Source organism: Solanum verrucosum, unplaced genomic scaffold, assembly GCF_900185275.1.
Source record: "Solanum verrucosum unplaced genomic scaffold, falcon-dt-bn FXZP01000208.1, whole genome shotgun sequence".
Lineage (NCBI taxonomy): Eukaryota > Viridiplantae > Streptophyta > Magnoliopsida > Solanales > Solanaceae > Solanum > Solanum verrucosum.
The window spans coordinates 2,398,696-2,470,784 of NW_026020329.1; the positions used below are offsets into that span (position 1 = coordinate 2,398,696).

Consider the following 72,089-nt stretch of genomic DNA (forward strand, 5'->3'; position numbering starts at 1 on the left):
AATTTTACCAAACGAATATAATTGTTGGTTAAAGTTAAGTCTAGACCATTTTCCTCGTGGGATCGACCCCAACCTACAATTTGGGTTCTTTACTTGATAATGATCGCTTATGGTTCTTTAGGGAGGTGTAATTTGAGTGTATCAGTTGCCTCCCAAGAAGCGCCTTATTTAACATTTTGGCACGACACGAGTCCTTACTCACTCCCCATTGGTTGGGTTGGCCCTAGTGCTACTAGGTAACCCCAATAGTTAATTTGAGTGAAGAGGAGGCACCGCATAATTCAGGAGTGTCCTGATCAGCTGGATCGATCTAGAGTGAGAGCCAACCATTTGATTCAACACTTCAATACTCTTATTCATTTATTCCAACATTTGATCTTGTTTGGTGATATTTTGGAGGATGATTTGGAGTGTGTCCTCGACACAATTGTTCTCCCTCCCTCTAGAATGCTTCCTCTCGTGATGAGGTATGTACCTCCCTTGACTCTTACACTGGTTTTCCACCTCTGTTATTTTGGTGGCCAACTCGTTCATCTGAGTTACCAGTGCGGGTAATGTGAAGTCCCTTTCGACTTCTTGCTTCATTTCACCCGAGTTGCCACCCCTTCCCTCAACCATGTTCAGGAAACCTACCTACACTAACAAATTTAAATAAAAACAAAACTAAAAATAAGATTAGTAAACTAAGATTATTGAAAGCAGAATTCGACTGAAACCAAAAACTTTAACGTAACATCATTCCCTAGCAGTGGCTCCATTTTCATGTTTGTGTAATCAAGGACACAACTTCCGATGCAAGTGTCTACGATCGTGCAATAGATTACTGTCAGTTGAATAAGGTTACTATCAAGAATAAGTATCCTCTTCCGAGAATTGATGACCTCTTCAATCAACGTCAAGGTGCCACTTGTTTTTCTAAGATAGACCTCAGATCTGACTACAATCAATTGAGAGTAAGGGAATATGATATTCCAGGGACAACATTCAGGGCCTGTTATGGTCATTATGAGTTCCTAGTTATGTCCTTTGGTTTGACCAATGTTCCTGCAGCATTCATAGACCTTATGAATAGAGTATACAAGCCTTATTTAGATATGTTTATTATCGTATTCATTGATGACATTCTAATCTATTCGAGGAATGAGGAAGATCATGCTAGTCATCTCAGAGTAGTTCTCAAAACTCTAAAGGACAAAGAGTTGTATGCCAAATTCTCCAAGTGTGAGTTTTGGCATGCGTCTGTGGCATTCTTAGGTCACATTGTTTCCGATGATGGAACTAGAGTTGATACTCAGAAAATAGAGGTAGTGCAGAATTGGCCTAGACCCACATTTAGGAGTTTCTTGGGGTTGGATGGATATTATAGAAGGTTCGTCGAGGGGTTCTCATCTATTTCATCCCCATTGACTAAGTTGACTCAAAAAACATTTAAGTTTCAATGGTCTGAAGCTTGTGAGAAAAGCTTTCAGGAATTGAAAAAACGGTTGACTACTACCCCAGTATTGACCTTACCAGAAGGTACGCAAGGTTTTGTTGTGTATTGTGATGCATCCAGAGTTGGATTGGGTTGTGTGTTAATGCAGAATGGTAAAGTTATATCTTATGCCTCCAGACAACTAAAATTTCACGAGAAGAATTACCCAACCCATGATCTAGAGTTGGATGTCATAGTATTTGCTTTGAAAATATGGTGTCACTGTCTTTATGGTGTTCATGTAGATGTGTTCACCGACCATAAGAGTCTTCAGTATGTATTCAGTCAGAAAGAGTTAATCTCATATAGAGAAGGTGGTTAGAGTTACTCAAGGATTATTACATGAGTATCATCTATCACCTAGGTAAGGCTAATGTTGTTGCTGATGCTTTGAAAGAGTTAGCAAAAGATGTGCACAGACTTGCACGATTAGGAGTACGACTTATAGATTCCATCGAAGGAGGAATAATGGTGATGAATGGGGCTGAATTATCATTAGTGTATGAAGTGAAAGAGAAATAAGACGAAGATCCTATTTTGCTTGAATTGAATGCAAATGTTCATAAGCAGAAAGTGATGGCTTTTGAACAAGGGGGAGATGGTGTATTGAGGTATCAAGGTAGGTTGTGTGTGCCAAGGGTGGATGAACTCTAAGAGAGGATGGTGGATGAAGCTCATAGCTCCCCGATATTCTATCCATCCGGGTTCCACAAAGACGTATCGTGACTTGAGAGAAGTATACTGGTGGAATAGTATGAAGAAAGGTATTGTTGAGTTCGTTGCTAAGTGCCTGAATTGTCAACAAGTTAAAGTTATGCACCAAAGGCCCAGTGGTATGGATCAGAATATAGAGATTCCGGAATGGAAATGGCAGATAATCAATATGGATTTCATTACTAGTTTTCCACGGTCTCACAGGCAACATGATTCTATTTGGGTGATTGTTGATCGAATGACTAAATCAATCCACTTTTTTCCGGTAAAGACTACCCATTCAATAGAGGATTATGCCAAGTTATATATTCAGGAGGTAGTAAGACTTCATAGAGTTCCAGTTTCGATTATATCATATAGAGGTGCACAATTTACTGCACAATTCTAAAAGTCTTTCCAGAAAGGTTTGGGTTCAAAGGTGAAATTGAGTACTGCTTTTCATCCTCAGGCAGATAGTCAAGCAGAGCACACTATTCAGACTTTAGAAGATATGTTGAGGTCTTGTGTGATTGATTTCAAAGGTAATTGGGATGAACACCTACCTCTCATTGAGTTTGCTTATAACAATATTTACCACTCTAGCATCCAAATGGCTCCGTATGAGGCTCTTTATGGGAGAAGATGCAGATCTCTTATTGGATGGTTTGAAGTTGGTGAAGCTGGGTTGATATGATCAGACTTAGTTCATCAAGCTATGGAGAAAGTGAAAGTTATTCCAGAAAGGTTGAAAACATCGCAGAGTCGTCAGAAATCTTACACTAATGTTAGGAGAAGGGACTTAGAGTTTGAAATAGATGATTGGATATACTTGAAAGTTTCACCCATGAAGGGTGTGATGAGATTTGGTAAGAAGGGGAAGCTTAGTCCCCGGTATATTGGTCCTTACCGAATATCCAAGAGGATTGGTAGTGTAGCTACCACAAGAATTAGCAATAGTTCATCCAGTGTTCCACATTTTTATGTTGAAAAAGTGTATGGGCGATCCTTCACTGACTATACCAACTGAAGATATTGGAATTATGGATAGCTTGCCTTATGAGGATATTCATGTTCAAATTCTAGACCGCCAGGTTCACAAATTGAGAACCAAGGAGGTAGCATCAGTCAAGGTCTTATGGAGAAATCAGTTTGTTGAGGAAACTACATGGGAAGCTAAGGAGGATATGAAGAAGAGGTATCCACATCTCTTCGAGTCCGAAGACATTCCAGATCAAGGTACTAATTCCCTTCTTAGCATTCTTTAATTGATATACTGAATGTTAGATTTGCTTGTTGGGTGGTTGAGATGAATCTAAGATGTTACACCCTTAGCCTACTTATAGTAATCTCATTCGAGGACGAAGGTTCCCAAAGGGGAGATATTGTAACACCCGGCTATTTGAAAGAGCTAGAATTAGAAAGAACCATTTTTGGAAAGTATGAAAATCTGAAATTTGGGAAAGTTAAGTTAAATACAGGTTTTGGGTCAATTTCAAATATCATAAATCTTAGTAAAAGATGAGTTAGGTGGAAATAAGATATAAAATGAAAGGTCTTGGAATTATCTTTCCAACGCCACCGAGTTTGCTAATTTCCGAGCTCGTATGAGGGAGATATGCCCGTTTGAAGTTGGGGTGTCTAGATAAGAAAAGTTAACCGGATTTCCAATAGGTATTTTGGTCTTTTCCATACCCAATTAAATTATTTCGTTGTTGGTAATTAAGTAAGGGTCTAAACTGAATTGGTTCAGTTTACACATTACAAATTTCACGCTAGGGTTTTTAGAGAAAGAACTCAAGAGGAGAAAGGAGAAGAAAAGGTCAAGATTCGTCAAGTACGATTTTAGTTGTGAATTTTGCCAAGGGTTAATCCCTACGAGGTATGTGAGTTCACAAAGCGTTGGGTTCTGTCATGAACCAGACCATCGTGATTAGCACCCACACTAACCCTCTGGTGGGAGAACCATTACTACAACCCAGACTAAACAACTTAACTAAAAACTATGCATTTAAAGATATGGAAGTAGGTTTAAATGCAAAAATTATACAAAGTTCCCATAAACTCCAAAGGTTTAAATAAACTAGCCAAACTAATGCGGAAGTCATAACCGTTAGAACCTGAAAGTCATTGTACCAAAAATCTACTAACGACAAGTCTAAGAACAAGGGGTACAACCCTGAAACAAAACAACACCGTAAACAAATAGTCTGAAAAGAGTGAACTTAAACAAGGGAGATCTATGGCAGCCTGAAAGAACTGGCTCACCCTTGAATCCGGTGACGCTCAATAGTCACCTAGCTAAGGTCTATCAATAGCCATCTGAAGATGCCCTGTATTCAACAAAGAACACGCAAGTGCAGTATCAGTATACAACCACAGTGTACTGGTAGGATCACGCGGCTATTCTAATAAGTGAAACACATGCAAGTAACCACAACATTATAAAACAGGCATATACCGAACATATACAATATTAGTCATCATTTCAGGATCAATATAGCATTCCAGGTTCTCAATAATACACATTGGTTATCATTTTAGAGCAACATACAGTCTTTCAATATCAATCATCATTAGATATGAACATAATCATCACAAGTAGATACTCAATACAATTCAATGGTCTTCTTACGGAAACCAATTCAATGGTCCTCTCATGGAACCCATACCCAAACTGTTAGTGTACCGGTACGTGGTACCCGTTCCAAGTTAGTGTGTCGGATAGTGACACTCGTTCCAATGTTTATGTCGGTACGTGACAACTGATCCCAATTAGTATCTCGGAACGTACCACCCGATTCATTCAACAAGCCACAATGTACATTCTCATAATCATACAATCAAGTCATGATTCATGACATACAATTATTAAAGCATCCTCATTTACGATTAGTGTGATCAATAATGCAACACTCACATACATACATGCATCATAATGAAGTAATTACTAACATACATCACACCGTCATGAAATCAAAACCATCACCTACCTCGAATCCAAGCTTGAATCTCCTAAGGTACTTGAATCTTCCCTTTCCAGATTCTTTCCGCTTGTTCATGGTCTAAAAACATACAATTAACGCAAGGATAAATAAATGAGGCTTAATTACCAAAATTATAATTAACCTTATCAACCCTAGGCCAAACTCTTGATCCCCATACCCAGGTTAGGGTTTCTTCCACCATAAATCACATATCAAAACCCTCCCCCATTGATAATTACCCAAGAAACTAAGTTCTACGGATCGAAAAACAGATTCAAGGAGTGAAAACCTTACCTTTAGCCTCAAGAATGGTGAAAAACTGTCAAGAAAACACTTGGGATCATTCCTTAGCTCTCAAAGTCAAAAAGTGCAGAATAAAACATTTTTGGGGTTTATTTCTGACTTAAGTCGCGACTGTCCCGCCACACCGGGACCTATCCCGCTACAGCGGTCCCGCCCTGGCAGGAATAATCCCTGTCTAGAGGTTTGCATGAAAATAGAGAGCTAAATTAAGAGTTTCAAACCCCCATTTCACAACACATCTTTATCCCATGACACTCAGAAAATACCCGCTCACGCTAAGATTAGTTTTGGGAGTTCTACTTGCCCGAATTCGATTCCGTAAAGTCGTACGGGTTCCTTAACGTCTTAGTTGTCTACTCATATAATCAAACCCATTATTAAATCTCTCATTCATTACCATATTTCCCTAGACTCACTTGACTCCAATTTTGTCCAAATCTGGACTAGGCTAGGAAATCTGAAGTTACTACTCAAAAGTTTTCTGGCCCCAATTCTTTCCCCATTGATTTTTCCCTAACGATGGAATTAGGTTGTTACAATAGATACCAATTTACCCATCACTCGTCCCCGAGTGATCAACTAGGGAAGACTGGCTGAAGTAAGGGTAGAGTGGTATCTGAATCGTCGAATTACTGGGATACTTGCCTCACATGTCCTTCTTGGTTTCCCAAGTAGCTTCCTCAACTGGGCGATGCTTCCATTGAACTTTCACGGACTATCTCCTTGGTCCTCAGACCAACCAATTGAATACCTACACATCTTCCCATATAATGCCTCAATTAAGTCATCTCAATACTCGAGTGATAATTATTGTTGTATGTAAATTAAACTAACAACAAAAGCGATTCCCAACAACCACCAAATTTGATCGTACACATGTCTGCAACATGTTATCAAAGACTTTGGCACAAACATCAGGATGAATCCTTTATCACATAACCATGATAAAATCCTAAATCAAAACTCGCCACAATTAGAGGTGAACCTAAACCAACCAATACGCACTCATAATACCAAATAATCATAGTTCTTATCAACATCTCCATCCCACAACATAAATTCCCATGAGCTGAAGTTATAAAAATGTGATCTTTAGACATCAGATACTCATCGAGGGATATGTCCAAGCATACAACCCCTCCAACAACACTATCAAAATGGAAGAATTAGTAATTGTAAATTACCTCTTAAGAACAGTAGAATTGGACCCAATGATCCCCACATTCAACCACACATAATGGATACATGACCTCGATGACTAGAGGAATATTCTCACAACCCAGCGGTACCCCTTAGATGTAACACGGCATACTCGACCCTAAAGGGGACTTATAAAATCCCTTAGCATATCATAAACATAAGTAATAGAAATGATGTGGAATTAAAAACTTGTTCACAATCGAAGTGTTTCATAAAACTCAAATGGAAGTCTAGACATTGTCTCAATAACCATCAAATATAATCGAATATCAATAAGGGTCACAACCCTTACAACAAAGTCTCAAAAGGGAATGTAAGAAGAAACTATAAATGAACAACTATCATCCTCGAACCATGAGGACTTGACAAAAGGGTGGAGAATAGTCGATCAAAACTTTGATCAAGAAGGAAGAACACATCAACAACCGGGCCCTACACTTAAATAAAAATGTAGAAAATATGGGTTAGTACAAAATTGCACCAAGTATGAAAGCCATGCATAAAAATCCTTAAAACATGCTACAAGAGACATTTTAGTTGAAACCATGCACTTTATCAAGTTTAAGAGTCATCATGCACATTAGTGTAAATACATAAGTCAAACCATCTAATAAGCAACCCTAAGCTATACTTGAGCAATGCATAGATAAGATCCTATAATCCTATCTAAGACTAAGTACCACATTTAGGCCACCATAATCATGCATATAATAACTTGACCCCATCCATAGCCAATACTCATAGACAAGGAAACATTCATGTTCATAACTTGTAACAAGGAAAGCCACTCATAGCAACAATCCATACCATACATGCATAAATTCATATATCTTCATAGCATAATAGAACCACACCATAATCCCTTTCAAAGCCTACTTGTGCAATGCATGAATGAAGTCTCATACCACCACTCACACTAACGTAGAGCTCCTTAAGAAGTCATAAGTATAGTTCATGTCATGTTCTTGTCATAATTCATATTCTTGTCATGTAGGGAAATAGCCTTAACCGACATAGATCATGGAATCTAGTGTACTGCTCCACACCAAAAAAAGGTGTCCTACTTGCCTAAGGTAGAACTAGTTTGTTAGCTTAGGTGGATCCACTAGCTAAAGACCTATGTGGGCACATAGTTACGGGATAATGAGATTGCTTCTAGAAACCCAGACTAACAGAGGTAAATAAAGGTTTCCATCTCATGAGATAACTGTTTTAGGAACCCGAACTAACTGCGTATGAGCCACACTACCTATGGACAATCTACTAAGGGCATCCGCAACTACATTAGCTTTGTCGGGGTGGTAAAGGACACTCATGTCATAATCCTTCAGAAGTTCTAACCACCTTCTTTGTTGGAGATTCAAGTTTTTTTGACTAAACACATATTGAAGACTCTTCGGATCGGTGAACACATCGAGATGCACCCCATATAGATAATGCTTCCATATTTTCAAGGCAAATACTACCGCCACTAATTTGAGATCATGGGTTGGATAATTCCTTTCATGGACCTTGATTTGCCTTGCAGCATAGGCAATCACATTACCATGTTGCATAAGTACACATCCCAACCCCACTTTAGAGGCGTCACAATACACAGCAAAGCCATCGGTACCCTCCGGTAAGGTCAACACCGGAGCGGAAGTAAGTCTATTTTTCAACTTTTGGAAGCTTTTCTCACAAGCCTCCGACCACAGAAACTTAGCTTTCTTTTAAGTCAAAGCCGTCAACGGAAAAGCGATGGAGGAAAACCCCTCAACAAACCTTCTCTAGTAACCGGCCAAACCCAAAAAGCTTCTAATATCGGAAGGAGTTAGAGGTCTAGGCCAACTCTTGACCGCATCCGTCTTCTTAGGATCTACCTCAATACCCTTGCTCGACACAATATGACCAAGAAAGGCTACAGACCTTAGCCAAAACTCACATTTACTAAACTTCTCATATAATTTGTGGTCTTTAAGGACTTGCAATACAATCCTCAAATGGTTCATGTGTTCATTTTCACTCCTTGAATAGATCAAAATATCATCGATAAACACAATCACAAACATATCAATGTAGTCTCTAAACACCCTATTCATTAGGTCCATGAATGCCGCCGGGGCATTAGTTAAACCAAAGGACATTACTAATAACTCATAGTGACCATATCTTGTACGGAAAGCCGTCTTGGGAATATCAACCTCTCTCACCCTTAGTTAGTGATAGCCCGAACGTAGATCAATCTTGGAAAAATAACTAGCCCCTTGAATTGGTCAAACAAGTCATCAATTCTAGGAAGGGGATACTTGTTCTTAATGGTCACCTTATTCAATTGAAGATAATCAATACACATTCTAAGAGACCCATCTTTATTTCCAACAAACAATACCGGAGCACCCCATGGAGAGATACTCGGTTAAATAAAGCCTTTTTCTAGCAAATCCTTTAATTGTTCTTTCAACTGTTTTAACTCGGTTGGAGCCATTCTATAAGGAGGAATGGAGATAGGTTGCGTATCCAGTAGAAGAAAAATGCCAAAGTCTATTTCCCACTCTGGAGAAATACCGGGCAAATCATCGAGAAAAACTTTCGGAAACTCACTCACTACCGAAACTGACTCTAGAGAAGGGGTTTCAGATTCAACATCCATAACCCTCACAAGATGGTAAATACACCCTTTGGAGATCATTTTCCTAGGTTTGAGACAAGAGACAAAATGACCTATAGGGACAAAATTTCCCCCCTTCCACTATAAAATAGACTAATTTAGAAATTGGAACTTAACTACCCGAGTCCTACAATAAATAGAGGCATAACATGCATGCAACCAATCTGTGCCCAAAATCACATCGAAATATAACATGTCTAACTCTACCAAATCTACTAAGGTAATTTATGGGACAAAGAAATAGGACAACTCCTATAGACTTTTTTTGCCACCACCGAGTCACCAACCGGGGTAGAAACCGAAAAAGGCTCTACTAACACTTCAGGGAGTATTTCAAATTTCATGGCTACAAAAGGTGTCACAAAGGACAAAGTGGCACCGGGATCTAACAATGCATAAACATCAATAGAAAAGACTTGTAACATACCGGTCACCACATCCAGGGAGCTCTCTTGGTCACCTCGGGATTGAAGAGCATAGAAGCGAATCTTTTTGGGAGCATTGGAATTTGAACCGCTAGCAGGGACTTGGTTTCCCTCTCTTCCTTGAGCCTTAAACATGGGACAATCCCTCATCATAAGACCACTAGTCCCATAACTATAGCAAGCATCTGTGCCAACTAGGCACATACCATCATGTTTCTTGCCGCACTTGGCACAAGCAGGCCACCATAGAAGATCCACCACTATTGCCTCCTTGAGGCTTAAGGTTATATACCCTATCTTTGTTGACCCTTGGAGCACTAGAGGAGCCTTGGTTGGAGAACCTTATCTTGAACCTTGGTCGACCTTGACCCTCAAACTTACCTTTGGAAGAATTCCCCTCATCGGTCATTGCTCTCTTCACTTCCCTATTCTTCTTCTTAAGTCTTGACTCCTCAACTTGTTGAAAAAACACCATTAGACGTGAAATATCCATATTATCATGGAGCATTGCCGCACGACATTCTTCTTCAATCGAGTCGGACACACCCGTCACAAATCTACTCATCTCATCCCTCGGATTCGACACCTAATATGGAGCATACTTGGACAATTAGGTAAACTTTAGAGAATATTCTTGAACACTCATACCTCCTTGACGAAGGTTGATAAATTCTTCCACCTTAGTTTCCCTTTTCTCTCGGGGAAAGAACCTATCAAGGAATGCTTTCTTGAACACCTTTCAATTTATGGGACCCACTTCTATCGGCCTATTCCTCTTCCATTGAGTATACCATACTTGAGCCACACCCTTAAATTGGTAAGTGGCTAGCTCCGCTTTCTCTACCGAAGTCACCCCCATGGCATCAACTATCTTGTAAACTTCTTCCACAAATTCTTGAGGGTCCTCTCCCACTTTGGAACCAAGAAACACAGAAGGGTTCATTCTCCTAAAATCCCTCAATCTAGAAGCCATGATGTTCATATTAGGGTTCAGATGAGTCCTAGTATCCCTATTAACTTGGGTGGTCACGACTTGGGTCAATACTTTGAGAGCCGACCATATTTCCACATTTGTCATAGCCCTTGCATCAATAAGGAGCTTGAGGAACTTGAGGATCTTGGGGACCTTGGAGAGGAACTCCCTCATTCACATTCTCCTCTTCCATCATTCTTGCGTTAGCCCTTCGTGTATTCGTATCCTGAAGACACAAGAGAAGGGTTAGGAAAAGGACTTCATAGAGTTAAAACTCTAAGGCACGACTAAAGAGTAACGAAAGAAGTTAAATTTCCTAAACATCATATAGCCTCTGATTCAATAAGTGTGGTGCGTTACACACCCATGAACAAGACTCTACTAGACGCGGTTTATGAGACATCATCATTGAATCATTCTAAACCTTGTGCTCTGATTACTAAGATTGTCACGACCCAGGGGTACCCCCTAGATGTAACACGACATACTCGACCCCGAAGGGTTCTTATACAAGCCCATAGCATATCATAAACATAAGTAATAGAAATTATGCGAAATTAAAAACTTTTTACAATCGAAGTCTTTCATAAAACTCAAATGAAAGTCTAGACATTGTCTCAATAACCATCTAATACAATTGAATATCAATAAGGGTCACAGCCTTTTAATACATAGTCTCAAAAGAGAATATAAGAAGAAACTAGAAATGAACAACTCTTGTCCTCGAACCATGAGGACTCAACAAAAGCGTGGAGAATAGTCGATCCAAGCTTTGATAAAGAAGGAAGCACACCTCAACAACCGAGCACTACACTTATAGAAAAATATAGAAAATATGGGTTAGTACAAAATTGCACCAAGTATGGAAGCCATGCATAAAAATCCTTAAAACATGCTAAAAGGGACATTTTAGTTGAAACCATGCACTTTATCAAGTTTAAGAGTCATCATGCACATTAGTGTAAATACACAAGTCAAACCATCTCATAAGCAATCCTAAGCTATACTTGTGCAATGCATAGATAAGATCTCATAATCCTATCTAAGACTAAGTACCACTCTTAGGCCACCATAATCATGCATATTATACCTTGACCCCATCCATAGCCAATACTCATAAACAAGGAAACATTCATGTTCATAACTTGTAACAAGGAAAGCCACACATAGCAACAATCCATATCATACATACATAAATTCATATATATTCATAGCATAAGAGAACCACACCATAACCCCTTTCAAAACCTACTTGTGCAATGCATGAATGAAGTCACATACCCCCACTCACACTAAGTAGAGCTTCTTAAGAAGTCGGAAGTATAGTTCATGTTCATGTTCTTGTCATAATTCATATTCTTGTCATGTAGGGAAATAGCCTTAACTGACATAGACCATGTGAGCTACATGGAATCTGGTGTACTGCCCCACACCGAAAAGAGGTGTCCTACTTGCCTAAGGTAGAACTAGTTTGTTAGCTTAGGGAGATCTACTAGCTAAAGACCTATGTGGGCACATAGTTACGGGATAAGAAGATTACTTCTAGAAACCCGGACTAACTGAGGTAAAAGGTTTCCATCTCATGAGATAACTGTTTTGGGAACCCGGACTAACTGACGTAAAAGCTTTCATCTCATTTTCATATCCACTCGGTGCTAAGCATAATTCCCTTTAAATTCATGTTAAGTCTTAACTTAGGTTCATATTCATGAAAGAATGCCCTAGCACTCAAACCAACATGGTATCATGATAGCTCATAGATTCAATAAGTGAGAATAGCCTTTCAACCTTTAGAATCATTAATATGTGAGTAAACCTTTCACATCATGTTCATAGTGTGTTCATGAGAATAGTCTTTCAATCAACACAACAATATTATCATAGTCATAGACATTTCATTAATAGTCATGTGTAAGGGTATGGGGAGAATGATCTTTCAACAATACCACAATTACACCATAGTCATAGGTTCTTCACTCTTTAAGTGAATCATAAGTTCATACACAATTCTCATAAACATGTACAAACCCTCATAATTTTCCCTTGAAGGACCATGAATCACATTCAACATAAACATCTAGAATCTCTACATTAGATATGGATAACATCATGATTCAATTATTTCCATCAATATAAACATAATCCATTCACATTGTCACACCCCAAATCCGGATGTGATGGCACGTGTCCATTTCCCACTGGACACGTTAGCCTAACCCAACCACAACGATAGAGAAGTAGAAATACGAGAATAAAAGATAATAAATAAGTGGAAGACTTTAATTAAGACTCAACACTACCCAGAATTTGGTTGTCACATGTACAAACCTCTAAATACATAATTCAAATAAAAATATACAAGTCTCAGAGTATAGTTCTCGAATAGAACAAAACTGAAAGTAAAGATAACTCAAGGGCACATCTGGAATGAACCGCTACCTCTCGAGTGTGTCCCGAAGCTCAATCTGCTAAAGAAAATACTAAGCCAAATCTGATAGAGCTGTCAACCTACACAATTGTGTAGAAGCAAGGGTGAGTATCGAAAACCACATGTACTCGTAAGTAACTCTAAACTAAGCAAAACTAGCAGCTACAAACACCTCCTTTCAAACCCAACCGAACCACCGAAACTTCAATCTAGCAGCAAACCAATCAACCTATACTAAACAGATCATATTCAACAACCAGAACCAACAGTATATTCTCATCAACCTCAGATCAACAAATAAGAGCAAGTAGATCAAATTCCACATAAGAAGGGTAAACCAATACAATCCACACATCACAGACAAAGATAAGGCAAATGCGATGCAAAATGCGATAATGATGTCATGTAGTCGTGATGCATGTCTGTCCTACGATACACATCTGTTGACGTAATCAGTTCGCGCTGAATACTCAAATCAGAACCCATGGGGGCCACACATGGACCATGTATCACCGCCGGAACCGGATCCCATCGGCATCCAAATCGCTAGCCGGAGCTAGTCCATCTCATATATCTCTAGCCGGAGCTAGTCTCAACTGTGTCTCATATCCATCCATCCTCATATCAATGTCTCAGAACTCATGCAACAGATAGTTCACACATGGGATGAATAATAAATATGCACATGTCATCAATCACAATCATATCACGATCACAGCATAGTATTACACATCATCTGTCTCAATCACAACCATATCACGACCACATCATACTATTACACATCACATATCTCAATCACAACCATATCACGACCACATCATAATATTACACATCACATGTCTCAATCACAACCATACCACGACCACATCATAGTATTACACATCACCTGCCTCAATCACAACCATATCACGACCACATCATAGTATTACACATCACCTGTCTAAATCACAACCATATCACGACCACATCATAGCATTACACATCACCTGTCTCAATCACAATGTTTGTATCAATCATAGCCTACTCATGCTCTTCTATCCACTCAATATCAGTTATCATATGACTTATTCAACAAATTCAAGTCGCATATAACACATTTAGCTCATTTTATTCCCCATCTTTCATTTACAACAATTTCAATCAACAAATAAAACTCATCCTCAATCCCCATTACTCCCCAACACAATTAGGAAAGTAGTCATGCGTAGTCTAAGAGTTTTACAAAGTTTGAAAGCCACTTGCCTTAAAACGAACTCCAAAAGTTACTTGACTTGAGCCTTTCTTTTCCGAGTATAATCCGGATCACGATAATCTATTCAAACAATTAATCACAATCACAATTCGAGTCCAATGACACTAAAATCAAGAAATTTAGGGGGAAAGGGCAAAACAATCCAAAAGTCTCATACCGAAAAACGATACCCAAATCTGGAAATTTTTTTATGTAAAATGATCCTTAAAGTATTTGGAAGCAAATGGTGAAAACCAATTTGAAAACGGAGTTGAAATCAATTCACAAACTCAATTTGAAGGAAAATCCATGTTCTTGAAGAAGCCTAAAATATTCGGATCCGAAACCCCGACTCGAAAATGAAATATCTCTTGAAAAAACATCTTACCCATGCTTAGATAAGTTCAAATATGAAATTTCATCAAAAACGGAGTTAAGATCGACCTTGAAATTCTCGATTTATCAAACTTTAACTTTACCGGGAAAGTCCAAATTGTACGCAGTTAATATGACGAAAATAATTGATGAATCAATAATTTTATGTTAAAATCAGTTTACCCATAACATAAGGATCGTAAATATACCTTTTTCATCAAAAAGGGAGTCCAAATCGATAAAACCCCAATTTTTCCCAAGAGATTTACGGATAGGGAAAAAAAACCAGATAAAGAAATTATGAGGAAAATGTCGAATTGAAGATTGAATACTAACCCTCATATTAATTCAAGAAGAAACCCGTAAGAATCACTCCATTCCGATCTCTAGAACTCCCGATATGCTCAAAATACCAAATGAACACAGTTTGAGATTTTTATAACAATACATGACTGTTATGCACTAGAAAAACAGCAGTTAATATTTCACTAAAAAGGCCGTAATTTCCTCATACGATAGTGAAATGACCCGATTCTTTTTGTAAATGTCTTAAATAATGATACGGACCTACTCGTTCAATCGGAGCTCAATTTCATGCTCGTTTGCCCAGCCAAATATCATTTTTACTCGATAAACAAGTATTTCTTATTTGCGATAAAACTCCAATCTCGGGTTAGCGAAAATGCACCAAAATTTGCAGATAAGTCCTATATAATTCATGCTCAAAATTTTAGAATCTTCGGAATAATTTTTTGACCTTTAAAACTAATAATGAACCCTTTAGTTGCCACAATTTGCTGAAATAGTGTCAAAACATCCAAGAAGCTTAAAAGCTCACCCAAAACTCATTTGGCATTTCCCGAACACAAACCAAATATGCTACTAGCTTGAAAATGACATTTCGGACTCAATGAAATCGTTGGAATTTGAATTTGAGGTCTCCTTGACCCGGTATCCGATAAGGCGTCAAGAAACTAACTTTAGGCTCAAAAACTCAAAACGCACTCGGGGGCTCTAAAAAATCAACCAAGACTCATTCTAGACTTAGAATCACCCCCTGAATCCAACGGTGGCCTCGGAATTCCATTTCGAGCACCGAAACCTCGTTTGTTGACCAAAGTCAACTCTTGATCAAAATTTCACAATTTTAGCAACTTAGGACCTCAAATCTTCGTTTTAACTCCAAATTCGACTCCATAAATTCTCATAGACCCGTTTCGACATTCTAAAACTGCTGGAATCGACGGAAATCCGATTCGAGTCTCGAAACTCCAAATGATTCGAAGTAGAACTTTTAACCAAACTTTAACTCTTAAAAACTCAACTTTTCATCAATTTTCCTTCAAACCAACTTCGAAAATACAACAATTAGGACTCGGGTTAATTATCGGGAGGGGTAAAACGGTCATTTTATAAAGATTTCCAAAAATGACCTTAAGGATCATTACATTATTCACCACTAAAAATCATGTTCGTCCTTGAACATAAAGTAGAAGAAGGCAAAAAAATACTCGACGCTATCAACCCCGAGGTGAAATTTCCAAACTCAATAATTACTACTCCAAACGAACCCATTCTTAAACCTTATCCAAAAAATCCATAGAAGGATTCCCAAATCAATCTTGACAACTTAACCCTCAAAGGGTTATTTCAAACCACCGACTAACTCAAAGACTAAATCTGAATCTAAGATCTCACAACCACAACGTATTTACCATGACAAACCCCTAATCATATAACCACGAGAGAAATTTCGGAATCAATAACCACAGAAAAATCAAGGATGAATCTAAATCAGTCATCAAGCTCTCACAACACACGAACCATCACCGACTCTAGAAAAAATTCCATTCTCATTACCACATTTCCACAAGTCTGAGTCATACTAATCTGATGCATATCCATCGAGCACCCATCTTGGAATAATCACGCTTATCTAACCCACAGATAAAAATGATCAAGTATCCAACTGATGATCGACCCATCCAAGCATATAAAACCTCTAAGGATGCCACCAAAACACTGAAGTAGGATCCATAATTGTAGACAATTCCAGCAACGGAAGAACTAGGCCCACGGGCCACCTAAGCATCGAACCACATTTAGCTGAACCATGCATACAGGGGCAAGATAAATACCAAAATAGCCAAAAACTGTAGCCACATACGGTAGCCTCTATATACCTTTCCCAAAAGCAAGATGACACTTGAAGAACTTCCGAAAACCTTCCACCACCCCAATACCACATCGAATCCACTATCTCTGAATCGGCCCCACCCTCACAAGTATTCTATTCTGCCAAGAGAGCATGAATCGGTCTATCCGATTCACCACTAGGCATCCACCCACAAAAGTAAAAACACGTCTGAACATAGACAGAGAATCATAATCCAAAACCATGTCTGAAATGAGGTAGGTGGTCACATAAGAATATACAAAACCAAAATTGAACAACCCAAGATATCCCTTCCACGATGTCCATAACACACCTTCCCATTCGTCTGACTTCACAATCAGCCAGTCCGACCTCATAACAATCATAGACATACTCAATTTATCCATTTTCTCATACTCTTTACAATAATCCATTAAAGCCAACAATATCAATACTACCAGAACATCATAGTCACACCGGTCAGTTACTTTACCCTCAGACGGCCACTAGTATCAAGTCATTCTTAGAAACACATCGTTGCTTCCAAAATTTTGAATTATGGTCCTTCCTCCTTCCATTGAAGCATTCCACGATCGATATGGGTCTCACCCAATCGCTAATAATCCAAGTTCTAAATGTCATAGTACCTTTTCATTGAGATAGAACTATTGAATCACGACCAATATCGATTACACGCGATCCTTTACTTACCCAGCTTCAACTATTATTCAAACCATCATATATCTCATGCTGAAACTTAAAGCAGTCCTTGGTCACTCCAATAATTATGTATACTATGAGCACACAACCTCTATTTACCATCAAGGATCTATGTAACGCGTTACAACAGTCTGGATAATTCCATAAATAGAGTTATCAACCCAGTTCAAAATCCTCAATAACCATGTAGAGCTATAAGTCCTTCCGGTTGGACACTCGTAAGCCACCTACCATAAGCTGAACAATTCAAACCAATTCAAAAACTGCAGAATTCCCCATACATCAACGTTTACCACCAACACCAATACCAAGTGTTCAGAAAGTAGCTAATAACACATCATACATTTGTGCTGAACCAATCCACCTTGCATTGTCATATCTAACATAAAAGCAGAAATTTACACAATCCTCAACTTCAAACTAAGGATCTACACGTGATGTCTTATTCCTTCACATCTCTTAACTTATATCCATTGCGCAAGACTCTTGTTCTTCCTGTAAATCATTTATCATTATAGTTTCTTGGCCAAACATCCACCGTATATTACCTTTTACCTTAAGTCAAACTTCTCAAATGAAACTTCATCGAACTCTTCTACAATCACAAGTATTTAACTGCTACAACTCAAACCATGCAAAAGTCATTCCAATGGCTAAAAAGTTGATACAACCAATCATCTCTTACCTTGCCAACCCACATCTTGACAAAACCAACCCGATTCCTTTTTAATCGCACCTTCTCGCTAAAATCCTTAATTGCCTTTACACGAGTATACTTGTTAAAACTTTCTTCATCCATGGCTTATTGTTGCCCATTTCTTTTGACTCATCATGAAGTCATTAGTTCCCAATATAATCATGATCACCCAAGGGTCGTACCTTGTCCTAGAAACAAGACAGGATCGATTCACTCGATCCACCACTAAAACTTTCCTTATAATTAATGTTTAACTCAAGCGTTCATAGTAGCAACCACTTGATTTCTCAATCGAGAATGCAACATCAACCTTCTGACCAGATTAGGTGAAACAGCTGACAACTCAGATTTCTCCGCTTCCATATATCATTAGTTCCACATCATGAACAACCGCTAAATCCACCACTAGAAGACATCAGATCCATTGAGAAGGTCATACTCAAACAACCTGTTCATTTACACTCATTAAATAGTTGCAAAACATTACTAAAGCACTTCAGTCTCCAGCCGAAAATGATATGCACAATTTTGTAAGCCCGATCGATGGCAGAAGCAACATAGCCCATAACCCTAACCAAGAAAACACGAGTACCGTCGTAGTCGCCGTACAATAACCCTGTAATGATATACACCCACATTATAAAACCACCGTAGAACTTCTGATTTTGGTTGGTGCAACTTTATCATCATAATATACTACACAATCTATTCCCTTATGACGAACTTCACAAACTATAGTTTCCAAAGTCGCAGCACTCTCAACCAATTCCGTTGTATAAGTCACACAAGCACTATTCTCGTTGTTGAATAAATGACCGGAGAACTAAGACGTTCCTGAAGTCTCTTAATAAATGTTCATCTTCCAATACCATAAACTCAAAACACATCTCTTGGCCACAACCTTACTCACTCGTCTCGAAGAGAATTCCATGTCTGATCACACTTCCTTTCCACAAGCCTATCACCTCCGCATCAAAACCAGATCTAACGCTAAAATCACGCGATGACACCTAAACTTGCACCCACGCAGGACCAACCATGAGTCATTACAATGAGAGAGAGAACAGAGTGAAGTGATAAGAATTAGATCGGACCAAGGACGCACAATAAAGAATCAAGTAATAAAGATCTTTCCTAAAAGTCACCATAGCCTCTCGAAGATAAGTACAGACATCTCTGTACCGATCCTCAAGACGCTACTTAGACTTGGCTTGCACACGTGAGACCTATGAACCTGGGGCTCTAATACCATTTTGTCACACCCCAAATCCGGATGTGATGGCACGTGTCCGATGGGAAATGGACACGTGCCATCACATCCGGATTTGGGGTGTGACACACATACTTCCATAATCAATCAACCCTCATCATGAGATCACAATTTGGTAATATAGGGGATTTATGGGTTCTTGGGGGGATTTTATCATAAATCAAACATAAATTATCAATTCAATCATAATTCAACATAAATCAACCATTGAAAACGTTTTAGAAAGTAACCCATGACTTAGAGTTAATCCCTAGCTTTTTGGGAAAAGTGGAAGCTTTGAAATCTAGTTTTGAAAGGACTCTATGGGTTAAAGCTACCTATAGATGAAAAGCCACCATACCTTATGAAGATTCCTCACGAAATTGAGTAAAAAAGATGAGTCCTTGAATCCTAGACCTTGACTTCTTCTTCTTCTTCTCCAATGGAGGTTTTAGTGAGAGAAATATTTGGGAGGGAATGAGTTTATTTTGGGATCTTGAAAGAATGAATTCCTTGACTTAGTTTAGAGGTCTAATAGGTTTATATAGTTAGTTTAATTAATATTAAAAAGACCCTACGGATTAATTAATTAACCCTAAGCTCCTTCCTTAACCCCCAACTTAAAGATTAAAGACAAAAAATTACCCTCACCCACGAGACCTCACCACGGACCGTGGGTGGGTCCACGAACCGTACTGGGCAAACGTGGGTGATGGTTTGGGGTTATGAAAACAGGGGAAGGTCCAGCCTTGACCCACGACCCCCACTTACGGGGCGTGGGTCCATCCACGAATCATGGATGCCCTTCGTGGGTAGGCTACCTTTTGACAGCTTTTTGGATTGTCTCAAGGTCCTCCTCAAAGACCCTTGGTTGGTCCTTGGGGGATCATACCTTGACGTCTACACCCAAAAACACTTATATTAAGTATCGGAGGTTATTTTACGACTCTAACCTTTACGTTAAAACCCAATTAGGCTACTAGTTTACACATTAGGCTCTAGCTTAGTTTACTAGATTTTCCGGAGTGTTACAAATATTAAGATTGTCGGACAACCACAATTACGCACAGTAACTCTTCTATGAATTCTCATAAGCAAAGTGGTACATGTAAAACCACTGAAATACTTTAACAACTCCAAGACAACACCACATAAGTCATCTGAAATAACCACGTCTTCTCAAATCATCCCACTCTATCAAGAGAATATCGCAGGATCGATATACTTGATCTACCACTAGAGATCCACCCTCAAAAGTGAAAATACGTGTGAGCCCAGCTAGTACATCATACTCACAACCATGTAAAGAATGAAATAGATCGTCACCTAAGAATTTATCGAATAACACTAAAGGTTTTCCTCTGAAGAGTCGATACCATCTATTTCCATTCACTTGACTCCACATACTCTTCACATCCTTCCACTGAAGCCCACACTCTCAATATTAACAACCATCATGAACACTCCGAACATTTACTTTACTATAAACCAACACTTTTAAATGGAAACCTCTCTTGGGTACTTAACAATCAACAGTAATAAATCTTACGACTCAACCCAGGTGTAAGTCCTTTCAAATGCTCAATACCTAATACAATTGATCATTTCTCACCTTACCAACTCATACCTTGACAACATATCTCACCAAGAATGTAGACTTACAATGTAAAATATGAATTGTAAATTCAACTATATAGCACAATCCCTTATCTATCAACATTAGCTTGTACCTTGAAGATTTTTATGAATTCATGGATCTTCGCTTATCATTGATCGCATCTCCATCGATCTTACAATATCTTCGCTTAACAATTCAATCGTACTCGTTACTAAACTCAAAACAAAAACAAAGCACTTATCATCACACTCGAGTTAATGTCTATACACTCCTTTCTCAAGTCCTTTCCAATAGTTTTTAACCAATATGATTACTTGTGACACTGTTACCATAGCCACATCAAACGAATGAAGTCACGCGTCTCTGAACCCAATTATCTACCCCTCTGAAGATACCTCTTTAGCCTTTGCAATCAAATAAAATATTCTTGCTCTCGCCTCTCTCTAAAGGTTGTACTACATCCCACTATTTTTCTTCATCATGACTCTAGCTCTTTTGAATTCTATTCGAGTGGTGTCCCACCATCTCTTAAAACTTTCCATACAACCACGTTACTCACCAAATATTAGAAAACCACAACCTTAGATACTCACAAGTTGTTATCACTATACAAAAATTTGCTTAACCAACAATTTTATTATATAGTTGCATCCCGTCACAATCCCTCAGGAACTTTTATTACCATTACGCTCCGTCAGCCTTGACTATCACTACGAAGTCAACCTTTTCATCAACACGACACCTCAAATCAGGTAAACTCATCAAATTCAACGGACTAACCCAATTTTATATGCATTTTCTTACTAAAATACATCGATTTCCTTCACCCAAGTATACTCAATGGAACTTTCCTTATTTATAAGTTTGTCATTCCGGTATCAATCCACTCCCTTATGGCTTAAGATAAAATCATCAGTCATCACATTACCATCCTTCTTCTTAACACACAAGACAAGAGCACCCCACTGGGAAGCACTAGGACGGATGAAACCTTTATCAAGGAGCTCCTGGATTTGAGCCTTAAGCTCTCTCAATTCTATCGAAACCATGCAATAAGAAGGAATGGGGATGGGGCGATTGTCAGTTGTCAAATCAATGCAAAAATCTATATCTCTATTCGGAGGCATACCAGGGAAATCAGTAGGAAACACTTCTCTAAATTCTGACACCACAAGAAATAGACTCAATAGAGGGAGACTCAACCTCAACATCCCGAACATGAGCCAATTACGCCAAAAAATCCTTCCCCACCAGTTTCCTACCTCGCACGAAAGATATGACCTCAGCTGACTTAGGCTTGTACCCCTTTCCCACTCTAACCTTTCCCTACCTGGGATCTCTAGCGACTTAGCATTAACATTAAGCACAACATAATAGGGGGACAACCAAGTCATGCCTAAGCTTATATCAAGTCAGTCATATCCAGCATAAACAAATCAACCCAAATCTGAAAATCCATAAATACAACAGGACAACACGATATACATGGGTGACTATGGCTGACTCTTCAACTGGGGTAGAAACATGGATGGTGGCATTAAGTATATCACAAATCATATCAAATTCTGAGGCAAATCGCACTGACACATAAGAATAAGTAAAACCCGAATCAAACAATACATTAGCCATCTAGTCAAAAATAATAATAGTACATATGATCACTGCATCTGACGCCTCAACCTCGGTCTTGCCCAAAAAGGCATAAAACTGAGCCATGTCATATCTATGGGCAACCTCATTGCCTGGTTGCACTGCTCCTCTACCTGCATTACCATTTCCTCGGCCTCTACGGCCTTGCTGATTTCCTCCTCATATGCCCAGGTTCTCTACAATTGTAACACACTTAATAACTTAACCAAGTAAGCATTGTTGTTATTGTAGCAGTCGTATCCTGACCTCTTTTTGATATACAATCAATCCATGAAATTGAAGTATAGCTTCTAACCTCAATTGACATAACTTAATTTCATCATTCGCAAAACAACCCATACATGTTATGACAACAATACTAAATGCATTTTCCAAAGTAATAGTGTTCATTATCTAGTCATCCCTTACCAAAACTTCTTGAATATTGTCACCTATAACATGAATCTGCAAAACTGACCTTAATCCCTTCACAAGCGACAATAGTAGCTAGCGTGCCCCACAAAACTCTTAATCTCAGTCACAGAACTAGGTCGGACCCAATTCCTGATTGCTTCAATCTTTTGGGGATCTACCATTACCCCTTCCCTTGAAACTACATGCCCAAAAGGCAACCGAAGTCAACCAAAAATCACACTTAGAAAATTTTGCATACAACTTTTGTTTCCCAAGAACACCCAGAATAATACAAGGATGGTCGGCATGCTCTTCCTCACTTTTTGAATAAACCAAAATGTCATCAATAAATACTATAAAAACTGAATCAAGAAATGGTTTGAACACATCATTCATCAAACTCACGAAAGTTGCAGGCGCATTTGTCAACCCAAATGACATAACTAGAAACTCATAGTGCCCATAGCGGGTCCTAAATGTCATTTTTGGTATATCCTTAGGCCTAATCTTTAATTGATGATTGTCAGACCATAGATCAATCTTAGAGCAAACTGATGCACCCTGCAAATGGCCAAAAGATCATCTATTCGAGGCAGTGGATACTTGTTCTGAATGGTGACCCTATTCAACTTTCGGTAGTATATACACATCCTCTCTTGCTAGTGATGGTGTTACCACTTTTGTTGCTCTAGTTCGGACCATAGAGTGAAGGAGGAAAGATACCAATTTGTATCACCCAGCTATCAATTGGATTCAAGTCATAGCACGAAGGAGTAGAAAGAAGTGAGTTTTTCCTAAAGTCTTATAGCCTCTCGAAGAAAAGTATAGACGTCTTCGTACCGTTACGCAAGACTCTACTAGACTCATTTTGGTACAATGAGATCAACGAACCTAGGGCTCTGATACCAACTTTGTCATGACCCAGACCGTCGTAATTGGCACCCACAATAACCCTCCGGTGGGAGAACTATTACTACAACTCAGACTAAATAACTTAACCAAAAACTATGCATTTAAATATACAGAAGCATGTATAAATGCAAAAATTATACAGAGTTCCCATAAACTTCAAAGGTTTAAATAAACTAGCCAAACTAACGCGAAAGTCATAACCCTTAGAACTTGAAAGTCATTGTACCAAAACTCTACTAACGACAAATCTAAGAACAAGGGGTACAACCCTGAAACTAAACAACAACTTAAACAAATAGTCTGAGTCCGAAAAGATGGACTTAACAAGGGAGATTCATGGCAGCTTAAAAGAACTGGCTCACCCCGGAATCCGGTCACGCTCAATAGTCACCAAGCTGAGGTCTATCAATATATGCATGAAGATGCCCTGTACTCAACAAAGAACAAGCAAATGCAATATCCGTACACAACCATAGTGTACTGGTAGGATCACACAGTTATTCCAATAAGTGAAACACATGCAAGTAACCACAACACTATAAAACAAGCATATACCGAACACATACAATATTAGTCATCTTTTCAGGATCAATGTAGCATTCCACGTTCTCAATAAATATACATTGGTTATCATTTTAGAGCAACATACAGTCTTCCAATATCAATCATCATTAGATATGAACGTAATCATCATAAATAGATACACAACACAATTAGATGGTCCTCTCACGGAACCCAATTCAATGGTCCTCTCATGGAACCCATACCCAAACTGTTAGTGCACCGGTACGTGGTACCTATTCCAAGTTAGTGTGTTGGATCGTGACACCCGTTCCTATGTTTATATTGGTATGTGGCAATCAATCCCAGTTAGTATGTTGGAATGTAACACCCGATCCATTCAACAAGCCACAATCACAATCACAATGTACATTCTCATAATCATACAATCAAGTCATGATTCATGGCATACAATTATTCAATCATCCTCATTTATGATTAATGTGATCAATAATGCAACACTCGCATATATACATGCATCATAATGAAGTAATTACTAACATACATCACACCGTAATGAAATCACAACCATCACCTACCTCGAATCCAAGCTTAAATCTCCTAAGGCACTTGAATCTTCCCTTTTTGGATTCTTTCCGCTTGTTCGTGGTCTAAAAACATACAATTAACGCAAGGATAAATAAATGAGGCTTAATTACCCAAATTATAATCAACCTTATCAACCCTAGGCCAAACCCTTGATCCCCATACCCAAGTTAGGGTTTCTTCCACCATAAATCACATATCAAAACCCTCCTCCATCGATAATTACCCAGGAAACTAAGTTCTACGAATCGAAAAGCGGATACAGAGAGTGAAAACCTTACCTTTAGCCTCAAGAATGGTGAAAAACTATCAAGAAAACACTTGGGGTCGTTCCTTAACTCTCAAAGTCAAAAAGTGTAGTATAAAATATTTTTGGGATTTATTTTCGACTTAAGTCGCGACTGTCCCGCCACAGCGGGACCCATCCCGCTACAGCGGCCCCACCCTAGCGGGAATAATGTCGCCCTAGTGGCTTGCACAAAAACAGAGAGCTAAATTAAGAGTTTCAAACCCCCATTTCACAACACACCTTCATCCCATGACACTCAGAATATACTTGTTCACGCTAAGATCAGTTTCGAGAGTTCTACTCGCCCGAATTAGATTATGTAAAGTCGTACGGGTTCCTTAACATCTTAGCTATCTACTCAAGTAATCAAAATCATTATTAAATCTCTCATTCATTACCGGATTTCCCTAGAATCTCTTGACCCTGATTTCGTCCAAATCTGGACTAGGCTAGGAAATCCCAAGTTACTACTCAAAAGTTTTCTAGCCCCAATTCTTTCCCTATTGGCTTTTCCCTAACGACGGAATCAAGTCGTTACATGTTCGTTTACCCATGCACCAAACATGTTTATTTTAGCGTGAATTCGTCCTAAAAAGATTGAAAGTTTGATGTTCTTGATGTGTGTTTTTGCATTTGCTTTCGTTCTTGAATTGGACTGAGATTGATGAGTTTCTTGAGATATTTGTGTCAATTATTAGATTTTTTTTAGTTATATTCTTATGTATATGTTTTGAGTATTTGAATCTAAAGAGAAATTGACAAAAAGTATCGAATTTAATCGAATTAAGATCAGAAAACGTGTTAGAAAAATTTGTCGGGTTTACTTGGGGGAGGTCTGTCGCGGTGCACCCTAGATGCGCCAAAGGGGCTGGGGTGGCGCGCAAGTAATAAGCCATTTAGCATCCTCTGAACCTAAGGGCGCCAGCAGTGCGCCCGGGATGTCTGCCCCTACCTGTTCTTCGTCGTTTAGCCCGTTTGAGTCCTTCTAAAGTGTACTAACACTTCTTATCGATTCTAACTACTCTAAATGACTTCTAAACATCCAGAAATCATTCGTAAACATGAATCACAACCTTGAATTCATAACTTCAAATTCAAGGAAAGTTAAGAGCCAAGTCTAGAGAGTTCTTAGAGTCATTTCAAAAGTCTTTTACAAATGTTTTTAAACTTGTTTCAAGACTTGAGCATTGAGTTGAGTGAGAGTAAGAGTGAAGTTCATTTTCTTTAAAAGATTATATGGGAACTAAGTATTTCCTATGAGTAAATATTTTCACATTTAAACAAGAGAGAAAACACCGATTTCCAAGAGAGCTTTTGAGCTAGTTTTTGAGTAATAATCTCAAACCACAGAGAAAGAGTTGTGTTTTTAAACATATGAACTGAGTATATTTTGGGAGTAGTATTGAGCATCGATATGGGGACGAGTTCATAATAACTCAAGTCTTCATAAACCATGTAGCCAGCGTGGGTAAAAAAGGTCACACTTTTTAGATGATTCCTTAATGCTTTTTAGCATAGACTAGTGGATCCACTTAGTTGAGGCGTTCTATATCCTGGCAAGTTATAGGACAGTTCTAGCAGCGTGGGCGAGACATTGTATCATCACAAAGCTCATAGTGATGGTTGTCGGTTAGAGAATCTCCCAAACATAGTTTATTTTTATATTTTTATATACAACTGAGATATTATGGTATTTTCAATACTTTGAGATGTTATTTACTATTTTAAATGCTTTATATAAACTGCACCTTTATTGTTGTTTATTTTTCCATTGAATTGAGTATCCATTGAGTTGAGTAAGGCTGAGGTAAGTGTTTCTTTCAGATTTCAGTTCAAGCTTATGTCATGTTTAGTTTTCCCCTCGCATGCTCGTACATTCAATGTACTGATGCCATTTGGCCTACATTTTTTATGATGCAGATACAGGTAACCAGGGTCAGCATTCAGCGCTTCGTTGATCCAGTTGAGCTTCAGAGGTGTTGGTGAGCCTCCTTGCTTCCGTAGGATTTCCCTTTTTATTACTTTATCATTTTAGTTCATTAGGATGTCGTGGGTCTTGTCCTGACGTCCATCTCAGTTATTAGAGGCTTCATAGACAGTTAGTTGATGTTAGTTCTTGAGTCTTTCCATTTCAGTTTTGATGTTTGAGACTTGAGTTGTCAATTTGGAAGTTATCTATTAAGCTTTCAGTTTACTTTTAAAGTACATTTATGTTGAGTAAAGTCTTCTGTTAAGAGTTAAGCCATGCCAAGGGTTCACTTGGGGCTAGCAATGGTTCTCGAGTGCCAATTCCACCAGGGTGTAGGTTCGGGGTGTGACAATATCTTCCAATTAATGTATTTCTAGGCTTAATTCTAGGTATTATATTTATCAATTATCTATTTTTCCTTTTTTTTCTCTCTCCAATCTAGATCTATATATATATAATAAAGGAGAAACATAGACAAGGTGATGTGGCACCTCTCTATGGTCTCCATTTAAATTTATCTTTTCTCCTTTTTTTGGCATTTTTTCTTATTTAAATTAGTTATTGTAGTATAAAATCAAATTACTTAATTATTACAAACAAATATTTTATTAATGGAGTAACATTTATAACAAAGACTCTTCACATTCTTCTTTTTCTTTGTTAGCCTCACTTCTAATCATAAATTATAAAATGATGATATATTTTAATATTTTAAGTGTTTTTCTCTTTATTATTTAATTTATTTACAAGGAGTAATTACCCATGGCCTACACCTCTTTAATTTTAATTTTTAATAATATTCAAGAACTCATAATTTTCAAGTCCATAACCTTCAAACATTAATTTGTAAGTTTACGATGTCTTATGGTATTCCTATATTTTGCCTATATCAATTCATATTTAGTTTCATGGAAATTCACATTCAAGATTATCATTCCCCTTCATCATATTGGTTTGTGGATTAACTAACATGTAAGAAAAAAAGAAGTACATGAAGGTGAGAAGTATTTCATTTTCAAGTCTTTCTTTTCATTTTCTATATTTTACCTATATAAATTCATATTTAATTTCATGAAAATTTACATTCAAGAATATATTTTCTCTTCTTCATCATATTAGTTTGTGAATTAACTAACATGTAACCAAAAAAGAAGCACATGGAAGATAAGAAATATTTCATTCTCAAGTCTCTTTTTATTTTTATGTATTTGGACATGCTCTTAATATTTTATTTATGTATATATTATCATTCTTCAATCAAGTATGATTAAAAAAAAAAAACTTTGTAATAATGAACAATGTGTTGGTAGTATGCGATCGTTCTCTTTAATAATCGATTTGCAGAATATAATATAGTTTGATTACAATATTTGTTAGATTTCAAGAGATGATTATTATTTATTGTTAGTACAATTAAAAAATAATTTACTGATATATTACATATAGTTTAGATTTCTTTCTTTCTCTTGATATAATCACTATCAATTGATATGATATTTTATTTATTCTTAATTATGTTTTTTTATTCAACTGGTAGCATATGATGAAGATTTTGACATATGGAGCACATAATATGAGGTGGATCTACTTGCAATGGAAGATGGTAGAAGAAAAACTTTTTTTGAAGCATAATATTAATCCTAATAAAACAAATAATATTAAAAAACTTGAATCACCAAAAAAAAAATCCAAATATTAAAAAGCAGAAATACTCGTTAGGGATTATTTTTTCTAGATTTTTTTTTTACTCTGACTTGTATTGGTAAGGTAGCTACTTTTGCTATATTTTTTTAATCTTTAGTTTGTATAAGTAACTTAACCACATGTATTGGCAATGCTACTCATTTGGTTCTTTACTATTTTTTTTTGTTATGAAGCACAATTAATATAACTATCTCATTTCAAAAAAAAATTATGATGATCATGAGCTTCATTTTTATTATGTTTGCAAGAAAATAATTAAAAATAAAATATTAATTCTGTGATGTCTATTTTGTATGTAACAATCTATTTTCGTCACTATTCTCTTTGTTTGAAATGTATTTCTATTTTTTATGCAGTCACCAATTTTTTTTTCATTATTGTATTTCTATCCCTTATTTTCATATTTATTTATTTTTACAAATAAAATCAATACATGATAATTAATGCAATTAGTGTCTAATAAAATTCATAACTCGTGTCTCTTCATTTACTTGTAACTTCTACTCTTAAATATTGTTATAACTTTTTCATGTTTCTTTTTCATAATTTTAATAAATATTTAATTAATGTTTAAAAATAATAATAAACAAATTTAATAATAAAGACACAATGACGAATTTCAAAAGTTTTTTTTTTTACGAAATCAAAATTTGTATAGAGGATCGTAAGAAATATGTAATACAACTTATTGTTATTTCAAAATATGATCTCTTATTTCATTTATTTCACCACGGAAAATATTTTATTCTACTATATACATATGAATAGTTTGCACTTAAAAGATGTAAGAAAATTTTAATTTTATATATTTAAAAAAAGATGAAAAAGTGTATCACATCGCAAATGAAGAGAATATCAATATTGTCTATATATCTGATACTAATATGAATATAAATATTATATATTATTGTCCAATAAAAAAAATTAGCCACGCGAAGCACGGACAATTTCACTAGTTAGTGTATAACCTAAAATTAAAACTTTCTTCCCTTTTTCATGGATAATTATTTTTCTTCTTCTTTTCTTACATTGACAATTCTTATGAATTCTAATTTTCAAATTCAAACTTAATGACATTGCGCTTTCTCTCCCCTTCTATGATAAAGCGTTGTCATCATTGGCTCGAGATGATTTACGAAACTTCATTGTTAGTCATGAGAGAAAGCTTTGAAGTTTAAGTTTAAATTACGGATTCATGAAATTGTTACTAAAATTAATGGGTGATGTTTTGAAAGATCAGATATATTATGAGGAGTTCATACTTGAATTTGAGGAATTTTTGTATTTGAGTGTATTTGTTTCACTGTTATTGTAACAAATATATTTGTTTGTATCTATATTGATTACACATTTGTATAATATATCGAAGTGTCTCTATGCCTTATTATTCATTTTTTATCAATGTATTGTGTATATTGCAACTTTTATAAATTTTGTATTAATGTGTTCATGTCTATTAGTTCCTTGTTTTTATATTTGTATCATGTATTTGAGTGTATTTTTGTTCATTATTATATATTTGTATCAATGTGTTTGAGTATATTTTTATTCACTATTATATATTTGTATCAATGTATTTGAGTATTTCTATAATAGCGTATTCATCACCAGAATGCATTCATATCAATATATTCAACAACAACAAAAAATTATTGTATCAAATGTTGTACAAGTAATAATTAGTGATTCAACAAAATCAATGAAGAAGAAAATATATTTGGTGCAATTCCTTTGTCTTTCATGGAAAATGTATTATGAGATTTTTGCTAAATTTCTTTTTGAAAAAGATACTACTGCACAATTAATGCACCACATTAAATATTTGAAGTAAATACTTAAAAATCGCTTATGTATACTAGAATACAACAACCAAAAACGATGAATACAGTAAGATACAGTTGAATAATCAATTAAAAATTAGTTACAAATAGTAATTATCTTGGTTATTACTTCCGAAATTTATTAGCCAACTACATCGGAAAATGCAAGAAACTTTGAATTGGACGTAGATAGCCTTTTTCATCTTTTCTGATTTCGATAGGCATCCCACCCTCACCTCAGGATGAGAGGACATAGTTATTTTTATAAGTTCCTCATCAAATTTTCCTGAGCTAAATGATAATACGAGAAATGAGTATCTATCCACTTTCCATATATGCCTACAAGAATGGTTTATGCAGATAAGCCCATAGATGATTTGGGCCCATATTAATTAAAATGATCCAACTTATTTTTGTATTTTCTTTCTTTCAAATTATTTTAATATACGTATGTTATTTGACGTTTTTCGAAAATAATCTCTTACCCTTTATAAAATAAAGATAAGATTTATATAAATTATTCTTTCCAAATATTACTTATAAAATTACACAGAATATGTCGTTGTTTTGTATTAAAAATGATCCAATATTATATGATTGTTTTATCACTAGAAAGCCCTTGCTTGTGTCACCAAAATCATGGCCTTTTCAAAAACGACAAGAGGACAAAATCGACTTTTGAACATAAAAGAATAAAATAGTGATGGGAAGTCTTCATCACAATTCACATCCACTCTCCCTAGAGAAAAAAATTGTTATTAAATTATGAGTTGTGTGTTAAGTTCTAGTGAAGCAACAAGTGTAGTCAATGTACATACCCCTAGCTCATTATAATAATATTTTAAGAATATAAACTTGAAAAATACTACTGCTCCATTAAAAAAATTGTGCAACTACCATTGATCTAAGCTACTAATCCCTAGGAATATCATACTTTAATACAATTATTATTTTTTCTACTAAATGATTATAGATGCTGTGGGACCCACTCAAAATGGAGGTGATTACAATAATAGTAAAATCAAAATAAAAAAGGAAATGATTTTCTCTCTTTTTGCTTATGTAGAATTCCAAGAATAACCCCCTATTACAATAAAAAAAAGTACTAGTAATATGTTTTGTCCCATTGTGTTGGTTAGATGCACTTTTACAACCATAATTACTCTCACACTAAATTAACTATTTCCTCCGTCCCTAATTACTTATCCACTTTTAAATTCACATATTTATAAGAAAACAATAACTGTCATAGTGAGTTTATCATTTTACCTCTATTAATTATGAAGTGGATGAATTAAAAACTTAAGATATTCAAGAAGTTCTACCTTTTTCAAAGTAATTAATTGAGGATATAATAGGTTAAAAAAATGTCCTGTCTTGATTTGTCAAAATGGACAAGTAATTAGGAACAACTAAAAATGGAAATGTGGACAAGTAATTAGGGACATATGGAGTAGTAAATAGTATTGCTTGGCTAGTTTTTTTGTGTGTCGATTTTTATTATTATTTGTTGTTATTTATGCTTTGATTATTTTATTATTTTGTTATTGTTATTTTTATATTATTATTTGTTATTTTTTAAACTATTTTTTTCATACCTTTGTTACCTTTTTAGACGGTTTTGGATGATATATTTTTTCCAGGTTGAGGATCTATAAAAATAATCTTTCTATTTTTTAAGGTAGAAATAAAATTTGTGTATACTATATCTTTTTCATATCTCACTTTGTTGAATTGTATTGAATATGTTGTTGTTGTCGTTATTATATATATGTCAAATTCTACATTTAAATGATATATATTTAAAGTTGGACATTGTTAACAAAAGTTATTAGTTATATCGTTGGTGTAGTGGTAATTGGTATCCATTTGAATGAAGGAGCTTTGGTTTGAACTTTGAACCCCAAATAGTACAATATTTATTTTATTTTATTTTATTTTATTTTAACAACTGCACACCATTATTTTTGGACACCCAAAGCTTAAATTGCTTGAAATTCACTATAATTCCCTTTTCATTTTTTTCTCAGTCTACCTCAACTCTTCTCAAATCCATCTTCATTAATCTCTTGCATTTTCTCATTAAAAAATTCATGTTCTTTCTCTTTATATGTATAAATCATCTTAGAATCGTTTTCCACTTAAAAATAAATAAAAATTTCTTTAATAGTTATCTTTATTTTAATAAAATTAAAAATGATATTTGTATTCAATTCATATCGTCTAATATATATTTTCAAGTCAATATAGATTATTATTAAATACAACGACAAATTCAACGAAAACTCCACAAAGTAAGAGATAAATTATTGTAAATAACATTACAACTTGTTTTCCTTATGTATTATATTAAAATTTATATTTTATCTTGTAAATACGTCTCCTTCGAGAATGGTAGCTAAAATTAATTCTTTTTTTTTCTTCTAAAAGAATACATAAAAATGTAGGAGTTTCAATTTTGAGAGAATATCTTTATGATGGCCTCTTTTTTACTTGTCCTTAGTTGCTCATAGTTTTTTCTCTTTTTTAGTTTTTTTTTTTTTTAAATAGTATATTTTTATATCTAAAAATAACTTAATTTTAAATATTCTATGTTATTTTGAATAATATAATTTATAGCCATTTGAATATATATTACTTTCTTCATCTTAAATGTATATTATTGAGAGAGGTGATAAGACAAAGTATGATGTTGTTGCAGATTATCGAGGATATGGTCTTACATACGAAGGTACGGAAGACACGTATTACGACTGAAGATTAGTAGGTAGTGATGTCTTACTTATGATGATTGGTGTTTGTCATTATATTAGTTATAATAATAGTTTTTGTTTTTGATATCCATCATTATTTGCAATTGCTTTCAATAATCTATCCAAGTATGTTGTTTATTGTGTTTCAATTATTTCATTATTTTTTGGTTTTTGTTGCTCTTTCCGTGTGACGTGCTATATTTTCTTCTTTGTATATGAAATTGTTGCATTTGAGTCAAAGATCTTTCGAAAATAATATCTCTACCTCCACGAGATAATGGTATAATTTGCGTACATTCTATCCTTCTTTCCTCACTTGTGAAATTTTACTGAATATATTGTTGTTTTTATTGCATCTTATTTTAACAATCACTTCAACTTCTTCCATATTTATATAATATAAAAAAAGACATATACAAGTATATTTTATATATTTTATTAAAGATATATATTTTTTAGTTTTTCATCCGGTGTTCGGAGCCCACATTGAAGTCCCGATTAAATTAGACTCGCCACACTGCAGAGTCCATTCGAGGGGTGGTGCTTTAAACAAGATTTTCTCCATATCCAAGGCTCAAACTCGAGACCTCTAATTAAGGTGAAACAATCCCACTGCACTATACCCATATTAGTAAGGTAATTTTTTTATATAAAAAAATCTTAATTCCTATCTAATATTAATGATATACTTGAAAATAATTACCAACTTTAATCTTAAATTTCCAGTGAAATGAATTTAGAATAATTATTTGGAGCTAAAGTGACTCTTTATCTGAGATGGGAAAGTATACACTTGATATAGGCCACAAATTTCATAAATCTTTTTTTTTCTAGTTAAAATTTGTATTTAGTATAAAAATGATCTGTTATGATTACCTATAAAATAAATAATAGAAAATTATATTTTTTAGATCTCTTACATGATAATTTCTTATAAAAAAACATAGAGAATTAAAAATAAATTAATAAAAATTATAAAATCTAATCAAAGGTCTTCACGTTAATTAAAACCGAAGATGAAAAATATTGTGTGGGGGGAAGGGGATGACAAGGGGGTGGGGGTTTGGGTAATGATTGTAGTGGGAGGTGGGGGAGTGAGAATGGGACCCATTGAGGGGGCAACCTTTTGTGGTGTGTGTTATTAGTAAGGAGAACTCTCACTTTCATGACTCATTCCACTCTTGTCTGTCCAATTTTTTTTTTTTGTAGTTTTCTCTTTTCCTTTTTCATCACAATCTTCAAGCATATTATTAAAAAAAAATTTATGACATCTCAAATTATAATATATATAAATAATACTAATAAAAAAGCTTTTTATATATATTCAAGGAAAATATTCCTGCTGTCTTCCATTAAATTATTCTTGTGAAAAGTTAAAATGACATTTCTTCCCTTTTGTATATAAAAGAATATTATTATTATTATTTTTGGAAATGAATTGAAGATTTGTTGAACCTACATGAGATGAAAAGATTATATTCTTAACTAAATGAAAGAGGCTTGAACTAAAAAAAGAAAAAAGAAAGATTATTTATTTATTATGCAATATGAATAATTTTATATTAGCATTTATTTATATCATACCAACAGTAATAACATATTCAATAGAATTTGTAAGTGTGGTCTCAAAAAGATATACCAATCTTATCACTATCTTGTGGAATTAGAAAAATTATTTTTGGAGCACCATTCAACTTGAGTACAACAAATCAAAATTACTATAAAAAAGAAAAAAATTAATACAGAAACAAGAACAACAAAAAAAATAGTCAATAACCGAAACACTATATGCAATAGATGAAAACAATCAAACGCAAATCACTAGAAAAATAAAAATAATACTATGTCAAACACCACCAAGCCAAAACCGCTCGGGAATCAAGACAAACACTCCACAACCTACAATTCAATCATTTTATCATAATCCACGACCTCTACATCCTCCTATCTAATGCCATATTTTAGTAGATTGATGTTCATTTTTTTTTTTAATTTTTAAATAAATTGATTCCATATGTTTTATCTTATTCTGTGGGGTATTATTATAAAGTTAGTAAGATTGTATGAAGTAAAAAAGAAAAAAACTGAAATAAATAAAAATAAAAATTAGCAGGAGAAAAAATGATAAAAAGGCAAAATACTGGTAACCATCCAAGAACAAGAAGGGGCAAAGGGTTTTCTCACTTTCTCTCCCACTAATTATTATCAGGTTTTCCTCTCTCTTTTCTTTAATTCTTTTCTCCATTATTTGCATACCCATTTTCCCCTTTGCCTTTTTATTTTCACCAACGCCCTTTTTCTGGGTAATCTGCTATTTTTATTTCTATTTTTCTTTTAGAAATCTGTATATTAAATTGAAGTGTTTCTAAAAAATTGATTTTTTGGTTGATTTTTGCTTTTCTTGAGACCCTTTATGTAGCTGATGAGAATCTGTTGTTCTTGTAGGTTTGGAGGTGGATTTGTTGTTTGTTGGATATTGATTGTTCATGGTAAAGGGGGTTTTAGGGTCACAGATGATGAGCTGATAAACTTAGGAATCTACACCCTTGGGTATAATTAATTTGCTGTTATATGTTGATTCTTGTGCTGTTGTTGAAATGGATGTAAGGGTTTCTTTTTTTGGTTTGATGGAGTTGGATCTTTCATTGGTTTGATTTTTGGGAGGAAAATCAATTTTGGGTATTGTTTGAAATTTGCTAAAGGGAGAGACTTTGCTTAAATTTTGTGATTTTGAGTGGATTTTTTAGCTTATGGGTATTGCTTGAAAGAATTGATTGTTAAGTTGTTTGGCGGTTTTGGGTGTTGGATTGATTGGTCAAAATGGAAGAAGATGGAATAACTTTTGTTGCAGGAAGTGAAAACTTGGAAAGTGGGATCAAGATTAATGCAGAAGAGTCTCAGTGTTTCGAGATGGAGGTGGAATCTTGTGAGACTGGAACACTTGGTGTAAGCAATGAGAGTGTAGTTTTTCCATCAGAGAATGGTGAAGGAAGTAATGGTAACGTGGTCTTTTCCAGAGAATCTCCGCTTGTACGTAAGGACTTTAGATCATCTGCTGTAGTAGGAGGGTGTAATTGTGGAGTTAATAAACTTAAAGCGAGAATGGCTAGTTCAGATGGTGAGATTGGGAAAAATGAGAAATCTGGTGCTGAGAAGAAGCTTAATAGACAAGAGAGGATCGAGTTAGGGCGATTATTTCAGGGTGCCGTGAGTTGTCATGATTGGGAGCTTGCTGAGAGTTTGATTCTACTGGCAGATCCCCAAACTTTAAATGATGCATTGTGCATTGCTTTAGATTCAGTATGGTTTTTAAGTACACAACAGGAGTTATATGGGATAACAGGGTTGATTAAGAAGATCATTTCTAATGGTGCTTTTGATTTCACTCGGGCTGCTCTAAGGACTTCGTTTCTCGCCTCTTGTGTTTCTGCTTGCCAAAGTCGAACCATGAGCCTCACAGATACTGTGACTGTAATGGCACAAAGGTCAGAGATTTTGCCTGTCCCTATACATCATTTGTGTGATTGAACTAGGATTTTTCTCACATAACTTGAATTTAGTCTTTGATGGTAGAAAAAGTACAAAGGATAGTCAATTTGTTGTTCGATGTTTCCCCATCTCTTCTTGTTTTGTTGATTAAGTAAATCAACTTCATTAAATGTGGACAAAGCCTAGTCACAATAGATATACTAAGAAAGTAGAGAAACTACAAAAAGAGATGGTTTTCTACAAAAGCTACCCCAATCATCATCTATACGATGAGGAACGTCATGGCTGCACCCAAAAAAGATATAAGAGACTGCTCCTTAACATTACAAAATTCATATCCACACCCTCAAAAGCTCTCCTGTTTCATTCTCTTCAAATGGTCCACCTCAGTGCTTGTGGAGCAACACTACAAGATCTGCTTCCTCGACTTCTTCTTCCGCACCTCCAGCTGAACATTTAACCTTTTACATTACCTGCTATCACCCAATAAATTCCTAACCATGTCGGAAGACTTAGAACTTCCTACCATAACCTCGAAGCAACCATGTTGATGTTTCCACATCTCTCAAAAATGCATTTCTGTAGTACAAATATTGCACATTGTGGCATGCTTGTTTGTAATTTTAAGTCTCTCAAAGCCATTTATTTTGGATTTCCAGATACAATTCACTGGATGTCTTCCTTGGCGTAGGTCTAGAAAGCTTTTCTAAAAATCTTATTTCTTGCTGGCATGTATTACTGACCCTAAGAGTCATATTCGTTCACTTGAAGGAGCATCTTACTAGCTTCTCAGCCTCGAACAATCTGTGTTTTTCATATTTTCCCATATTCTTCATGCTGAAATTCTACTTTCAGTCGTCTTCAGACATTGTATGCTTTAAGAACATGCATTTGCTTATTGGTAAGGTAAATAAAAGAACCTTAATATAATTTGTTTCTCTGTTGGTATAATTTCCTTGATGAGGTACTTGTTGAGGATGTTTTGATCTTCATGTTTAGGATTTCAATGAGTAATGACTTAAAGAGTTGCAATTTTAACTTTTCATATTTGTTATTTTCCTTCCTTTCCCTTTCTCGCTTTATGTCAATTTGTGTACTTATGCTTGGTGCTTGTGTCACTTAATGTTGGATTTTTCACAACTACTATTTGCAGGTTGCATGAACGACTTCAAGAGTGCAATGGGGATGAAATTTTGAAGGCAGAAGCTGGTGCTAAGGTCCAGAAGTTTACTGAATGGGCTCTAAAATGTATTGGTTTCCATTCCCGCTGCCAAGGGAACAGGGATAGGGTTGGGCACAATCCTGCTGTTGAAATACAACTACAGTTGTCGGCTTTCAAGACCTTCCTCGATCTAGCTGGGAACCACCTTTCAGGGAAGGACTTCACCGAAGCATTTGATGCAGCTTGCTTCCCACTTACACTCTTCTCTAGTTCATTTGATCCTGGCTGGGCATCAGGTATTTCAGCTACTGCAATCCAAGGATTGCTTGGCATGTTGGTGGAGGGCGGTGCAGACAATGTTAATCAATGCTTTCTTGAAGCCTCTCGTTTTGGGAGCACTGAGCTTGTCCGCATTCTCTTGCAGGTATACAAGTGTTTACTGTTTAATTTTTTACTTGTGCCTTTAGAATGATGTATAGTCAGCTTTGACTCCCTACTATTCTCCAAGATTACTGTGTTTCTATGGTTCTTATTATATTATGTTTTTCGCTTGTAATGCTTTTTTTGTTCACCCTTAACTTCCAGTCAGGCTTAGAAAGTACTGTTGGTATTTCTATCCACTCCAGTTTCACTTAGACAAAAAGCAACAGAAATGTAAAGAAGTAAAGAAAAATACATATACACCACAAAACTGGCACGTGCATCAAGTTTTCCTTCTCCTAGTGAAAGGGCAGTAAGTTAAAACATCCAAATATAGTGCTGCATGCTGGAGTGATTTGTTAGACAGAAAGCCGATTAAAACTACATAGATTGGTATCTTTTGGCCTTTATGATATTACCCTTTCTGCACGAGACTCATTACCTTTACTGACTTTCTAACAAGTGTTAATCCATAACATTGAGGTTTGAAATTGGTATATTCCAACAAATTAGTCATTGAGAAGATTCATTGTCGACTATTTTTGTTCTGGTTGTCAACCTATCACGCTAATATACTACAATATTCACTAGGCATGTGTTGGATATGACAAGCTTAAGAACAGAAGTTTGAAATAAGGACATCGCTTGCGTAGGACAAAATTTAAGTTTTTATAATTAACTTGTTGCATATGGTGCAAATAGACATTAGGGGACTATCAAGCAAGAAAATATGAATGACATTTTCCATCAATTCCTTAGGTTCATACATCACGAATTTTCGAGTTCAATTTGCATAAAAGAGGTTATGGGTCTTACAAAGCTATTTCTTTCCATGTGGTTTTAGATTTACCTTGTTCCCTTTGTAACACCTTCTCTCACCATGGTTTCACTCTATGGACCGCTGCATCTGGAGGTCGATGCAACGCAACGCAGGACATGATCAAGCCATCTTAAGCAGCCTTTTCTCATCCTATCCTCAATGTATGCTACTTGCATTATCCGACAAATGCACTTATTTTGGGCTTTGTCTAATCTTGTTCAGCTTAGCATGTGTATCTCTCTGACATTCATCTTGTGGATTTGTTGGACTTTAGAAGCCCAACATGCTGTTGCGAAATGATTTCAGTGATTTAGGATTCAGTGTCAGGCACTCAGGCTCATGTTCATGGTTCACGCCAAATTCAACTGCAAGTTTGATTGGGTCCCTAAAATATGATGTCCTTATATCTTAGGTTTTAACCTTGCGACTATTGTAGCGTCTTTAAAATCCTTGACTTTGGTGCCACCTCCTTGTAGCCATTGATATCAACTTCTCTCTCTTTTTTTATGAATTAAACAGTCTTTTCAGAAGCTAAACATTTAGGAATCACATCGTCTTTCTGCTTTCCCTGCTTCACATCCCACAAAGTGGTCATGTGTGGTAAGAGTAGTTTAGCCAGAGTAGGAAAGAAAAAATGAAGAGGAAATAGCCAGGTTATTAATATATCATCGCAAACCCTCAGATATTATTTATGGAAATTGATTTCCTGTTGAAATTTTAACATTTAACTAGTTTATAATTTATAAACTGGGTAGACACATGTTTGTTTCCTTTCCAAAAGGGAAAAATCGGAAAATGGGACTTCTTTTTGTATGCCAAGTTTATTTAATTTAGCAAGTGAGAAGTTGGTGATATTGGCAACTTCAATATTGATTCAGTTACTGTGGTGGCCCGGTTAAGTGATTGTGATTGGCATAACAGAGATCCATGAGAGAGAGGTTTAATTCATTGAAGTTATAAATGTTTTGAGTTGTTATCTTGGATTATTAATTGAGATGTATTATATTGTTTTATTTTCTTTAGCAACCGATAAACAGATGGCCTTTTATACTATCTTAGAATATTCTGCTTTACTTTTTACTACTTCAGCTTACTTATGCTCCATGTTCAGATGAACCATCATTGTGGTGCTGGTAAACTTGTATAATGTCTGCACTGTTCTTGTTTTGTGGCAGTCTACTTGGGTTTGTTTCTCTTTCTGGTCAGCCTGGGTGTCACTGTTACTCATAATGCTTCTTTTCACCATTTCTTTGTATGATTGCTGGGGCTAGAATTTTGGAGCAAGTGTTTGACCTTGATATTTCTTGTTTTTTGTTGATGTTTTCTGGTCTCTCGGAATATTTTTCTATCATGCTCATCTTTGCTTGGTTGTTTTCTCTTATAGATTGCTCAAAGGAATAGCTTGGATGTTGATGTCGACTTGGCTTTGGGATTTGCTTCCCATTATGGTAAAATTGGAACTATGGAATGTTTAGTGGAAGAAGGGAATGCAATGGCATTCTTGGGACCTTTGATGAGAGCTGCCGAAAGGGGCTCCATGCAGGTAGTTGACTGGTTTGTTAAAAGGGGTTGCAGAGACATGGAATTATGTCTGGCCCTCACCGCTGCTACTTCCAGTAGTCAGGTTGAAGTTGCTCGATATCTCCTTCCTCACGTTCCTCAGCATGTTCTTGCTGCCCTAAGCATTGAGATCCTTAAGGCTGCTGGTGAAAGAAGTAGCGGGTCTCTCGATGGAGTAGCATTTCTCCTAAGTTCAGACTTCCTTGGCGATCCCATTGCCACTTATGCCGTCGCGGACAGCATTGCTAAGTCCGATGACGAGGCTGTGGCTCCTGCACTCAGGTCTTTCCTTCGAGAGCATTGGTCAGAAGCTGCTTTCTCAGACGGACTTAGGCAGGGACAAGAACACTACTGTAACCTGGTGCGTATTATGAAATGGGGGGAATCTCCCGTGTGTTTGAGGGACATTCCGGGGCCATTGAGGATAGCAATAGCATACCTGCCACTGTATAGGGAATGTGTCAAGGCAGGGGGTTGCTTGTTATCACAAAGACTTAAGGGCCAGCTTGTGGAAGCAGCAAAAAGGCTTGATGGTGTAGTGCTAGAAGAGGTAAAGCAAGGAAGAGAACTATTGGCTGTTTTGGAGCATCATCTTCCTCCATTTTTGCATAATAATGCATCCAATGCTGCTTAGTTTTTGAAAATTTTCACATCTTGTCTCTTCACAAGTATAATAACACAATGATTGGTGCATTGAATGTGAGCAAGAAGCCCTCTTAAGGTTGGTCAATTATCTTAATGAACCAGACCAGTAGATTACCTTTGTGTTGACTTAAGATAATTGTACCTGCAGAGAGTCTACAATTTGCATAGTCTGATGTGTATGTTGAGTAACTACATTCACAAGTCTGGGAACTCAAATGGACATGCAATATTGGCTATTTTCATGGCGCTTCTCCCCACTTGTCTTCTTACGCGACAGTACATATAAACACGTGGTGCGTCTTTTTATCACCGATTATGAGTAATTAATACTCCTTTCGTCCCAATTTGTGTGATGTTTGATCGGGCATCGAGAGTTTAGGAAGATGTTTGAATTTGCATTGAGTTTAAGGAGATAAAGAAAGATGTTTGAACTTGTGATTTAAGACAAGTTATTGCTATTGTGTGGTCGTAAATCTCTCATTAAGGATAAATAAAAAATTTACTAAGTTAAATTGTTTTTAAATATAGAAAGTAATACATAAATTAGGATGGATCGAATGGTATCACTTCAATTGATCACTTAATCATGTTAAACTTTAATGTGGTATGGTGTAATATTAGGTGTTGATGGATTTCATTTTTTCTTTTTGGATTTGTTGCTAATTAGCACTATTTAGCTATGAACCGAGGGTTTATCGGGAACGATCTCTCTATCTTATAAAGGTAGGAATAAGATTTGCGTATATCCTATCATATTTAAATTTTATTTATATTTGAATATTTTATTGTTATTATTAACAATATTTGGCTATAGCTATCCAGGTTTTATGAGAATTAAAAGAAATTTGATCCCATCATATTATCTTTTATTTTTACCTTTTGCATTGTTTATCAGCATGCAATTGTTTTGGGATTTTAACTTTCTATGTTTTTGTATCAAGTCGATGTTCTTGTAAAGAGGTTTGATACTGACAAATATGTGTTATATTCTTATTTTTGTTTTCTTCCTCTCCTACTGTCGAATGACTTTCAGCTTGTTTCATGGATTAGAGAGAAGAGAGCTAATATATTTCCTTCTATGGACTTACCTTTTTCTTTAGCCTCTGGGCCCAGTAGTGCTTTCTTAAAGCTTGTAACTTTTTTCTTCTTTTTGTTTTAGATTAATTACTTGAGTGAATCCCTTTTAATAAATAACTAGTGTATTTAAACAAACTCTTTAATTATAGCAATACTATGTATTTTATTAAATTTCTCTCTCTATACACTTTTCCTAAGCACTCTCTCCCGGTCTCTCTACATTGTGGAAAAAACTGTGCTTCTATCAAAGGCCGAAGAACTAGGATTTACATTTTCATTCATAGAGAAGCTAAGGCTATTTTCATAGGTCGAAAAACAGGGGCGATTCAGTTTGCTGGAGAAGTGGCTAGTTCTCGTTTCCTGCTTTGGTGTTGATGACGATTTTCATTCTGAGAGTTATTTTAACAATCGTATTCAAACATCTGAAGATCTGGAGTTTTGAATATATGAGGGTTTGAAAAATTTGAATATATGTAAATATGAAAGTTAGATTGTATTAAAATTATCTAGGCCACTTCCTCCATAAGTTGTAGGTGTGTCATGTCCTGTCTAATAGCCAACCTTTCACACCTCCTCACTAGAACATTTGTGTATCTCCTCTATACATACCTAAATCATTTCAATCTTATATTGGATATTCGAGTTCCTAATCCTATCTCTCCTAAAAGGAGCGTGCATTTATCTCAACATTCTCATTTACGCCTTTCTAAACCAACTAACACTCCACTCCCTACAATAACTGTTCACTTAAGATAAAACATAATAGTGCAAAACTATTCAATCAGTTTAACAAGTTTCTCACTATTTTTTCAAATTATCGTTCTGTCTTTCCTATAAACAACAATATATATTAGTAAGCTCTTATTAATATGATAATGTATTCTTTTTATTTTATATAAAATTAAGTGCATTTTAAAAAGCTAAGAGCCAAAAACTACAAATCCAAATAGCATTAGATTCTTTTGAGGTAACCAAAATATTAAATTAAAGTCATATAATTTACAACTTTTTTATCTCTAAGGTAGGTCATTGATGTCATTAGAAAATTTAATAATCAGGTCATTAAACTATAATATACATTATAATTTTTTAAAAATATATATTTACTTGTTATTTTTGTTGGTGAGGGACTATTCATATCAATTACTCATTTTAAATATTTTTTTCCCATTAAAAGTAAAATGAGTTTCTTTTATTACACGATTAATAAGAAAATCAAAAACAGAAAAGCTTAGTTGAATTAAGGATTAAAAAACAACTTTAGCTATCCTATTTTATTGAGTTTCATATTTGAATTGGGTTTGTCTATAAAATCTTGTCTACCCGACATAATTAGCAACTTTATTTGCTGAGACATTAATTTTTTAAAATATATTTTTCATTGACTTTTTAAAACCCTTAAACTCCCCCTCCCTTCAATAGGAGACATCGAATGCCACATCAGATATGAGACCACGACTAAGAAGGTGGAAAAGAAGATGGTAGACTAGATATCACAGTTGAAATAAATTAATTTATACGGGCAATTTTAACCTAATTTTTTTTTTAACTTTTTAACCTAATATTAATTTATTTAGACTTGTCAGAGGGAAATTATTTTTTTGAGTGCCACTTGACAAATTTTAAACAAAAGAAAAAGTGTTCACACATCATCAAAAATAAGTCAGAGGTGTATTTTGCTAACTATTGAGTGATAGTTCAGATATGAAACTCAAAAAATTAAAATAATTAAAATATGTTTTTATAGTTAACTCAAAAATAAAATGAGTTTCTTTTCTCACATGGTTAATAAAAAATAAAAAATAAAAAATAAAAAACTTAATTGGGAATTGGCATGTCAGTTCGATTTGCTTATTTTGCACATCACGGGTCGGTCGGGTCGGATCATGGATCCTTATAAATACTGAGATTAGAGAAACGGCATTTTGCCCCGCCATTTTTCAATCAAAAATTCAAATAAAGCAGTAGCAGATGAACTAGAGAGAAGCTTCAATTCGAAAATTTTCGTGCTAGGGTTTTGATTCAATAGAATCCTTGCATTTTTCACGGGAGATTTTCGAATTCGTGGAGGTTATGTGGAATTTGTACAGCTCTATAATAGTTTTCGAATCTCGCGATTTGGTGTTGAATTGAAATTGTTTGATTTCGTTTATTTCTTCTCTGTGATTTTCAGGTTGAAATTTCAAATTGGAGAGTTTTAATCTTCGAAGTTCCGAATTTGTTCTGATTATTCAAATTCTGTAAGTACGATGCAAAATAAATCTCGATGTCCCTGTTTCATTTTTTGTAATATTTTGTTGATTTAGTGTATATTTTTTCAGTGATTGCAGATTTGTTTCATTTGAAGGTTTCGGATCAAAATTTTGGCCGAAAAGCCAGTTATTAAGCTCGTTTGAAGGTGAAGATTTGTTGCTCAATCACTTGATATTCTGATTATCTGTTTGGCGGCTTGAAAATTATAGGATTGAAACTTTACCTATTCTAATTCTACTTTCCTACTGACATGATCTAGAAAATTTGTCATGCTGATAGCTAATTAGTTAAATTTGCTTATACTTCTGTTCATTTATCTCGGTTGATGCATAGTCGTGATGTTTTTATTTATTAAAAGTTGAGTATTCATCAACATGTAAAAAACTGATTTTTCAATAAATAAGCAGCAAGCAATTTCACGTGATAGTTAACTTGCTTTTCTACAGTTATCAAAGCATGTTTGTGTTTTCCAGTTAGTTTTCTTCTGCTATCCAAGTATGAACCCTGATATTTCAAAAGTTTATACGAAGCTAGAGGTTTCAGCTATGGATATTCTAGCTGCCACTAGGCAGTTCTTCTTTCACATCAAGCATGTTTGAAATTGGATTAGCCAGATACAACTGGCTGTTAAGTGGTTTTTCTATTTGTGTCATTTGAGATGCAAAGTTTGTTCGGCGATGTAGTCAACTTTTTCGTAGGGATAATTAGTCATTTTTCATTGACTATTCCTCTGTCTACTGCTGTAGTACGCATGGGATCAGAAATGTTGTGCTCAGACTTTTAATGATTACAGAACTTTGTATAATGTGCTATGAAACTGACAATCATTTCTGAAGGTTGAGATGAGATGCAATGCTTGCTGGCGAGAATTGGAAGGACAGGCCATCACTACCACTTGTGGCCACATCTTCTGTATCCTAGTTTTGCATGTGTTCCATATCTGTTTTGTGTGTATTCCAGCCTCCCGAGGGAATGTCTTAGCTGTCGATGAACTCTTGGGAATTAAGGTTCGATTCCAGCAGAGGTGACACTAAATCCCATCTGCCAATGTTTTGGTGGGAAGTGTTATCTGCTACTATATTGGTGGTAAGTAGCAGGTACTTGATGGCTCATTTGATGTTCGTGGAAGCTAGGACAGATACCACCGTAATCCATAAAAAAATAGTGTTCCCATATAGGCATGTATGGTTGTGCAGTTTTCTCATGGACGTGGTTATGGTGTACAACTGCTATGATTCCTTAACAATGATAATAGGTCAGAACGATGCCAGTAAGATTCTCAGCAGTGATGCTGCTTGTCCTATTTGTGATCAAGTTCTCTCTAAAAGGTTAGTGCTATCTGGTATAACTTTCATCAAGTGTTGTTTCCTTCACCTAAAAATGATTGATTTTGCAATAGGTATATCCTTAAAATTAGCACTTTCTCTAAGTTCTTGTCCCTTTCTCCTTTTGATTTGTTTTTCTAAATCTTTTTTTGTTGGTTTGTTTGGGGGTTGGAGGGTTATGACATTTCCGGAACATTGATTTTGTTTTCCATTGCTACATTTTATGTATTAATTGGGTTGTATTTTACTTTTAATAGCATTTATTAATCACTCAAAGAAATTTGTAGCATCTTGTCAAGTCTGTTATGTAATGTAACCAAGCCTCTGATATGTTTGTTTCAGTCTCATGAAACCTGTGGACGTCAATCCAAGTGATGAATGGATAAATGTAAGCACATATTTGTGATAGGGTTCTCCCTTGTCACTTTCTACATTTACGGTGGCCTAATCATATTTGTTCTAACTTATTTCTTAATCAGCATCCTAGTTAAAATTTGTTCACAACCTCATGCAGATGGTCATGGCTGGAATTACACCACAGATATGTATCCTTCATCGCCTGTCCTGTGTTGCCATATCTGTAATATTCAGTTTTACTTTAAAAACATAGTGAAGTTGGCTTATTTATATTAACATACTACTTTCCAAAGTTGATGTAGGGTAACAATATCTTTACAGAAATGGTATTACGTTAGCTTCACTACTTTCTCCTTAATCACGCCCAGTAATGAAGAGTGCCTACAGAAGTGTGATGTTCCACATTGGGCAAAAGGAATTGGAAATGCAGTTCAAGATGAACAAGATAGTAGCTCAATGCCGTCAGAAATGTGAGATGATGCAGGAAAAATTCTCTCAAAAGTTGGAGCAAGTGCATACTGCATACCAGAAGGTGGCTAAAAAGTGCCAAATGTTGGAACAAGAGATTGAGACCTTATCTAAAGACAAGCAGGAACTCCAAGAAAAATTTGCTGAGAAATCCAGGTTCTTCTTCAGTACTTAAAGCAGTTTCTGTTTGTCCCAAGTCAAAAATTAAGAAATCCAGTGTAACTGCAAATGCTCTAATTCTCCACCATAGTCTATTAACTGGGGAGGTTGCAAAGTGTGCTTTGACTTACTACTGAAATCCGCTATCTTTGGTACGTTCTCTCAGAAATAACATAGGTTTCTACTGTCAGGCAAAAAAGAAAACTTGATGAAATGTATGATCAGTTGAGAAATGAATATGATTCAGTAAAGCGCACAGCCATTCAGCCAAGTAGTTTCTTTTCAAGAGCAGAGCCTGATATGTTTGCAAATCCTGCTAATATGATGGACAACAGAGATACTATGAGAAAAGGTAACTTATTTTGTATTTAGCATAATCACATGGCACATGTGAGGCTGGTGTAATTTGAAAATCATGATTTGTTCATCTTAGTGCATGAATACTCATTGTCCAAATTCTTTGAATTTTGGGTATTTCGCTCTCAAAGCTGCATTAACCTTTTAGCACAACATTAGTCGACTCATTTGCCGCAGATTGGTCGGTTCTCACTCCTGAAACTCCAGGACCAAGAGAAGACATATGGCCTCCAACAAGACAGAATGGTTCCAACTCTGGCCCTTTCGATGTCTCGAGTGGCTCCCCTGTTAGACAGTCAGCAGTGCCAGTGGATGCTGGAAACAGAAGAGCAGGCGCACATCCTATGCTTGGCGTTGCAACTGGCGCAAGCAATCCCTCAATGACCCTTAGGAATCTCATCCTATCACCAATTAAGAGACCTCAACTCTCCCGCAACAGACCACAGATGTTCACGTAAGCCACAAACTTTACATCCAATAAACTAATAAGTGAGAGCATAACTTTTACAAATATTTGGTTTTCCAGGTTTTAAGTTGGGAGATCTTTCAACTCCAATAGTGCAGAAAAATATACCTGAGATGCAACTATGGACCAGGTTTCCTTGACATTTTCATTGGGAAATTTTGCTGAGAAATTAAAGTGCCAGATAATGAAATGCTTAGCTGACTTTTCTTTTGTGGTAGGAAAAGTAAAGATGATGTAGAGTAATGTTTCATAGTTTACATACAAATTGATGATGTGATATGCGTTACAGTTTAATAGTTGCAGCTTTTCTTGCACTACTTAAGTGTATAAACATGCCTCTTTTGTACTTGAGGATTCAAAAATTATAAGTACGGAAAATGGAAACAGTGTCTTCCTTGTGCTGAAAATTGTAGTACTCTTTAGATTACATGCTGCTAACCTAAAGTGTATGCAAGAATACATGTCATGTATTGATTGGATTGACGTAAATATTGGATGTGGTACAGTTTTTTGTGGCTTGACATACCACGTTTAACAGAGCAGACATGATTAGAATCATCAAAAGTCCCTCTTTTAGGTACCTTACAATTCCAAATCCTCAACCTTCATAAATCCATGTATTAAGCTACTGTTAACTCTAGGAGCTTCACATATTACTTACATTTACGACATAGGAGGGGAGAGATCAGTGGATTTTATATGGACAAACCGAGATCATCTATTGGAAGTTTCAATTTGATGGGAAGGACAACCCAAGACAACACATCGCTCATTTTTTTGAAACTTGTAACATATGAGTTGATTGCAGGTACTTATGTTAAGAGTAGTGATACAGAAATTAAAAGAGAGAGTAACAAGAATGTATAATTGCTCTTTATGTAAAATGAAAGAAATGTATTGTATATGTGTAATTAACTGTCTCTCTCTATTTAAAATTTTTGTTACAAATATGTATAATTAAGTCTCTTGATCATATGACATTATTGGAAGGCATGAAAGCCAATATGATAAGAAGTATGAAAATGAAAATAGGGATTAACAACAACATGAATGGTGGTGGCGGTGGCAATGGTGGAAGTATCAATGGAAGAAGTAACAATAATGCAGTAAGACAAATTAGAAACAACATTGACTCTAAACTGAAATAACTCATGGTAGATGATACATTCCTTTTAGCATATTTCCCTTGTGATGAGAATAATCTTCCATACTCAAAAGTAGTAGTAGTAGTTCCATTGGAGTTTGTCACTTCTTTAACATCCATAATTACGAGGGACGACTTCTCTTGATCAATACTTTCTCTTGATAATGAATTATTTTCTTCGATTTGAGGGGTGAATTGATGAGTGTGTTGAAGGAAAGAAAAGGAGAAGAAGAAGAAGAAGAAGCAGTTTTAGAGTATTTCCTATTTTTGGTTTGAGATTTATGATAATTATATTTTGTACTAGATCTGTTGTTATTATTATTATATATATACTATGCTTATGTTATATTTGTTGGAAGAGAGAGAGAGAAATAGATGGGAAAATTCAGGTGGGATTCAATGAATTCCCAAATCAAGTGGGGGCAGTTTATTTCCTAGTTGATGTTTCTTGAAAAAGAAATAGGAGTGTTGTCTCCCTTGTCCAAGATTCTTCACCCCTGGACAATCTTGCTCTCCACACGACTCCAATCGAGTCGAGCTCAATCAAACTTCTTATATTAGTATCACATCGAATTGAATTTGAGTTGAATTTTATTAAAATTTAATCGAATTTGAGCTTAGATTGAGTTTACTCTTTAATGTTTAGTGCACTATTAGAAATAATTAGATATAAAATAAGTAGGTTGATTAAGAAAAATGTATAGACATTATTAGTTTAAATTCAAATTGAACATAGAATAGAACTTTCAGGTCAAAAAAGTAAATTAATAAAATTCAAAAAAGTTGTCTAATAGAATTAAGTTTCATTAATTTTTTTAATTACATACCGTACCACCTATAAAGTAATCAAAAACGTAACCCCCCTATATATATGGAAAATGAAGTCGTCTTAATTTAATAGGGAGTATTTTACCTTTAAAGTGAAATTTTTCGATACAAATTTAAATTAATCAAACCTCAAAATGAATCGGAAACACCAAAATGGAAAACCAAAAACAACAACTCCATTCTGAAACTTGTGTAGAAGAACACAACTCGAAAATGACTGTCAGCCAAAGTCGAAAACTTCCTAATTTTTGACTTTTCATTTTTCACGTTGTTATCGTTTTCTCTTTGAGCTTTTATGCCTGCGCCTCAAATATTTATATCATAAAAGTTTGTATTTCAAATATAATTGTAAAATGATTCCTATTAAATTAAGACGACTTCATATTCATGTCTCATCAAATTCGAAATCTCTTATACATATTAATTTATATTAACCTTTTATAGTGCTTGATATAGTGAAAAATTCAAGATTTTCACTAAGGAGTTTGAAATATAAAAATGTAATGTTTGAATTTTGAACCCTTTAAACCACGTAGATGGTGTTTGGATTGACTTATTTTAAATCATTTTTGGATTCTAAACTCTTTTATTTTTGAAAGTGTTTGTGAAAGACAAAAAATGCTTTTAAGCTAAAATAAAATATACAAAAATAAGCTAGAAGCCAACAGTTGAATATTTTCAACTTATGACATTTAACTTTTAGGGATTATTTAGTTCGAAAATATATTATGCTAAGATAATTTAAGCTGGAATTAGTTATGTTAGGATTAGTTTTTATTGCTTGTTTGGTTTGTCATATTTAAAATAATATTCATTGCATAATTTCTAAGAATAAGTTGTTTGTTAAAAATACCCTCCACCTAATTTTAAAAAAAATATATTTTCTTTGCAAGCTTTAGTTATTCATTCCTAAAAACAAAATTTTCATCTTATTTGTCTTAAATATCTTTGTATGTGCATTTTCATGATTGTGCCGTCTATACCCTTATGAAGTCTTAGATCGCCTTTTGAGAATAAAGTACTCCATTAATTATATAATTGAATTTAATATCTAAGTATTGATTGATATAATCTTATAATAACTCACTTGTAACTTAAATTTTGTGAATAAAGTCACTTAATTTGTATTATTTCACTAAAAAATGTCACTCCTTTTTTAATCAAAAAAATGTCTTAGTCGGAATAAGTGATAAATCCGACCATTATCACTAAAAAAATGTCACTCTTTTTTGTATCCTTTTTTTTAAATCGGAAATTGATAGATCCGACTATTTTTAATGATGTGATAATTGGTTTTTAATTTTTGCTACTTCATAGTTCATTCAAAGGTCACTAGTAAGGATGAATTTGATTGCTTTTAATGATGTACATGAGTTTTAAGTAAAAAAATAATTAGAAAAAAATATTAAATCAGATTCAAGTAAATAAAAATCTCCTATTCAATCCAGTTTTGATCGTAAAATCTCTTTATATGCTAAATAAATGCATAAAAAATCATTTACATGCTAAATAAATTTCTTTATCTGTCGAAAATTAATGATAAATGCTTTGCAAAAAATATTTAAGAAAGTTGCATAAAGCAATAGAACTCTTATGTTTGGGAGTATATATGATTTCGATTTGAGGACGTGATATATGATTTATATATAGATTGATAATGTAGACAATAGAGTTTAAATACAAAACAAAAACTATCCTAATTATAGAAAATAAATTACTTGCAATTTACATATAAGACTTGTTAATATCTACAAAGGAATTCTATATTCTTGCAAATAAGGAATCATTATCATCTAACACTTAGAATCCTCCTCATTTACAAGTTTGTTAAAGCTACTATATATTTATAAGCAACAAATATAATACCACAAGTCATCAACATGTAAAAAAACCTCACTCGAGCCCTAAAATATTATGTCCAACAATTATCTTCCATGTGAGAATACCGTTACTAATATCAACTAATATTCTTCTGTCGTTGACAGGGCCTTATATGGATATATATGGTGTATCTTTTCTTTTGTACTTTTGATAATTCATCGGGACACTTCTTTTCAAATTAATCTCATTAATCATGTGCTATGAGAATCATTACTTATTCTTAAACTCTCTGGATCACGTAATGAATTTATGGGAGTTCTCACATGATATAGTAAAACCTTATTTCCTTATTTAAATACTGTTAAAGTTTCTTATTATAATTTAATTTATTTATTGTGTATTTAGCGAAATAATAGTGCTTGGAGAATCATTACTTGTTCTCAAACTCATTAGATCATGAGTCCAATTGATAGGCTCTCATATGATGTAATAAAATATAAGTTTCATATTTAAATAGTGTTAAGTCCCTTATAATAATTAAATTAATTAATTATTGTCAGCCAAATAGTAACCTAATTTATAAATACCAATTTGGTCGATTATTAACAAATTATTTTGTTGAGTAATATATATATATATATATATATATATATATATATATATATTGGTAATTAACACGAGTCGATTTATGATACACTTCTCCATATATAGTCTATCATCAATATAAAGAATAGTCGATGATCATTGGTAAAGTGGTTCATGCGTTTTTACAACAATAGATAATTTAAATAGAGATAATAATGATTGAATTGAATAACAATGATTGAGAGATAAGAATAACCATGGCTAAATTGGAGAAACTTTTCGTCGTTGGAAGGAATTTTTCGTTGAAAAACCTGAATTTGTTGCCAAAAATATTAGAAGCTCTTTTTTTTAAAAAAAAAAGAAATCAAATTTGGACTCGTGGTCCTGGTCACAACCATAGTCTTCTCCTCCTCCTCTTTTGGGTGATAAAAATCCTCCATGTGTGGTTCTCTCCATTTGTATTCAAGATCAGCTTTCAAAGGTATGTATCTTTTCATCTTCCTTGTCCATTTGCCGTTTCTGAGCTGACTTCCTAGCTTCCCTTGAAGGTGTTCTACCCGGTTCGGATGTATGAGTTATGGGAGGACTCTTAGGAGAGTACAAACCATGTATACCGATTTGAAGTTCTTGTAAGTATCCTTTGTCATTCCTCTTTTGTGATAAACTGCTCAAGCTCTGACACATCCTTATAGTAGTTGAAGATGAACATGAGTGAACCAAATTCTTCCGCTATTCATCCTTTTGGACTCCTAGTTGGATGCAAGTGAACAATGCAGATCCGGTTCCTTGACTCTCATGTTTTGCTGGTGTATGTATCCCTTTTTGCTGACTCTCATAGCTTAGATTAGTTAGTTCACTCACTGCCCTTTTGCTCCCGCTATAGCACCAATCTAATTTGTACATATTGTTGTGGAACTATGTGGCTTCAAATCTGTAACTAAGCATGTTAGTCGTAATTGATGATATTGATTTTCCTTGTTTTAACTCTAATTGAAGGAATCTAGTGTTTGTCAATATTAAAAATTTTCCTTCTCATGCTTGGTATCTGATTGTAGTGCTGGAATTTGTTGTTTTTCCTTCTTGTCCATAGCTAAATTAGCAATATAGTCTGCTAGTTGATTAGCTTCCCTAAAAAATATGCTTGACTGTAGTATTCATTTGAGACATGATCCCCTGAATGTCTTCTAACATTTCTAGCAACTCCCATATGATTTTCCAATTATGGGCCAACATATTTCTCCAAGAAAGAGAGTTTGTTTCCTGTTGGTAGTCCTGAATTAAGCAAAACTGTAATGCCTTCCAAATAGCCATAGCCTTTGCTTCCATGTTAGTAGCCACTCCTATGTTATGTGCTTCTGCATAGATTAGATTTCCTTCATTGTTTCCACTATAGAATCCATATGTACTCTGACCAGGATCTCCTTTACTCGCACCGTCAGTGTTGCACTTAATCCATTCCTCCTCGTATAGTTTCCAGCTCACCATGTCCTAATATGAAGTAGATTTGTATATCTGTAACATCTCCACCATATCCTTTCCCTATTGTTGGACTTCCTTAAGCCATGGGAGCCTAACTCATATCAACTGGAATATTGTCATATGACATTGGTAGCTCATCCTATTGAAAGAGTATCCCTTTCCATGTCTTATTGCATTTCTCCTCTTCCACAATTCCCACATTATTATTATGATAGCTGGGACAACCTTTAACACTTGCTCTAGTTTGTTGGCTGCCTTGTGTTCTCACCACTTAACTATGAGTTGTTGAAGGTGCAACCCTTCAATGTTTATTCCTGCACAAAAAGTAAACCGTTTCCATAGTTTTTGAGCTATGAGAGCCGTTAGAAATAAATGAGTCATTATCTCCATTTCTCCTTTCTCGCAACAATAGCATTTGGAAACCACCTGCAGCCTCATCCTTTTAAGATTATCATCGGTTTCAATTCTCCTTCTCCAATGAAAGAAAGTTATCTTAAAAGGAAGACCCCTTTATCCAAACATCTCCCGCCCATTCCACTTCCCCTCTTTTCTTCTTTAAATTATTGAAAGTCGAACCCATAGTGAACTGTCCTTGCTTGTTTCCTAGCCACCAGACCTTATCAATACATTCTTCATTTAAGTAAGGCTTAATACTCTTTATGATATACATGACCATCTCCTCAGAAATGAAGGCTCGTAGCTTTTACACATACCATTCTCCATTTATAATAAAATCTTTGACCTCCAACTCTTTGTCTCTAAGTGTCCCCTCTTCAAAGAAATATAGGACCCTTCACTTTGTAACACCTCAGAAATCTAGTAGACTAAACTAGGCCTAAGTGAGAGGACTAGGGTCAAGGAAGAGGGCTAGAGCATCCCACTTTCCCATAGACACTACCCCACCTTCCACGACTGCTACCACAACCAGTGGTGAGGACAACGACCTGTGCTGTGGCTCGTGGTGGGCTAGGCAGTAGCCTTCCCAAAGCTGCCCAAAACTGCCCCCTCCACACGAGCCACTTCACGGCTCATGGTGATGACCACGACTCGTGGGAAGGCTCGTGGTGGTGCTTTATATTTTTAGGGATCATTGCTACGAGAGGCACCACGACACGTGGAGCCTCACGTGAAAGGCTTTTCATTAGACTTAGAGTTTAGGGTCAACTTCAAGCAATCATAAATTTTAGCTCAAAACAAATTAGGTGACCTATGACCTATGAAATTAAAGGTCTTTAAGTCCTCTTTTCAATGCCACCGAGTTTTTTTAATTCCCATCTTAGAGTAAAAAGTTATCCCCGAAATAGTAAAGCACTGTTAGGCAGAAATTCTTCACGACCCGTTTGACGAACGGGTCGTGGTGATGATGACGATCCGTTTTGGTCTCCATCATGCCATTTCGACAGTTTCCAGTCAGGGGACTTTTTGGGTCCTTTCCCAATTATTTTAACTCAAATTTATGTCGTTTTTCCCAAGCTTAGGACCTCTATATAAGTCATTTTAACCCTAAAACTCACCCATTCAAATCATTATTTCCAAAACCCAAAAGAAAATCAAAGATCTTCCTCTCCAAAATATTTCTCTCTCTAGAAACTTGAAGAAGAAGAAGGAGTTTCAAGCTAGGGTTCAAGAGCAAGCTTACATACTTCAATTTCTTTGGGCTTTGATAGTAAGGTATAATAGTTTTCATCCATGGAGTTCTCTCAAAATCTCTAATTTCAAAAAGGTAGAAATTCCCAGTTGTTAGGGTTTTCTTCGATTACCATGAGTTCCTTTCAAACATTATTTAAATGACTGAATTAGGTTATATTAAGCATGAATTGATGAATTCTTATGCGTTTTATGATGTTTCCCCATGAACCCATGTAATTCCCATATTTCTCAAGAATTGATGATATGATGTGGGTCTTTGTTGATGAAAGAGTAATTTTATGAATTAATGCATGAAGTGATAGAATCACATGAATTTATGATGAAATCCATATCTAATTCTTGAATTCTAGATGTGGTGATTGAAAGTAGGTTTTGAACCTCAAGGAGATAAAGTATGAGATTATGCATGTTTTTATGAAATTTATGAAAATGCTTTAAGGATTCTTTGAGAGTAAAGTATCAATGATTATGATGTTGTTGTTGTGTTGTTGAAAGGACATTCTCATAAACACATAAGTAGCATGATGCGAAAGGTATTCTCACATAGTAAGGATTCTTAGGTTGGAAGGCTTTCTCGCCTAATTGAATCAAAGATCAAAAGTGATCATGGATGGTGAAAGGTTTTCTCACACATGGTCTAATGAACTATCCTAATGAACTAGTTTGAATTGATTGTCCAAGGTCACCTTTTCATGAGTAATGAAGTCAAGTAAGAAATGATTATTCCGTGGGAATTTATGCATAGCACCACACATGGTCTAATGAACTATCCTAATGAACTAGTTTGAATTGGTTGTCCAAGGGCACCTTTTCATGAGTAATGAAGTCAAGTAAGAAATGATTATTCTGTGGGAATTTATGCTTAGCACCGAGTGGATATTAAACATGAGATGTAAGCTCTCACTTAGTAGAGTTCGGGCTTCCAAAGTGGAAACTCTCACATAGTAGAGTCCGGGTTTCCAAAGTAATCTCATGAGATGGAAGTCCTCACATAGTAGAGTCCGAATATCTAGTAGCAATATCCTTATCCCATAAAATATGTGCTCCCATAGGTTATTTAGCTAGTGGATCCACTTAAACTAAGAGAAATGGTTCTACCTTAGGCAAGTAGACCAACCCTTTTCGGTATGGGAGACGCCGGGTGATCATGCTATAGCTCACATGGTCTCTTATCGGTTAAGGATAATTCCCACAACAAGATTAATGATGAACTAATACATGCTTAAAGAAGCATCTCGTAGTGTTCAAAGATTTTAAATATGATGCTAGCTTGCATTGACTATGATGTTATGACTTATGTTTTCCAACTCTCTCATATGATGCTTTAGCTTTATAAATCACATGTCATGAAATGAAATGTCCCATTTATCATGTTTTAAATGTTTTTATGCATTGCTATCATACTTAGTGTATTTTTGTACTAACGCATACTCTTGCCTACATTTTCCCCAAATGTATGGTCCGACAGTCAAGGTTGACAGTTTTGTGGCTAGAGCTTGGATTTGATTGTTTTCCTGAGCTTGGTGAGTCATAATGGTTCGAGGACGAATTTCCTATGTTTAGTTTCTTTCATATATTTCACTTTTTGTACATGATGAATGGGCTAGGCCCAATTTCATTCGATATTGTAATAGATGGCTATGATGAGACAAAGTTTCTAGACTTCCGATTGTTCTTTATAAAAAAAACTTTTTAGACTTGAAATGTGTTTTACTCTTATTGTTCTATTTCTTATGTTATGAGGACTAAGTGGCCTGTATAGAGTCTTTCGGGGTTCTATATGCCAAGTTACATCTAGGGAGTATCCCTGGGTCATGACAAACTTGATAATCATAGCACAAGGTTTAGAATGGTCCAAGGATGATGTCTCATAAGCCATGTCTAGTAGAGTCTTATGCATGAGTGTGAAGCGCACCATATTTATGAATGAGAGGCTACAAGTTGTTTAGGAAACTCCACTTCTTTCATTACTCTTAAGTCGTGCGATAGAGTTTAACTCTATAAGGTCTCTCTCCTAGTCCTTATCCTACATTCTTTAGGATATGACTACTAGAAGAGCTTATGCTACAAGGAATGTGAAAGAGAATAAGAAATAAGACGCTCCTCAAGTTCCGATCGATCCTTTGGCCGAACAAGTGTCAAATGCGGAGTTTAGGGTGGCTTTTCAAGTACTGGCCCAAGCTATGACGGCCCAAGCAAATAAGAAGGTAGTAGTTCCCATGAACCCTAATGTGAATTCGGTGGCTTCAAGAGTGAGGGATTTCACAAAAATGAACCCTCCGGAGTGTCATGGTTCCAAAGTGGAGGAAGATCCTCAAGAGTTTATCGATGAGGTCTATAAGGTGTTGATGATCATGGGAGTTACACCATTGGAAAAGGCGGAGTTGGCCACTTATCAATTGAAAGGTGTGGCTCAAGTATGGTATAACCAATGGAAAGAAGGGAGACGGAAGATGTGGGTTCTCTTGAATGGGAGAAGTTTAAGGCTATGTTTCTTGATAGGTTTTTCCCCCTTGAGAATCGGGAAGCCAAGGTGCTAGAGTTCATTAACCTTCGACAAAGAGGTTTGAGTGTGAGGGAGTATGCTCTAGAGTTCACCCAATTGTTTAAGTATGCACCATGAATGGTTGCAGATTCAAGTGCTAGGATGAGTAAGTTTGTATTGGGTGTGTCCAAAATGGTGGTGAAAGAGTGCCGAACCTCCATGCTCATTCATGACATGGAAATCTCTCGTCTTATGGTGCATGCACAACAAATTGAGGAGGAAAAACTAAGGGAAAAGTCTAGGGAGGTAAAAAGGGCTAGGACTGGTGATGGAAATTTCTTTAATGCAAGGTCCGATGAACAAGGTCGTCCTAGATTTCGAAAAAGGTTTTCCGATCAAGATTCCTCCAATGCTCCTCCTAAGTTCAACGAAGATAGGGTGTCTAACCCTAATCCTCAAGGAGGTAATGGTAATGGATCTTCGTTACCCATGTCTACTTGTACTAAGTGTGGAAGGAAGCACGATAGTAGGTGCATAACCAACACATATGGTTGTGATAAAAGTGGTCACAAAATGAGGGATTGCCCGATGCTTAAGGCTAAAGGAATAGAGGGCAAGCAAGCTACTCCTAGTGGTTCGGGTCCTAATGCTCCTAAGCAAAACCTTTTTATGCTCTTTATACTAGAGGTGAACAAGAGAGTTCTCCGGATGTGGTTACCCGTATGTTGAAAGTTTTCTAACTTGATGTTTATGTTCTACTTGATTTCGGTGCTACCTTGTCTTTTGTGACGCCATATATGGTTATGAGGTCTGATGTTTTCCCTGATGTGTTGTTAGAACCTTTTTACGTCTCTACTCTTGTTGGTGATTCTATTGTGGCTAAGAGGGTTTATAGAAAGTGTCCTGTTTCCTTATCCCATAGAGTTACTCTTGTTGACTTGGTAGAACTTGATATGTTAGACTTCGATGTTATCTTGGTATGGATTGGTTGCACTCTAGTTATTCTTTTATTGATTGTAGAACCCGTGTAGTCAAATTTTTAGTTCTCGAATGAGCCTATCCGAGAATGGAAGGGGGAAAATCTATGTCAAAGGTTTGGGTTATTTCTTGTCTTAAGGCTAAGAAGATGACTTTTAAGGGTTGCATGTATCACCTAGTAAGGGTGAGGGAAATAGATTCTAGTGTTGACCAACTACAAGGAACTAGTTACCTTTCTAAGATTAACCTTAGGTCGGCTTAGCACCAAATGAGGGTGAAAGATGATGATGTTCCGAAGAAGGCTTTTAGAACCCGATATGGTTATTATGAGTTTGTGGTAATGTCGTTCGGTTAGTAGACCCTACCAAGGGTAGAATTAAGGTTTAAGATGGTTCAAGATTGTCTTTTGTGACAGATGTAAAAGTTAAGAAAGGACTTGATCCGAACTTAGTAAAATTGAAAGAAGCGGTACTTGGAAACTTTGTTGAGCCTTCCTCCCAATGAGGAGATGGTATACTCAGATATGTTAAGGGATTGCGTGATTGATTTTAACCCTTGCCATTGATTGAGTTCGCTTATAATAATAACTATCACTCGAGTGTTGATGTGGCTCCATTAGAGGCCTTATATGGTAGGAGGTGTAGATCACCCATAGGTTGGTTTGAGGTGGGTGAAGTTGCCCTAATAGGTCCCAAATTGGTACAAAAGGCCATGGATAAAGTTTGGCTTATAAGGAAAAAGTTGAAAATGGCTCAAAGTCGACAAAAGTCGTATGCCGATGTGAGAAAAAGGGATCTAGAGTTTGATGTTAACGATTGGGTTTACTTGAAAATCTCACCCATGAAAGGTGTAATAAGGTTTGGTAAGAGGGGAAGCCTAGTCCCCGATATGTAGGCCCATAAGAAATTTTGAGACGTGTTGGTAAGGTTGCTTATGAGTGGGATTTGACAAATCAGTTGGCAACGGTGCATCCGGTTTTCCATGTCTCTATTATTAAGAAGTGTGTTGGAGATCCGGCATCCATAGTTTCCCTAGAATGGTTTGGACTTAATGAAAGTCTTTCTTATGAGGAAGTTCTGGTAGAGATTTCAGACCAAAGTCTTATGAGGAACTTTCTTATGAGGAAGTTCTGGCAAGTCAAGAAATTGAGAAACAAAGAAATAGCTTCTGTGAAGGTTTTGTGGAGGAATCAATTACTTGAGGGTGCTACTTGGGAGGCCGAGGCCGATATGATGTACCGATATCCTCATCATTTTTCTTTCTACCCTTATTATAGCTTGAGGTAATGAGTTCCTCTTGAGTTGTCCTTGTTTTGGGAGTCATGTGTGTGTTTATGTGTTTCCATGATTTCCTTATGTGATGTATGTTCATGAAAACTTATGTTTTGAAAGAAAATGAGTTTATATGATTGATTTCCTCATGTTGTGGTGCATTGAGTATGCGTTGCCTATTGACTTCATGAGATGAATTGATGCACATGCTTTAGATATGCTTTTTGAGAGTGAAATGCATATGAGCTCCATGAGATTGTGTTGAGCATGATTTTAGCTTGGAGAAGGTAGTTCCTCCTTGAATATGAGAAATGTTAAAATTTCATACATAATGGGTTGTTATATGTAGTTCCTACTTCCTTGTGATGCATTGAGTTTGGAGTTGATATTTCTTCCTTGATTATGTGCATTTGATGAGTTGCATGCATAATGGGCTGCTAGTATTGAGTCTTTACTTCCGTAAGGTGTCTAGAAACGTCATTCGAGGATGAATGTTTTCAAGGGGGAGATAATGTAACACCTTAGAAATCTAGTAGACTAAACTAGGCCTAAGTGAGAGGACTAGGGTCAAGAGCCAAGAGAGAGGGCTATGGCATCCCACCTTCCCATAGACACTGCCCCACCTTCCATGACCACCACCACAGACAGTGGTGAGGACCACAGCCCGTGGTGTGGCTCGTGGTGGGCTAGGCAGTAGCCTCCCCAAAGCTGCCCAAAATAGCCCCCTCCACACGAACCACTTCACGACTGATGCTTATCGTGACCAACGACACTAACCTACGGTACGAGTGTCTACGATCGTCGATAATATAGTAACCCAACCAAGGGTTGGGGTCGTGTCCCAAGGGAGTGGTTTTGAGAATTAATAGAAAAATAAAATTTAGTTCTAACTAGTCATAGCTAAAGACATTAACGAGTAAAAACATAGTAAATTAAGGGGGTGATACAAAAGTGTCAATTAACAAATGGGGGTTTCGTCACAAGTAAGCTGAAATCAGCAAAATCAACAAGAAATCTAAGCAATGAGAGGGGGATTCTTGGGATGTGACCGGAATACGGGTTAATCTAAATTATTGGGTACATGCTTTCGATAGAAAAGTTATAGAGTAATAGTGACTAGGCTAAGCTTTATGTGGAAATAAGTTCTCTCTCGAGCAACTTACCCCGTTTCAAATGAGTTCCTCTCGGACACCCACTTGTCGCATGAAGGCCAGCCTACTCCTTACCCCACTCACTCTCTCGAGCTGAGTGTTAGGATATGGGACAAGGGCTCACCCTCTCGGGCTAAACCTCATGTCGACCTACTCCTTAGGCCATCAGTCTAGAGGTCTTGGTTTAGCGACCTCTCTCTTGAGCAAGCTGAAAACACGTGGGTGGTTTTGTATTTGCAACTACAAACCCATTAAATTAAACCACAACCACTAGGTGAAATCACAATTAAACTACAAATAAACTATCAGCAAGCAGGACCCAACAAATATCTTAACCCATATTCGCTAAATCACACCCCAAGAATTAGGGTTTTTAGCCACACATCAAGAGATAGCAATTTATACCTAAATGAGTTTGCATTCAAATGGGTATGAAGATTTAAGTCTTATTACATGCCAAAAATGAAGAATCCAAGAGACCCAACTCCAAATCTTGAAGATGAAAACCTTTTTCTTCTCCAAGTCTCCAAAACCCTCTCACTTAGAGCAAAAAGTACTATTCTATTGTGAAAATTATAATAAATCTAAAATTAATAAAGAGTTTAGTATTTATAGACTTCAGAAATTAGTGTTGGCGGATCGTTTGGCGAGGTTAGTCGAAATCACCGATTAACTCGGCGATTCGCCTTTTGGTGTAGTTTGTCGTCGTCTTGCACTAGACTTCAGCACCGTCGTGCTCTGTGTCATTGGGTGACATAGTACTGCTTCGTGGAACTATTCGGTGACACACCAACTTCTCCTTTCATCGCCGTTTGATCCTGCTCTTTCAGGGCTTCGCGTACTGGAACATAGGGCGAAGTGTGTCCCTTCGGCGCATCGCCAAGTGCTTGGCGATGCTCATGCTTCAGCTTCTTCGTTATTTTTAGCCTTTTTGTCCGTTTTTGCGCCTGAGTGTCCATACTTCCACTAAAACTTGAAATACCTGAAACTTAAAGGTTTTTATCAGATATTGAGATAAAATAAGGATTCGAGGACACAATTTCTATTAAAATATAGCCCTAAATGAGTCCAATTTGTGGACTCATCAACGGCTCATGGGAAAGCTCGTGGTGGTGCCTTAGATTTTTAGGGGTTAAGGGAAAGATTGCCTAGATACTGCATCATGACCACGAGATGCACCACGGCTCATGGAGCCGCATGTGACGGGCTTTTCATTAGGCTTAGAGTTTAGGGTCAACTTCAAACAATCATATCTTTTAGCTCAAAACTAATTAGGTGGTCCATGACCTATGAAATTAAAAGCCTTTGAGTCCTCTTTCCAACACCATCGAGTTTTCCTAATTCCCATCTCGGAGCAAAAAATTATCCCCAAAATAGTAAAGTACTGTCAGATAGAAATTCTTCACGACCCGTTTGACGGGCCGTGGTGATGATGACGACCCGTTTTGGCCTCCATCATGCCATTTCGGCAGTTTCCAGTCAGGGGACTTTTTGGGTCTTTTCCCAATTATTGTAACTCAAAGTTATGTCGTTTTCCCCAAGCCTAGACCCCTATATAAGTCATTTTAACCCCAAAACTCACCTGTTCAACTCATTATTTCCAAAATTCAAAAGAAAATCAAAGATCTTCCTCTCCAAAATATTTCTCTCTCTAGAAACTTGAAGAAGTAGAAGGAGATTCAAGCTAGGGTTCAAGAGCAAGCTTACATATTTCAATTTCTTTGGGCTTTGATAGTAAGGTATGGTAGTTTTCATCCATAATGGATTCCTTTCATCCATGAAGTTCTCTCAAAATCTCCAATTTCAAAAAGGTTGAAATTCCCAATTGTTATGGTTTTCTTCGATTACCATGGGTTCCTTTCAAACTTGATTTAAATGATTGAATTGGGTTATATTAAGCATGAATTGATGAATTCTTATGGTTTTTATGATGTTTCCCCATGAACCCATGTAGTTCCCATGTTTCTTAAAAGTTGATGATATGTGTGGGTCTTTGTTGATGACAGAGGAATTTTATGAATTAATGCATGAAGTGGTAGAATCACATGAATTTATGATGAAATTCATATCTAATTCTTGAATTCTATATGTGGTGATTGAAAGTATGTTTTGAACCTCAAGGAGGTAAAGTATGAGATAATGTATGTTTTTATGAAAATGCTTTAAGGATGCTTTGAGAGTAAAGTATCAATGATTATGATGTTGTTGTTGTGTTGTTGAAAGGACATTCTCATAAACACATAAGTAGCATGATGCGAAAGGTATTCTCACATAGTAAGGATTCTTAGGTTGGAAGGCTTTCTCGCATAATTGAATCAAAGATCAAAAGTGATCATGGATGGTGAGAGGTTTTCTCACACATGGTCTAATGAACTATCCTAATGAACTAGTTTGAATTGGTTGTCCAAGGTCACCTTTTAATGAGTAATGAAGTCAAGTAAGAAATGACTATTCCTTGAGAATTTATGCTTAGCACCGAGTGTATATTGAATATGAGATGGAATCTCTCACGTAGTAGAGTTTGGGCTTCCAAAGTGAAAACTCTCATGTAGTAGAGTCCGTGTTTCCAAAGTAATCTCATGAGATGGAAGTCCTCACGTAGTAGAGTCCAAATTTCTAGTAGCGATCTCCTTATCCCATAAACTATGTATCCATTTAAGCTAAGAGAAATGGTTCTACCTTAGGCAAGTAGACCAACCCTTTTCGGTGTAGGAGACGCCGGGTGATCATGCTATAGCTCACATGGTCTCTTATCGGTTAAGGATAATTCCCACAACAAGATTAATGAAGAACTAAGACATGCTTAAAGAAGCATCTCGTAGTGTTCAAAGATTTTAAAGATGATGCTAGCTTGCATTGACTATGATGTTATGACTTATGTTTTCCAACTCTCTCATATGATGCTTTAGCTTTATAAATCACATGTCATGAAATGAAATGTCCCTTTTAGCATGTTTTAAATGTTTTTATGCATGATTATCATACTTAGTGCTTTTTTTTTTACTAACACATACTCTTGCCTACATTTTCCCCAAATGTAGGGTCCGACAGTCAGGGTCGACAATTTTGTGGCTAGAGCTTGGATTTGATTGTTTTCCTGAGCTTGGTGAGTTCTCATGGTTTGAGGACGGATTTCCTATGTTTAGTTTATTTCGTTTATTTCACTTTTTGAACATGATGTATGGGCTAGGCCCAATTTCATTCGATATTATAACATATGGCTATGATGAGACAAAGTGTCTAGACTTCTACTTGTTCTTTATAAAAAGAAAAAACTTTTTAGACTTGAAATGTGTTTTACTCTTATTGTTCTATTTCTTATGTTATGAGGACTAAGTGGCTTTTATGGAGTCCTTCAGGGTTCTATACGCCATGTTACATCTAGGGGATACCCCTGGGTTGTGACACACTTAGTTCAACTGTCGAACCAGAAGCTAGAATTTCAAGTCTTAACTTGCCACCGTATATCATGTTCAACCTCATCTCTATTAGTGATCATTTTTCTCCAAATATGCGAGGCTCCTGTATTTCTAGAAATTACAGGATGCAACTTCTTACAGTATTTGTTCCACATGTATTTGCCTCATATCAAGTTTGTCGATATTCGAAAAATCCACCATAACTTCGCAAATAGAGCAGTACTTGAAACCTTTTGGAGGTTAAAAATTTGTTTTTTATTCTAATTTCGGCAATTAAAACTTTAGGGATGGAGCAACTACTTTGTAATTTTTCAAGACTTTGGAGTTAGGGTGTAAGTCTTTTAAAACTTTTGGGGATAGAGAATATTTTTGTATATTTTTTCAAGACCTTAGTGCTAGGAGTGACCACTTTTAAAGTGTGTTTGTTGGTGTCATAAAGAGTGTCTATTTCACCAATTAATCAAAACTTGTGTCTATTTTGCAAATAGAGTTTTGAAAGTGACGTTTTAGACAAGAGATCAATGTTTAAGACCACAAACTTCAAAAGGTTTATAACATACATTATACAGAAGCAGAAATTCAAGTTTGATTTCAGCTGACAAGTAAGTACTCCAACTTAGAGAGTGAACATCTAGACATCTCAATTCGTCGCCATTGTGTCTATTGATCATTCTAACTTACAAAATGATCATCTAGACACCTCCAAAATTAATATGTCACATCAGTGTCGGGTGTCCATGGCACACAACGGAGACGAGGTGTCTAGATGTGTACTCTTAAAGTTGGAATGCTTACTTAACATCTCAGATAAAGTATAAATGTTTATTTATGCATTATACATTTATAACAAAACAAATATCATTTCGTATTTAAAATCAGAAATTTAAAATTTCCTTTTTAGATTCTACGTCAATTTAAATTATATCATATAAATTGAAATGGAGCTCGACAAAAAAAAAACATTAGTGGGATTAGGCATGGTGGTGGGGGATTATGTTGTTTAGAAGGAAACTTAAGGTTAGTTGAGCAATCAAAGTCATTGCATTGGTCATTTCATTAAGTACTACCTAGGGCAAAGCTTCACCATATTATTATTATTATTACTCTTATGTTCCATATTGTCCATGCCTTATGTAACGTGATATCACACTTTTTGGTTCCCAAAATTCCCTACCTAATTAATATCAAACCCTAATATTTCCATGGTGCATGTCTCAATTTCATCATTAATTTAACGAAAATATATAACTATTCTCAAATTAAAATTGAAGTTTCAATTACGCACTTTATTTTTGCCAAAATCTCTAAAACTATTTCAAACTAGAGTTATTAATTACTTCATCTGTCCAATAATAGTTGTACATTATACTATTTTGAGATGTTCAATACTACTTGTCCACTTTATGAAATCAATAAATAATTTTACATTTAGTTTCTAATCTATCCTTATCATTAATTATAGTCGTTTCCCTATTATAATTTTCAAAACACTGTAGTCTGTATATATTATATTCAAAGGGTGATATCGTAAAATTACTCTTTTATTTATAATTTCTTAAGAAGTGTACAAAGTCCATAGTGAATAAATATTATTTGACAAAAAGAGTAATAAAGTTAGAGATGACGTTGTCCGACTTTGTGCATACGATAATGTATATTTTATAATGGGAAAAGGGCAAAAATACCACTCAATGTAATTTGCGATTTAGAGATAATACACTCTTCATTAAAATAACAATACATATATATACCACTCAATGTAATTTTGCGATTTAGAGATAATACACTCTTCATTAAAATAACAATACATATATTTTCTTGCCGTCTAGCAAATAAATATACTTATCTTTTTTTAGTTGGGCCGAATTTGAAGGGGTAAAAAAGTTAGTGTATACTTTAGGTTTAGCAAACATAAAAATCATATTTGTATGCTATAACTATAGTTTGTATAATTGCGCTCCATAACAAACTTTATGTTTGCTATGACTATTAATCTGTATATTTCGGTATACATATACATAAAAATCTGTATTTGTATATTTCGGTATACAAACTAAACATAGTAATTGTATATAAATAAAATTACTACATATATACAATACATATGTATACCGAATGGGTCTATTTGTATTTTTCGGTATACAAATGGGTCTTGCAATTAATTTTTATACAACATATATGTATACCGAATGGGTCTATTTGTATATTCGGTATACAAATGAGATGACAAAAAACATGAAATGTTTGCTGCGAATTACAAATAAAAGAAACGATGACTATACCATTTAATTTGAATTAATAGTTTGCTATTTCATACAATTTTCCCAAAAAGTTAAAATACTAATTTTAAGTTAAATTAAGGGAAAAGGCACATAAGTAGTTTTTGAACTAAAGTTGGATTTTCATTTACATACTTCTTTGCGGGAGTTTTATTACATTCTTGAATATTTTCGAATTAATAATAAAAATAATAATAAATTTATCTTGATTTGATAAAACGAACAAATAAAAATATAATATTTTTTAAAATTTAAAATTGGTGAAAGTAGGGTAGAGGATGGACATGGCGATATGGGGTCATATACACCGACTTTTTAGAATGTTCTTTTTCCTCGTACAACCCCACATTCTTAACTTATCAATAATTATACAACATATGCATTTGCTTTTAATTTTGATTTTTCGATGATATGGAGATGAAGTGATTCTTTTAATTTTTTTATTTTTTAGAAAAACTTATGAGGTTAATTTTGTCCAAGTAAACTATGGTTCATTCTAGAATGTTATTTCCTTTGGTACTTCAAAGCGATAAATAATAGGGAAAATTATCTAAATAAACAACTTATTTTATCGTATTCTCTAAAATTTTCTATCATTTAAAAAAATTATGAAAACTTACGCTATGTATCAGGACGTACGTGGTATATTGAGACATATGTGATGTATCGAGACGTTACACGATGTATCGAGACGTTACACGATGTATTCGCAATTGGGACACGATGTATCATGACGTTTTGGTATGTATCCGAATCCCACCAAATTTAAGGAATATTTGTAATTTGAAAAAGAATAGGGATATAATGTAGTTAACTTTTAATACTACAGGATTTGTATAAAATTTCCACAATAATATTTCTTCGAACAAAGTCTATAACTTTCTTTTCTTAAACCATATTGTAGACTTTTGCTTATATCCTCTTAGAAAGTAGTTAGTTAAATACATAAAAAAAAATGTACATGTCTTGAAGCTTTCCAGAATAGTTTGATCCAAATATATCTATCGACGAAAATAGAACAGTAGGTGCAATTAATGAGCAAAAAATTGACACTTATACCCATCCTCTTCAAAATTCACATTGTGGCTTCTTGCGTTGGTAATTCGATAGGTGCTTATATGTCAACTCTGTGCTAGGTAGATATATGAATATATTGTAGTTTTCCTTGAATTTAATCTCGTTCATTTTGAAGATTAAATTCGAATGTTTAATAAGAATAAGATTAAAATTGGGATGTCTAAATGAAAAGGTCTAAAAAATCACATTGTTGTACATGAAACAAGAATTGATTTCATGTATATGATCATTAAAGTTCCCTCACAATAATACTACAATTATAAAATATTAAAATGAGTGGAGTAACAAGAAATATAGCCAGAAGGTCATTTCATTAGCAACATCTAAAATGTATATACAAACTCAATTATAATTCTAAATTCAAGTATATAAAAATCAATAGACCACATTTTTATTGATAATAGTCTTTTTACAAGTAATTAGAGGAGGACATATACCAAGCCTCTAATGATCAAAAGAAGATTGATAAAACAAGAGAAAATAGCCAAATGTTCTCCAACCTATCACTAGATTTTCAATTATATATCTATACTTTCGGGGGTTCGATTACCCTCTTGAATTATTTCAAAATAGAATTAATTTCATCGTAAAATATTATATTCGAATTTATTGTGTGAAGTGAAACACACGCACCAACGCATGTTTAACATATGTATTTTCTATTTTAAATTTGTTTTTTTTTGTTTACTTTCTTTCTCATTCTTCTTCTTTTCATTACCCTCCATTATTTTTTCACCATTTAAACAATATCAAATCTTCTTGTAGTGATAGCTAAATAAACATAGAAAAATAAAGGTCAAATTAATATCTAAGTTCAGAAAATAAAAAAGAAGAGATTTATATGGAAGTAATGAACAACTTATATTCAGTTACGTCAGACAGAAATACAATTTATTTTCATATTGATTGAAGTGTTTTTCTATGATTCACAAGTAAACATAACTTGGTATTTTGATTTTAACTTTGAGCCCAATTCCACTCGAATAGTCTCTTGCAAGGAACCATTCCAAAACAAAACATGTAATTTAAAACAATAAGATAACAACTTTCACATATAGCAAACATAAAAATTGATCGATTAAATCTTTAATACCGACCTCATTCCAGTGTGAACATTGAAAGCTAAGAAAGAAAGAAATGGAAATGGAAGCTAGTGGGAATTAATGGAGTAGAGAAGCTGGAATCCACATGCATTTTGTACAATTTGGTAGGTAGTTGGTAATGGTAGTGCAATACATGTGTAAACAATAGTCCAGGCCAAAAGTACCACTCACACTACATTTTGTACAATTTGGGAATGCAGTGTTTGTCCTAGTCTAGTTGGCTTATAAATAAGGGCAATATATATATATACTAGATACAGGACTCGCGCCAGCATGGGGCCCTATATATATATATATTAATTTTTCTTTTCAATTTATGTGACATTATGAAATTTGAGAAATTATTCAAATTTTTATATAATTTTAAAAATATTTTAAGTTGTTAGTACGTTTTAACATAATTTTAAAAATAATATATTGTACTTTCTTTCTTCTAATTTCTGTGCCATATATAGAATTTTAAAATTAACCATTTTTATATGTCTTTTACATATATTAAGTTATAAATTATTGTAATTTATAGTACCCTTTTAACATAATTTTCATATGATATATATGTTACTTTTCATGTCCCAATTTATGTGGCATTCACAGATTTTCTTAAAGTCAGTTGATTTTTTTTATATGTATTTCAATTTTTTTAAAATTGTTAACTATTATGATTTATAATACTTTTTACATCGTTTTCAAACAATAGATATTTATCATTTAACTCATTTTATGTGGCACCAATAGAATTTCGAGAGTCTATCGAATTTTTTTTATATAACTTTTAAATATTTAAATTGTTATATTAACATTTTTGTTTCAATTTACATGATATCATGAAACTTGAGAAGTTATCCAAATTTTTATATGATTTTAAAAATATTTTAAGTTGTTATATAATTTTAAAAATAATATATTGTACTTTCTTTGTTTCAATTTACGTGGCATATGTAGAATTTTAAAATTAACCACCTTTTTATATATCTTTTACATATATTAAGTTGTAAATTATTATAATTTATAGTATCTTTTTAACGTAATTTTTAAATAATATATATGTTACTTTTCATGTCCCAATTTATGCGGCATTGATGTAACATATCGCAATTTGAAATAACTAGGAAGAAGCTAATAATTGGAAATAGTCATTTTTGGAAAGAATGAAAATCTGGAAATTTTGTTAAGTTATAATAAGTTGAGTTTTGGCCAACTTCAAACGGTCATAACTTCTAGCTCAGGATGAGTTAGAGGTACTTCCAGATATGGTAGCAAAACTCTTGAAATGATCTTTCTAACGCCGCTGAGTTTGCACGATTCTGAGTTCGTATGAGTGAGTTATTCCCTTTGGAAGTTGGGCTGTTGGATTAATGAAAGTCCAATCCGAATTTTGAAAGGTTAGTTTGGTCTTTTCCTTGCCCAATTATTTTATTTCGTTTTTGGTAATTAAGTTAGGGTCTAATCAAAATTAGACCAGTTTACGCTTTTACCAAAATACGCTAGGGCTTGGAGAAAAGAGAAAAAAAGAGGAGAAAGGAGAGGAGAAGCAAAATTCGTCAAGATCATCGAGTTTAGCTTGTGGATTTCGTCGGGGGTGATCCCTACAAGGTATGTGAGATCACATAGCGTTGAGTTAGTTCACCCACGCACCAATCATGATTCAATTTCAGCGAAGATACTAGATTTGAAAGTAAATCCTTGAGTTCTTGATGAAATTCGTTTGAATTCTTGTGGGTTGTGTTGTTGGAGTTTTCTTGAGATTGATTTATGTTGTTAGTTGTGTCTTTTGAGTAGAATCTGATGTATATTGAGGGTACAAATGATTCTAAGTGTTTGGGGAAAGAACCATTGAAGTTTAGAGGATTTAGAGATGAAAAACGAGTGTTTTATTTAGAAATATATAATCAGACTAGTTTTAAGAGTCACCACTTAGTTTTTAAAGTAAAATTAAGAAAACTGTTGTTTTCAAAAGACTAAAACAAAAATCTAATGAAAACTTAAAAAGAAGTTTGGGGTTCTTATTAGTGTTCTAAGAAGGGTTTTAAAATATCTAGAACACCCGATAATACGATTATCCGCAAATTAATCATTTGACTAAAATTTAAACATGCTTATTAGTTTAGAAATAAACAAACTCAAGGCTTGAAATGTTTTTTAGGGGAAGGGAAATAGTATAGGAATTTACTTAAATAAAATATTATTCAAAGTAATTTAAGTAGTGAAATAAGTATAACTATTCAATTTTTTAGAAAATACAAATAATTAATTTAAAATGGTTATCTTTTGAGGAATTGATTAGGAAAACTCCTTAGAAATTAATTAAACAAATAATCATGCTAATTACAGAAATCACATATTTTTAAGGCAAAATTACAATTTATCCCTTAAAAGTTTATAATTACAGAAATCCCTCAAATGGATACAATAATATAAGCGTTGATACATTAATCTGATGCGCGAGATACAATAATCGTTAAGTAAGATACATTACATTTTATATATTA

The 72,089-nt window shown here is 35.1% G+C and overlaps 2 protein-coding genes across 6 annotated transcripts; both read left to right on the top strand.

Moving 5' to 3' along the window:
- The first annotated feature begins 35,869 nt into the window (after nucleotides 1-35,869).
- LOC125836080 (ankyrin repeat protein SKIP35) lies at nucleotides 35,870-42,123 on the top strand. 2 transcript variants are annotated; one of them, XM_049515163.1, is made up of 4 exons: nucleotides 35,870-35,981; nucleotides 36,218-37,257; nucleotides 38,415-38,847; nucleotides 41,048-42,123. In XM_049515163.1, exons 2-4 carry the CDS (start codon nucleotides 36,593-36,595, stop codon nucleotides 41,855-41,857), a joined length of 1,908 nt encoding a protein of 635 aa, XP_049371120.1. In that variant the 5' UTR covers nucleotides 35,870-35,981; nucleotides 36,218-36,592; the 3' UTR covers nucleotides 41,858-42,123. The 2 variants fall into 2 exon arrangements, with proteins under 2 accessions (XP_049371120.1, XP_049371119.1); XM_049515162.1 differs by having other exon boundaries at nucleotides 35,941-36,075.
- A 3,903-nt stretch (nucleotides 42,124-46,026) lies between these two features.
- On the top strand, nucleotides 46,027-48,714 carry LOC125836083 (E3 ubiquitin-protein ligase CCNB1IP1 homolog). 4 transcript variants are annotated; one of them, XM_049515166.1, is made up of 8 exons: nucleotides 46,027-46,110; nucleotides 46,454-46,526; nucleotides 46,866-46,911; nucleotides 47,038-47,068; nucleotides 47,249-47,504; nucleotides 47,699-47,859; nucleotides 48,042-48,318; nucleotides 48,391-48,714. In XM_049515166.1, the coding sequence occupies exons 1-8, from the start codon at nucleotides 46,041-46,043 to the stop codon at nucleotides 48,395-48,397; spliced, it is 921 nt and encodes a 306-aa protein (XP_049371123.1). In that variant the 5' UTR covers nucleotides 46,027-46,040; the 3' UTR covers nucleotides 48,398-48,714. The 4 variants fall into 4 exon arrangements, with proteins under 4 accessions (XP_049371123.1, XP_049371125.1, XP_049371124.1 ...); XM_049515168.1 differs by having other exon boundaries at nucleotides 48,072-48,318; nucleotides 48,391-48,411; XM_049515167.1 differs by lacking the exon at nucleotides 48,391-48,714 and having other exon boundaries at nucleotides 48,042-48,322.
- The last annotated feature ends 23,375 nt before the right edge of the window (nucleotides 48,715-72,089 follow it).

Coding starts and splice junctions, on each gene's coding strand:
- LOC125836080 (XM_049515163.1), top strand. CDS start 36,593: ATGGAAGAAGATGGAATAACTTTTGTTGCAGGAAGTGAAAACTTGGAA. Junction 37,258..38,414: donor GTGACTGTAATGGCACAAAG/GTCAGAGATTTT, acceptor TACTATTTGCAG/GTTGCATGAACGACTTCAAG. Junction 38,848..41,047: donor TTGTCCGCATTCTCTTGCAG/GTATACAAGTGT, acceptor TTTCTCTTATAG/ATTGCTCAAAGGAATAGCTT.
- LOC125836083 (XM_049515166.1), top strand. CDS start 46,041: ATGAGATGCAATGCTTGCTGGCGAGAATTGGAAGGACAGGCCATCACT. Junction 46,527..46,865: donor GATCAAGTTCTCTCTAAAAG/GTTAGTGCTATC, acceptor TGTTTGTTTCAG/TCTCATGAAACCTGTGGACG. Junction 47,860..48,041: donor CAGAGATACTATGAGAAAAG/GTAACTTATTTT, acceptor CATTTGCCGCAG/ATTGGTCGGTTCTCACTCCT.